The following is a 56102-nucleotide window of genomic DNA, read 5'->3' on the forward strand; positions in this document are numbered from 1 at the left end:
CCCCGGGAGTTCCTGCTGTGTCATAATGGGGTCAGCATGTATCTGCAGTGTCAGGATGGAGGTTCGATCTCAGGCCCAGCACAGTGAGTTCAAGGATCCAGTGCTGTTGCAGCTGTGGCATAGGTAACTCAGATCTGTCCCTGCAGAGAGGCCAAAAAAAGAAAAGGATGTCCATGGATAAGTGGCATGTAATTTAGTACCTCTGTCATGGTACTAAGGCCCAAGATACATTTTCCCCCAGGGTAATCCGTGTTCACATTCCTAGAAGTAAAATGACCAATTTCATGCAACACAGTATAGACCAATGATGTGTTGGAATGAAAGCAAATCCTTAAAACTTCCAAAGTACTGGAGTCCCAGTAAATAGCTATCTGAAGACTTAGCTCGACCGACACACTGTGATTCTAGAGGAATCAGTTATCTTCATATTCTTACCAAGACAAAACTTTGCAGATACTTAAGTTTTACTCTGACAAGCTTTAAAAGCGCAGTGTTAAACTTTACTTGAGGTAGGGAGTTCCCATTGTGGCTCAGTGGTTAATGAATCTGACTAGGAACCATGAGGTTGCAGGTTCAATCCCTGGCCTTGCTCAGTGGGTTAAGGATCCGGCGTGGCCATGAGCTGTGGTATAGGTTGCAGATGAGGCTCAGATCCCGTGTTGCTGTGGCTCTGGCATAGGCCAGTGGCTACAGCTCTGATTGGACCCCTAGCCTGGGAACCTCCATATGCTGTGGGAGTGGCCCTAGAAAAGACAAAAAGACCAAAAAAAAAAAAAACAGGAAAAAAAAAAAACTTTACTTGAGGTAGAATCAATGATTCATGAAAGTTAAGGCTAACTAGGTACACATCAGAATCTAGGCACCTGCGTGGTCAGCACTTCAGTTGACTGTCTGTCAGGTTGTGAACTGTGTGTCTGGGGTATGTGGTTGACTTAGCAGATGGCTACCCAGATACACCTAGTGAGAATGTTTGGGCAGGGTCACTTCTGTTTGCTCTTGTAGATAAATGTTATAAAATGCATCCCCAAATTACCAAAACCAGATACCTAGTTCATATCAGGCAACCATGTCATAAAGGAGGGAGCTTGTCATTTTTTAAAAAGAGGTCATCCCTGCAAAGTTATCTTTACAATAGATTCTATGGCTTAACACCTCCAATTTTTACTGTCTGGAAGAAAAAAGGGTGTCGTGAGTTTGAATTAAATCATATATGGAACCAATTCAAAAATAAAAAAGGAAATGTTTCACAGGTTCAGATATAAAATGGTAGAATAGAAAGCCTCGAATTCACCTCTTTTCACAAAAACAACAAAATAACAACTAAATGCTGAACAATCATCAACAAGACAGACTGGAAGCTGCGAAAAAACATATCCTACACACAAAGACAAGCAACATCAAGATGGCAGTAGGGGAGTTTACCGATATGAGCCCACCAGGGAGGCATCTCATAGACTGGAAAATAACTATATTGCAGAGGCTCTCCAACAGGAGTTCCCAAACCCTATCAGATTCCCAGACCAGGGGTCTGGCATTTGGAGGAAAGGCCTCCAGAGCATTTGGACCTGAAGGCCAGGGGGGCTTGTGCACAGGGGCTAAATAGGTTTGCAGGAAACATAGACTCTACTCTTGCAGGGCACACAAAGCTTTTCATGTGCACTAGGTCCCAGGACAAAGCAGAGACTCCACAAGAATCTGCATTAGACCTACCTGCATCTTTTGGAGGCTCTCCTGGCAAAGAGGGCTCAGCTGTGGCTCACTGTAAGGCCAGGACATTGGAGCTGGAGGGCCCAGGGAATAAGCACAGGTGTGAGCTCCCCTGGAGGCCACCACTTTGGGAAACTCAGACCCCATCCATCAAGGCTGAGAAGCCCAAGGCCCAACAACAAACAGGAATGGAACCCAGTAGCAAATAGGCTGCCTGAAGTCCTCTCAGGGACACAGCCACCTTTCTAATCACACCAGAGGAACAAGACTCATGTCCACCTACCAGTGGGCAGGAACCAGTCCCTTCCACCAGGAAGCCTGCCACAAGCCCCTGTATCAACTTCACCCACAAAGTTTCCCACTCCAGAAGCAAGAGAGGGCACAACTGTGTAGACTGCCAAAAAGACACCACACAGAAAGTTTGACAAAATGAAACAGCAGAGAAACATGTGCCAGATGAAGGAAAAGACAAAAACCCAGAAAACAGCTAAGTGAAGTGGAGGCAAGCAACCAACACTAAAAATACTTTAGAGTAATGAGGGGGTTCCCATTGTGGCTCAGCAGGAAGGAATCTGACTAGTATCCACGAGGACATGGGTTCAATCCCCACCATCACTCAGTGGGTAAAGGATCCAGTGTTGCCAGGAGCTGTGGTGTAGGCAGTCAGCTTTGGCTCTGATTGGACCCTTAGCCTGGGAACTTCCATATGCCATCGGTATGGCCATAAAAAAACAAACAAACAAACAAAAAAACAGAGCAATAATAGTAAAGATGATCCATGATCTCAGAAACAAAAAAAAACTGGGGGCAAAGATCGATAAATTACAAGAATATCACACAAATACATAGAAGATTTAAAGAATAAACAAACAGACATGAACTGCATGATAACCAAAATGAAAAATTCACGAGAAGGAACCAAGAACACAATACAGCAGGCAGCAGAATGAATAAGGAAGGTGGAAGACAGACTGCTGCAAATCACTGATGAGCAACGGAATAAAGGAAGCAGAATGAAAAGAAATGAGGCTAGTCTAAGACAACTGTGGGACAACAGGCAATGCACCAATATTTCCATTACAGGGGTGCTAGAAGTTGAAGAGGGAGAGAAAGGACCAGAGAAAATATCTGAAGAGGCAAAAGCTGGAAACATCCCTAACGTGGGAGGATCTAAATAGACATTTCTCCAAATAAGATATACAGATGGCCAAAAAATTCAAGAAAAGCTGTTCAACACTGCTATTACTAGAGAAATACAAATCAAAACTACTATGAGGTACCACCTTACACCAGCCAGAAGGGCCATCATCAAAAAGACTACAAACATTAAATGCTGGAGAGGGTGCAAAGGAAAGCAAACCCTCCAGCACTGTTGGTGGGAATTTCAATTGCTACAACCACTATGGAAAACAGTATGCAGCTTGCCCAAAAAATGAAAAACAGAACTACTATATGATCTAGCAATCCATCTTCTGGGCATCTACCCAGACAAAAACCTTAACTCAAAAAGATACATGCACCCCAATATTCTTTGCAGCACTATTTACAATTGCCAAGACATGGAAGCAACCTAAATGTCCACTGACAAAGGAGCATGATGAATGTATACAAAGGAGTATTACCAGTAAAAATGATTGAAACAATGCCATGTGAAGCAACGTGGATGGACCTGCAGATTACCATACTAAGTGAAGTTAGACAGCAAAAGACAAATATCAGGATATCACTTACATGTGGAATCTTAAAGTAAACAAATGAACTTATTTGCAGAACAGCAACAGACACACAGACTTTGAAAACGCACTTATGGTTACCAAAGGGGAAAAGTGGGGGAAGGACTAGATTGGGGGGTGAGGATTGACATATACACACTGTGATATATGGAAAAACTGCCTAACTGGGACCTGCTATATAGCACATGGAAATCTATCCAATATTCTGTGATACTCTATAAAGGAAACAATCTGGAAAAGAGTGGATGTGTATATGTATAACTCAATCACTCTGTTGTACAGCAGAAATTATTACAACCTTTTAGAGCAACTATATTCTAATAACATTTTTAAAAATGAAAAGGAGCAAATATTCTGAGTCAGTGGCATGTGTTACAGGCAGGAGAATTTCACAAAGTATGGATTATAGTTGGTCATATAAACCTCAACTAAAAATTTGAATGAATAAGGATTTAAATGACAAAGAAAAATTTAAGAAATCCATTACAGACAGAGTGCTGTAATAGATACAAAAATAAAAAGGTTGTGATGCATTCTTTAGAATACAAATAAAACTTTCTTTATAAATGAAGAACATGAAAGTTGTAGCATATGCAAAGAATCATATACTCATAGAATAAATGTTTGAAATTAAATATAGAATGATTCATTACACCATGAGGAAAATAGATTGTTTTTCTTTTTATGGATGCACCTGCAATGTATGGGCTAGGTAGGGGTTGAACTGGAGCTGCAGCTATGGCTTAAGCCACATAAATGCAGAAGATTCAAGCCACATCCATGATCTAAACTTCATTTTGTGTCAGTGTCAGATCCTTAACCCACTGAGTGAGGCCAGGGAAAAAACCCACATCATCGGGGACACTACGTTGTGTTCTTTTTTTTTTTTTTTTTTTTAATGACCTCGCTCACAGCATATGGAAGTTCCCAGATTGGGAGTCAAATCATAGTGAGGCCAGGGATGAACACGCATGCTCATGGATACTAATTAGAGTCATTTCTGCTGTGCCACAAGGGGAACTCCATATGTTGGGTTCTTGATGCACTGAGCCACAACAGGGACTCCAGAAACAGATTTTAAAAAACAGACTATTTTTTGCTTGAAGTAATTTTATATTTATGAACAAAACATTTTCATAGACACAGTGTGATGACTAAATATCTGATTTACTTCTAACCAAATATGTAGCTATTTTGAATGTGTTATAATCAAGCCTTTGCATCTAAAAGTATGGGTGAACACAGAACACACTCCTGAGAAGCTTCAGGTTAAAAAGGACAAATTTATAAAAGGATGGTTATTAAGGAATTAAAGGAGAATGAAGACTTTTTTTTTTTTTTGTCTTTTTTTTTCCAGCCATTTCTTGGGCTGCTCCTGTGGCATATTGAGGTTCCCAGGCTAGGGGTCGAATTGGAGCTGTAGCCGCCAGCCTACGCCACAGCCAGAGCAATGCAGGATCTGAGCTGCGTCTGCAAACTACACCACAGCTCACAGCAACACCGAAGCTTTAACCCACCAAGCAAGGTCAGGGATCAAACCCATAATTTCACGGTCCCTACTCAGATTTGTTAACCACTGAGCCATGACGGGAACTCCAAGAAGAATGAAGACTTTTAATGATTGTGGGGTATAATCTGTATTCCACTATGCATTAATTTAGTGAAGAATTCTGAGTAAATATACATATTATTATACCACTAAGTGGGGAAAATACATTTAACATGTCTTGTGTTAGTTTCTACCACAATAAGGATATAATGAAGTAAATCTGAGGGTTACATTTAGGAAGGTGCATTATGCTTTGATACAGTGACTTAGTCTGAACCTTGGTTTCCAAAGGATTGTACATTTAAAAGCAGAAAATATACAATATCTGTCCCCACTACTCCTAGAATTTAGTCAACAAATTCAATGTTTCCACAACTCTCCTCACACACTTCTGATTAGATGAAGAAACAGAACTTGACAAATGAGTTTAAAAGTTATTCAGAAATGTACACAGCCTTTACTAGGACCCAAAAGCAATGGAAGAACAGCCAGGTGGGAGTTCCCATCGTGGCTCAGAGGAAATGAATCTGACTAGGAAGCATGAGGACACAGGTTCAATCCCTAGCCTCACTCAGTAGTCTAAAGATCCAGCATTACCATGAGCAGTGGTGGAGGTCACAAACACAGCTCAGATCCTGAATTGCTGTGGATGAGGTGGCCGCTACAACTTTGATTCGACCCTTAGTCTGAGAACCTCCAGTTTCCCAGGTATGGCCCTAAAGGAGTCAGAAAAGAAAAAAATAAAAAAAGAAGAGCCAGGACTTTCAGGTCCTCACAGGTCAAGACCAGGATTCTGGCTCTCCATGTGGATGTGAGAAAGAATCCGGGATGATGAAGGAAAACACATGGAGGGCTAAGGAACACAAGATTTTGGCAGCAGGTGTCGCTCTAAGACAGAGACAGAATAAACCTGTGTTTCTCAAAAATCAGTGCCATTGAAGCACATCTTCCCAAAGCCAATTTTAAGATTCCTGTGTCATCTGCTTCACCCATGCACACATACCTGGCTGTATGGCTACTGTCTCCATTCCCTTCACATCCCAGGGATCTGTCTTTTGCTCCAACAGGCGAACCAGGTCTGGCTTAGAGATAACATACTCTGTTCATTGGAAAGAAAAACACTCGTTTTCCTAGAGATTCACCAATATCCAATCTAGGATTGGACTCAGGTGCAAGAGCTGGCACTGTGGAATGGTAAGACATTCTAGGCAGTAATTTCCCCAGATACTGCCTTTTGAAAGCACATTGCAGACCCTGAGTGACAGGTAAAAATCAGTTCCTCTCTTCCCCATCTAAGGACTCCTGAGTCAAAAGTAAAGGGTCCAAATCTGATTTTAAGAGGCCGGCAGAGCTCTTTATACATATGAACTGCCAGAACTGCAAATAATCTAAAGTGAAGGAGGCACCTTTCCTCAAGGAGGACTTCGGTTACAATGAGGATGCCTCATTATGAAGCCTTTCTACCTGCACCCACCAACTCTCAGTTACTCCTAAAATGGTGGGGTCTGAAAATCTATTGTATGGGCAAGAAAATGGCAGGAGACATTCTGCAAATGCAGGATCCCACACCCAGTGGGAGAAAAGGAATTCTGGAAGGAAGGGGTCCTCACCCAAGGAGACCAGGTGCCTACAGATCTCTATCATCACATCTCTGTACAGGTCCCGTTGACCGAGATCCAGACATTCCCACTCCTCTGGAGAGAAATCGATGGCCACATCCTCAAATGTCAGAAGTCCCTGAAATGGAAAGGGCACATGCCATGTGCCAAAGCTGAGGTCATTATGTGACTCAAGATGAAAGCAGCAAGTCAAAAGAAATGCTTTGAATGTTTTTAATGTCTTCAAACATTCAATACTATATATTTGAAACAGTAGTATTCTCTACCATATTTCTACCTCCCTTAAAGGGGATGACACGGGAGCCATAAAACTGTTCTAGACATGCCTTCCCATGGTGATGTCTCACCAACGGAAGAGTTTCAACCCTTGAAAGGTAATGATTCATCGTGACAATGCATGCTCCACAGGGATCCTGTGCACAGACAATGCTGAAAAGGCTCTGGGGCAGAGTGACAGCCTTTTTAAGAGCTGATCCTGACTACCCTATGTGCACAAGGAAAAGGTACTTGAGAACATCCTCACCAGGCAAGAGTATCAGAAGGAGAGAATTCATGATTCTTACATTCTCAATTCATGGCATTTCAGGAGGAAAAGCAGACACAGACTCCAACCTAGGACAGGACGGTTACCTGAGAAGCTGCCATTTCCTCCTCTTCTTCCTCCAGTTCTGGGTCACTTTCTCATCAGTACTGTGTGGAGGAATCACATCAGCATCTTGAGAATCCACCATCATAGGTAAAAGCTATTTCACCTGAGTCCACCACACCCACAAGCTATATTTCCAAGGCCAACTTTGAAATGTTGAAAAGGCCAAACTCTCCCGCCTTTGTCTCAGAAAAGATTCAGGAACAGTCCCTTCCTACAAGGAGAACAAAGTGAGATTGTTCCTGCTTGGATACATGTGTTCATCCCCATACAGATGTCCCAACATTCGGCTCACATAGGGTATGGGGGCCGCACTGACTTTTCCCTTCAAAAGCCCTATGGGGCAGACTCTCTTGCCTCTCTTTGGGCTGAAGCTTGCTCGGAACTCCCACAAACACACGCAGGAGCTCACATGCTTACCTCCTTGGCCTCACCTTACAATCCTCTGGAGCTCTTAATGAAACAACACTGATGCTCCCTGAGGAACAACAGACAGCGTCTCTGGGAGCACACATCTGATGCTCTTTCTTAATACTGGTCATGGAATTGCATCAAGGTTGTATGAAGTTTTGTTCTAAGAATTCTTCCAAAATGACCCTGAGTCCTTAGGCCTTTTCTTCCCCTTCCTTCCCAGGGCCACAAGGATTCATAAAAGTTTCTGCTGTGTGACCACCTGTTTGCAGGTAACAGAGCCTCCATCTTCAGAGACCAGGAGCATGAAGCTGTTTCCATCAAAGAGCAAATCCTTCTGTTCTTTGTGTGGAACCCAAAAGAGTCAAAGGGATCCTCAGAGAGAACAGGCTGCAGGCATCTCTCACCCTCACTTCACACTAATGGTGAAGCTTCAGTCACCAACACAGGGTGGCGCTGGCAGCAAAACAGCTGCCCAGAGGAGAGGAACACCAGTGAGCCAGAACTAAAACCTCATGGTGGGGTCAGTTAACTTTGGACAAGGGGACAAGGACACACCACAGGGAAGGACAGCCTCCACTGGAAACGGTGCCAGGAAACCTGGCCTCCACCTACCACATGCTGTCTCTACCGCACACAAATCCAACCAAAAACGCAGTTTTCCACATGGAGCCCCTCTTGCATCCTCTGAAACAGACACCCTCAGAACTCAGTCCCACCTAGGAAGTGTCTCCCCATGTTTCCTCAGTTCTCCTTACATTGTCCTCCCAGGGTCACCTCCATTGTCAGGAAACCCAGCTCCTGTCTGCACAGACACAGCCCCCTGATGTCCTGAAGCCAAAACCACCATGAATCCAAAGATGGTGGAGCTTTAATAGCAGAGGGGGGGGGCCGGCAGGTCCCACCTGGAGCCCAGGGGGAGCCAGAATAGACACAACCCCTCCCAGCTGCCTGCAGAGCCCCCCGCTGCTGCCAAGCCCCTGCAGGCACCCTGGGTCACAGAGGAGAGCCTGCCCCTTGACAGACCCCACCTCACCTCCCCTCTGTGGAAAGTATAGGCCTCAGACTAGGAAACATGAGGTTGCAGGTTCGATTCCTGGCCATGCTCAGGGGTTTAAGGATCTGGCATTGCCAAGAGCTCTGGTGTAGGTCATAGATGTGACTGGTATCCTGCCTTGCTTTGGCTGTGGCTTAGGCCCACAGCTGTAGCACCAATTTGCCCCTAGCCTCAGAACCTCCAAATACTTCAGGTGCAGCCCTAAAAAACAAAACAAATTTATAAACAAATAAATAAAATATTAATATATATACATATATATATATCTTGCCCTTGAGTTCCCACTGTGGCTCAGTCATAACAAACCCAACTAGTATCCATGAAGATGTGGGCTCAGTCCTTGGCCGCCCTCAGTGGGTTAAGGTTTCATCATTGCCATGAGCTCTGATGCAGGTTGCAGAAATGGCCTGGATCCATGGAGTTCCCGTCATGGTGTAGTGGTTGCCGAATCTGACTATGAACCATGAGGTTTCTGGTTAGATCCCTGGCCTTGCTCAGTGGGTTAAGGATCTGGTGTTGCCTTGAGCTGTGCTGTAGTTGCACACGTGGCTGGGATCCTGCATTACTGTGGCTCTGGCATAGGCCAGCAGCTATGGCTCTGATTTGACCCCTAGCCTGGGAACCTCCATATACTACAGGAGTGGCCCAAGAAGTGGCAAAAAGACAAAAAAAAAAAAAAAAAAAAGAAAAGAAATGGCCTGGATACTGAGTTCCTGTGGCTGGGGTTCAGGATCGCAGCTGAGCTTGGATTAGACACCTAGCCTAGGAACTTCCATATACTGGGGGTGCAGCCCCAAAAAGAAAAAAGAAAAGAAAAGAAAACAAAAACAAAAGTCTTGGACAATTTCACACAGCTAGTAAATTGCAGAGCATAACAGGAAGAAAAAAATAATACTTTTAAGTAAGGTTGTATTTTTTGTTGTTGTTGTTTGCAGGGCTGCACAGAGGTTCCCAGGCTAGGGAGGTAGCCACTGACCTTCACCACAGCCACAGGAATGCTGAATCCTTAAGCCACTGTGCAAGGCCTGGGATGGAACCCACATCCTCATGGATACTACTCGGGTTCATTAAACACTATGCCACATCAGGATCTCCAGAAGGGATGTGTTTAAAAAGGATTCTAGGAGTTCCCATCAGGGTGCAGTGGTTAACAAATCTGACTAGGAACCATGAGGTTGCGGGTTCGATCCCTGGCCTTGCTCAGTTGGTTAAAGATCTGGCGTTGCCCTGAGCTGTGGTGTAGGTCGCAGACATGGCTCGGATCCCGCATTGCTGTGGCTCTGGTGTAGGCCGGTGGCTACAGCTCAGATTCAATCCCTAGCCTGGGAAATCCATATGCCATGGAGTGGCCCAAGAAATGGCAAAAAGACCAAAAAAAAAGGATTCTAGTACAACAGCGAGGAAACTAACAAAGCACTCAAGCACTCCAAGTGTTCCTGTGCCCCTTCTTCCCAAGCATACCAGAAAACCAGTCTGTCTAATGTGTCAGAACCAAGTCATTAAGTAAACCAACCATGAAGAGCACAGAACCAGAATGGCAGGCACTGGTACCACCCCAATTCAAGCTACCCACATTTCTCCGTTTATTAAAAGCACTTTTTTTTTTTTTTTTGTCTTTTTAGGGCCGCACCTGGGGCATACACAGGTTCCCAGGCTAGGGGTCTAATCTGACCTGTTGCTGCCGGCCTATGCCACAGCCACAGCAACTCCAGATCTTTAACCCAATGAGCAAGGCCAGGTATTGAACCGGCAACCTCATGGTTCCTAGTAGGATTTGTTTCTGCTATGCCACGACAGGAACTCCTAAAGCATTTATTTATTTATTTTTGTCTTTTGTCTTTTTGAGGGCTGCACCTGAGGCACATTGAGTTTCCCAGGCTAGGGGTCTAATCAGAGCAGTAACCTCTGGCCTATGCTAGAGCCACACCAATGCCAGATCACAGCCATATCTGCAACCTACACCACAGCTCACAACACCGCCGGATCCTCAACCCACTGAGAGGCCAGGGATCAAACCCACCACCTCATGTTTCCTAGTCTGATTCATTTCTGCCACGACAGGAACTCCTAAAAGCATTTTCTACTGTTGCAGAAACCGCAAAAACCATGGCAATGGAAGAAGACAAACAGCACTCGGAGATATGGAAAAGCAAGGTTTATTCAGCACCGGTGCCGGGCTCTGAGGAGTCACCTCCAGAGTCTGAGCACCAGGTCTTTGTTCTCAGTAACTTTTATACACTACAAGGTCTTTATTTTCCCATGTAAGCATCCCGGACCTCCCCCATCCCCAAGCAGACAGTGTTCCTCCCTAAGAACCTGAGCAAGCAAGGTTACAGAAGCAGAACTGATAAGCAATGCTGGGTACCTGATTAGCAGGGCTGCTGGCTTGGACAGAGAGTGCACAGTTGTTACATTATTACAAGAAGGGTGGCATAGTGATGAGCACAGCTGGAAAGGCTTGCAGCTGCCTTCTTAGCCAAGGGGGGGTTGTTCTTTAGTTAAAACTCCATTTCATTCCCCTCTCTTGATGTTCAGGGTGCATCTGCACCCTTTACAGATCATCATTAGTCATAACCCTTTGGTAGCCTCTAATAAGTAGCAGGTGGGAGGCTGTTTTTCTTTCAACCATGGTTCTTATAAAACCTTTTATAATATTTATCAGGAGAGGTACAAGGCAGGGAACAAGTAGGCACCCTGTGAGTATAACCATGATTATTCCGACCATTGTCTTAATTCCTCCCAATCAAGAGAACGATTTACCAAAGAGACTGTCTGTATCCCATCCTTTCCAAGTTTGTGCAGGCACATGGGCAAGTTTAGTCATGCGGTCAGCAATTTTTTTTCTACCACCTTTCCAGTGTCGTCTATTTGTAGACAGCAATTACTTAAGTTAAATTTTCCACAAACCCCTCCTTCAGAAGCAAGTAAATAATCCAAGGCCAAGTGATTTTGGTAGACTGCACTGCACATTTTAGTTTGTTGTTGGGCCAATATAGTCAAGGCCCTTGCAGTGTCATTTGTTACAAGTTCCAAAACCGCCTGTAGTCTGATGATGCGGTTCAGCATATAGATAGGGGTGCGATATCCCCAAGAGCCATCCTCTGCCCAGGTGGCAAGTCAATGATATTGAATTATCCATTCTGGGGGCCATTCATCATCTTTCAAGTCTCCAATTTGAAGAGCTCTCCGGTCTCTCTGGGCACCCTGTGCCCTATATATAGGAACTCCCAGTTGCTCCCCTAGTGACAGCGGGAGCAGGAAGAAGGAAGGTCTGATTGTTCCCAGTACACATGCCCCAGCCCAATTTGGGGGGAGTATGGAATAGGCCATTTTTCCACAAATCCAATATAATCCCTTTGGTGCCCGCCACTGGATATTAGTACTGATATCTTCCCATGCTTGTCGAAGGTGGGAAAAGTTAGATAAGGGATTAGGCTTGGGCTCTGAGCGATTGGAGGATGACCACCATTGAGTCTTTTGGGCAATCAGATTATAATACCTTAGGCCTAAACATGTTAAGCTTCCAACTGAAACATTAAACCATCCTCCCCGCCTCGCAAGACAATTTCTCCCTATAATAGCAGTTCTGAGGAGCCATACTCCATTGGTGAGTTGGGGGTATGCAGTCTCATTATGAGGCTCTAATGGGTCCAGTTCTCTGGCTTGCCAAGGCCAGTGGTCTCCTGTGTTCATTCCCCCACATACATAACAAGAGGAGACCTTGAGAGTTTGTGCAATAGTTTCTGCCAGGGCTAAGAACAAGTTCTTAGTTGTGGCTGGAATGGGAGGTGGGGTGTTTCTTATCTCTTCATAAGAGGAATGAAAGACGCTGTGAGAGGCAGCTTGGAGTGCAAACGTGATTCTCTGGAAATGTAGCACAGCTCCAGGGTCAAGGCCTCTTCCGTCAATGCAAATGCTTATTTTGAAACCCTCCTTCCATTTGGGCTCACTGGAATTGAAAATAGTGAAATTAACTGGGTTACAAGCTTTAGTCTGGCAGTCTGGAGGGGCTGTACCCTTTTGAAGGACAGCTGTTTTGTCTCCCTTATTCCAGGTTGCCCAGGCCACACAGCTCCAGTAAGTGCATTCCAGGCAATTGCTCCAGGTGGTCCCCCAGCACATATATTTATGCTGGAGCCTATATTCTCTTTCCCATGATGGGCTTCCACATGGTTTAGTAGAAGTCCATGACCCATTCATAGCTTCACAGGCATCAAAAAGTATTGATACTGTCAACTTGGGGTTGGTAATTTGGGTCTGATTAATTAGCTGCCCTGATTTATGAGAGTGCCAGACTTCTAACCATTCCTCAGTTGGTGAGTATCGTGGATCAAAGCAAGTATATTGGTCTCCCTGTTGACAGATAGAATAAGTGGTCCTGTTGTGAGTACAACTTCCATGAATTTCTCCAGAACAGGAGAAATGAGTGGAGTAAAGCAAAGTCCATATAACCCCTTGATCTGATCGGGTCACTCGAATACGGGTCACATGAGGACATGGATCCTGACAGAACTAAAGGGGACCAGATTAACAGCAACAGGCAGCAAACATACATGTTGGTCATAAGATAACAGTATATGACAGTTAGAGAGTCTCTTGTGGAAGGGAGGTAAGGCAGTTTATTTTACCAGGCTGCCAATTCCTCAAGCTTCAGCCCTGCGTTGACTGACCAGCTTTCTGGCTGTTGTCCCCGGGCTGCCTGTCTGGCAGCTGCATCAGCACTATGGTTTCCTTTTGTCACTGGGACATCCCCCTTTTGGTGGCCTTTATAGTGGATAACTGCAGGGCTTTGAGATCATCATCTCCTTCTCTGTATTGTCAGGCGAAGAGGTCTCTCTGGATCGAGGGCAGTCTCCCACTCTCCACGGTCGTCAGCTGTGCCAGCCAGCTTTACTCTAGAATTATGGATCCAAGCATCTATTCCTGTTACTTTAAGAGCAGTGGGGGTGGTTAGAATTACAGTATAGGGGTCCTTCCATACCAGCCTCAAAGGCTCCTTTTTCCAGTCCTTTATCCACACCTGGTCCCCCGGCTTGTGGGGGTGTATTGTTATACCTAAGGACACAGGTATTCTGTCTGTGACCCATCTATGTATCTGAGAAATAGTGAGCCCCAGTCCTTGTAATTGTTTATGTAATTCCAAATCTCCCAACTCCCTGGTATTTCCTTTTAAACTGATTAGTGGAGGTGGCCTTCCATATAAGATTTCAAATGGCAAGAATCCTATTCCCGCTCAGGGTGAGCATCTTACTTTTAAGAGGGCCACTGGCAACATGTCTATCCAGGGCAAGTCAGTTTCCTGATGTAACTTTGCCAGGGTCTGTTTAAGTGTTTGGTTCATGTGTTCTACTTTCCCTGAATTTTGAGGGCGATAAGCAGAATGTAGTTTCCATTGGATCTGTAAAGCTTTTGCCACCTGTTGTACTGTTTTGGCCACAAATGCCGGTCCATTATCTGACCCGATGGTCAGAGGCATTCCATATCTGGGAATAATGTCTCTCAGGAGTGCCTTGGTTACTTCCCTTGCCTTTTCAGTTCGGGTAGAGAAGGCCTCTACCCATCCTGAAAAAGTACAGATAAAAACTAGTAAATATTTGTACCCCTTACTAGGGGTGACCTCAGTAAAGTCCACTTTCATATCCTCAAATGGGGATAGTCCGCAGTGCTGTGCCCCAGCTGGTCTGTGGGGCCCCTGGTGGGCATTATTCTGTAAACAGGTTACGCATCTTTGGGAGACAGAGGAGCAGAGTGCAGGAAGATGAGCAATGAGATAGTACCAGCCCAGTAGGGTCTCTAAGGCAGTTTTGCCCATGTGGGTTAGCTCATGTTCTTGGCGGACTAGTTTGTAGGCCAGCTGTTCTGGAATGTAAACTCGGTGGTCCTGTGTGACCCACCATCCCATTTTAGTTTTAGTTCCTCCTTCCTCCCTTATCCATTTTTCTTCCTCTGGAGAATATTTGGGGACAGCTGGCACTTCTGGGGCCAGCAAGACCTTAGGTTTGTCTGGCTGTTGTCCCCGGGCTGCCTGTCTGGCAGCTGCATCAGCACTATGGTTTCCTTTTGTCACTGGGACATCCCCCTTTTGGTGGCCTTTATAGTGGATAACTGCAACTTCTTTAGGTTCCCATACTGCCTCTAGGAGCTTTAAGATTTCAGCCTGGTTTTTAATTCCTTTTCCTTCAGCAGTGAGGAGCCCTCTTTCTTTATATAAGGCTCCATGGACATGTAAAGTTGCAAAGGCATATCGTGAGTCGGTATAGATATTAACTCGCTGGTCTTGGCTGAGTTCCAGTGCTCTGATTAAGGCCCATAATTCTGCCCTCTGTGCTGACCAGCCTTGAGGAAGCACCTCTGCTTTTATCACTTTTAAGTCAGATACCACAGCATATCCTGCCATCCTTTTTCCATCCTCCATAAAGCTGCTGCCATCAGTATATAAAACCAGGTCAGGATTTTGGAGTGGTTTATCAGTCAAGCCAGGCCTGCTGGAAAACACCTTATCTAGTACCTCCAGGCAGTTATGGTCTGGGGGCCCCGCTTCATCTGGCAGAAAAGTGGCTGGGTTCAGAGTTCGTACAACCTCCAATTTTACCCGTGGATTTTCACATAGTAACCCTTGATATTGAGTCATTTGTGCATGTGTGAGCCAATGGTGGCCCCTGATATCCATTAGGGTTACAACTGAGTGTGGGACTTTAACATTGAGGTTTTGTCCCAGGGTCAACTTGTCAGCCTCTCTTACCAACAAGGTGGTAGCTGCCAGTGCTCGGAGGCAGGGAGGCCATCCAGCAGCAACTGAGTCAATTTGTTTAGACAGATATGCCACTGGCCTCTGCCAAGGCCCAAATTCTTGAGTCAAGACTCCCACAGCCATCCCATTTTTCTCATGAACAAAAGGTTAAATTCTCTGGTTACATCAGGAAGTCCCAAGGCTGGAGCCTCAGTGAGTTTGGTTTTGATTGTCTGAAATGCTGTCTCCTGGCTTGGTCCCCATTTAAGGGGAGCCTTTTCTTCCCCTTTTAGAGCCTCATACAGAGGGCTGGCCAGGTCTAAAAACCCGGGGATCCATATCCAGCAGGATCCTGCTGCCCCTAGAACTCACGAACCTTCCGGTGGGTGGTAGGGACAGGAATGGCACAAACTGCCTGCTTACTTTCAGTCCCCAGCATTCATCAGCACTGCATGATGTTTAAGCCCAGATACTTGACTTGTTTTTTGCAGATTTGTGCCTTTTTCTTTGATACCCGATACCCTGCCTCCATCAGTAGGGAAAGGAGAGCTCTTGTTCCCTCTAGGCACTGAGCCTCCGTGGTGCCAGCTAGTAAGAGGTCGTCAACATACTGTAGCAAAACACAGCCCAGTTTTTGTCCAGGAAATTCAGCCAGGTCAGCAGCTAAGGCGCTACTAAAAAGAGTGGGAGAGTTTTTGAATCCTGTGGGAGTCTAGTCCAGGTGAGCTGTTCCTTTGTCCCTGTATGTGGATTCTCCCATTCAAAAGCAAATGGGCTGACTGGCAGGTGCCACCCAGAGGCAGAAAAAAGCGTCTTTTAAGTCCAGGCAAGTAAGCCATTCAGCAGTGGAGGGGATCAGCCCCAGCAGGGTATATGGGTTAGGGACGGACAGGTGTAATGTGACTGTTGCTTCATTTATGGCTCTCAAGTCCTGTACTGGGCGGTAGTCCTGTGTTCCCGGTTTTTTCACGGGCAGTAAAGGGGTGTTCCAAGGGGACTGACATTTTATTAACAGTCCATTCTGAAGCAGCCTATCCAGGTGAACCTGGATTCCCAGTCAAGCTTCTCTGGGAATTGAGTATTGCCGTAGTTTTACCAGTTGAGCTCTGGGTTTTAGATCAATTAAGACAGGAGCGTGGCATTTTGCCAGTCCTGGTGGGTTTCCTTCAGCCCAAACCAATGGGTATTTAGTCTCTAGTTCTGGGGGAATTGTCCCCATTTCTGAAGGGGAAGAGTACAAGCACCATTCCTCTTCTCTTTTTACAGCAAGAGCCATGATTAAAGGAGAGGGGGGTTCTGTCAATTTAAGTTGGGCTGATCCATCAGTAGAAAAGGAAATTTGTGCCCCCATTTTAGCCAGCAGGTCTCTTCCCATCAGGGAGACTGGGCAATCAGGCAGGTAAAGAAACTCATGTATTACTTCATGGCCTCCTAACTGACATCATCGAGGACCGCAGAAGGGCCTGTGGGTTTGTTTACCTGTGGCCCCAACAATGGTGGTTTCTTTCCCCAAGAGGGGAGCCACAGGTTGTGTAACCACAAAAAGTTCAGCACCTGTGTCAACCATAAAGTCTATGGGGTGGCCCCCTATTTGAATTCTGACCATAGGCTGATTAGGGAGAGTCATAGGCTCAGTTGGAGAGAGCCTGGTCCCCCCTAATCAGACTCAGCTAGGCCAATCAGGTTGGTGCTGAATGGCTCAGATCAGTACCGGCTAGGTGGGGCCTTGGTCTTTTTCTCAGGATGGTTGGGGCATTCATTTTTCCAATGTCCCTTTTCTTTGCAGTAAGCACATTGGTCATGTTCCAGGGGACTCCTTTTCCCTGGCCTTGTGCCTTGTCCCCTACAGGGTGGTCCCAGTGGGGGCACCGGTTTTGACAGGGCAGCTGCCAGAAGAGTCACTTTTTGTTTCATTCTCTTTTCTACATCACAGTGGGCCACCTGGTTTCGGTGAATAAAAACCTTGTTGGCTATTTCCAACAGTTTAATGGCATTCTCTCCTGCAAAGCCTTCTAATTTCTGTAGCTTTTTGCGGATTGGGCTTGTCCCACAAAGGCAGCATTTATCATCCGTTGGTTCTCAGGGGCCTCAGGATCAAAAGGAGTGTAGGTTCGGAAAGCCTCACATAGTCTCTCATAGAATTTGGCTGGGCTTTCATTTGGCTCTTGTGTATCTCACTGATCTTAGCTATATTAGTGGGCTTTTTAGCCCCTGCTTTTGCCCCCTGTAGGAAGGCCTGCCAGTACCTCTCTAGGTTACGTTTCCCTTCTTCAGTGTCATAGTCCCAGTGGGGGTTTTCTTCTGGGAAGTCTTCCCTCACCCAGTTTGCCAAGTCTGCTCGACCCCCCGCATTGGCCTGAAGCCATTTTTGGGCTCCTGTTACAATTCACCAGTGCTCTTCAGTGTCAAATAGAGTAAAAAGGAGTTGCCAGCAGTCTATCCAGGTGGGACAGTGTGTCTGGAAAATGAATTCTAAGAGATCAATCAGCACTTGAGGCTTTTCAGAATATGAGGGAGTATAGTGTTTCCATTTGAGGAGATCAGCAGTGGAAAAGGGCTGGTAATAATAAAAACATCCCCCCTCTTGTATGGTCCCATTGGGGGTGATTTGCTGTGGTCCTCGTGTCTCCCGTAAGGGCATTTGCAATGCTGGAGTGGCTGCTCCCTGAGCTGACCAGAGACGCCTGCTCATAGGTTCTGGAGAATCTGGCTGCGGGGGTGATATTGCCTTGGGAACTTCAGAAGCAGAAGGAGGAGGAGAAACAGAAGGCAGTGGGCTATCTGGCATCTGGGGACCTTTGGCTCCTGGAGGTGGGGCCGGCAGCACATAAGGTGGTGGCATAGGGGGCAAGTCCTCAGGTTCCCCTTGATAAATAGGTGGCACCTTCTTTTGAGACAAGGTTTTCTTCTTGGACTGGGCTACTAGCACCCTACACTGTCCCTGGTCTGTGGTTCAGAACCGAACACATGGGGGCCTCAAATAGGCAATTTCCAACCATTGATCAATATACAGAAATGGGTCTGGGTGTCCAGGGTCTCCTGTTATAACATTATATACTGCTGCAACTGTGAACACATCTAAGGTCCCTTCTGGAGGCCAGCCAACACCAAAGGAGGGCCACTCTAGGGTAGAGAGTACACAGTTTTCCAGGACTCACCTTAACACCATAATCTCTAGAAAATCCTTTCTTAAAATTCTTAACCATATACTCTAAGACAGTGGGCTTGGAAGCTGATTTACCCATTGTGTGAAGTCCCACCCTGTGCCGGTGACGCAAGACAAACAGTGAGGTCAAGGCCTCAGAATCGCTTCGTCCGCCTGACCGCTCCCCTGGAGGAGATATTTCAGGTGCCTCTTAGCATAGATGGGTCTGTATAAACCCCAACGTCAGGATCCCCCCGAAGAGGGCCACCATAAGCTGTATGAGGGTCGCCGCGTAACTGCAGGTTAGGACTCACTCTGGCTATGTAGTCCAAAGACGGTGGAGCATGGGCTCTTGTTCTCTCCAGTCACTCACACACACACACCAGAATTGACAAGCCTCCCGATCCCAAGGGAGCAAACCCTGACCTGAGTGACCCTTTGGTCACTGAGAGGTGATCAGTCTCTCCTTCTGCCGTATGGCGGGTCCTGACTTGGGCAGATGTCCCCGGGGCACTCACCAGTCTGACGTCCTGTCCAGGAACCTGTTTCCACTCTCCTTCTGAGTCCATTCGGGAAGTGGCGTGGGCCAAGGCCATGGCCCGAGTGAGGGTCTGGATCTGGCAAAATGGCCAGTGAGTACTATCCACCTGTCACTGGGCCGGCGACCATGGCCTCCCCCGGTTCCCTGACAACGGTGACACAAGAAGCCAGCTCGGTTGTCGGCTTCCTGGCCAATGCACCAAAATGTTGCAGAAACCGCAAAAACCATGGCAATGGAAGAAGACAAACAGCACTCAGAGATATGGAAAAGCAAGGTTTATTCAGCACCGGTGCCGGGCTCAGAGGAGTCACCTCCAGAGTCTGAGCACCAGGTCTTTGTTCTCAGTAACTTTTATACACTACAAGGTCTTGATTTTCCCATGTAAGCATCCTGGACCTCCCCCATCCCCAAGCAGACAGTGTTCCTCCCTAAGAACCTGAGCAAGCAAGGTTACAGAAGCAGAACTGATAAGCAATGCTGGGTACCTGATTAGCAGGGCTGCTGGCTTGGACAGAGAGTGCACAGTTGTTACATTATTACAAGAAGGGTGGCATAGTGATGAGCACAGCTGGAAAGGCTTGCAGCTGCCTTCTTAGCCAAGGGGGGGTTGTTCTTTAGTTAAAACTCCATTTCACTACTACAATTATCTTCCAGCTAAAAACCTTCTATTGGTCCTTTATTATGTTTAGAAGGTAACTCTTCAACCTTGGCTTGCATCCTAAATACTTGGGAAGTCTGCAAGGCCACATCCCCAGTTTCTATGTTTCCAGTCGATGCTGCAGGCCTGGGGCCCATGGTCTGCAGAAACATGGCTGAACAGGCCCATCAAAGCAGGCAGTGTAGGATCACCTGGCCAGCCTCCCCTCCACCCCTTCCCTACACCAAACAGCAATTCCCAAACTGTGGACCACAGCACTATTTCACTCACCTAACGCGGATCCTACCCCGGACTCCACAGGCTGGGGAGGCCCAGGGAAATGCTGAGAGGCCGGGGTCAGCTAAACCCTGGGCCTTTCGGCCGGACACCCGCTCACCTCCAGCGGCTCAACCCCCAGGCCCAAGGGTGAGATGCCTTAAGGACCAGGGAACTAAGACCTTGACTCTGAGCCCCGGTCCGGGATGCACTGAGAGATCTTGGCGCAGTGATTGGCAGTTTGCCCGCCCCCCCCCCCCCGCCCCGCCAGAAGTGGGCGGGCCCATTCTGTGCTTGCTCAGTGACAGAGGCGGGCCGGAAGAAGGCCAGAGCCAGAGGGCGGGGAGTGGGCCTTTCTGAAGTGGTCTGAGCTAAGTAGGTTTCTGTGCATCATGGGATTCTGGAACAACATTTTCCTTATTACGGCTTTGTATTTGTCTTTCTTGGGGACCATTTTATTGGTTTAATTAAATATCCCAAATTAAGATTTTGGTTCTTTTTTTTTATAATGATTTTTATTTTTTCCTTTATAGCTCATTTACAGTGTTCTGTCAATTTTCCGCTGCATAGGAAGGTGACCTAGTCAAACATACATGTATACATTCTTTTTTCTCACATCATCATGCTCCATCAGAAGTGACCAGACATAGTTCCCAGGGCTATGCAGCAGGATCCCATTGCTTATCCATTCCAAGGGCTATAGTTTGCATCAATTAACCCCAAATTCCCAGTCCCTCCCACTCCCTCCACATCCCCCTTGGCAACCTCAAGTCTGTTCTCCATGTCCATGAGTTTCTTTTCTGTGGAAAGGTGCATTTGTGCTGTATATTAGATTCCAGATATAAGTGAAATCATATGGTATTTGTCTTTCTCTTTCTGACTTACTTCACTTCATGTGAGAGTCTCTAGTTCCATCCAGGTTGCTGCAAATGGCAATATTTTGTTCTTTTTGATGGCAGAGTAGTATTCCATTGTGTGTATAGACCACATCTTCTTAATCCAATCATCTATCGATAGATATTGAGGTTGCTTCCATGTCTTAGCTACTGTGAATACTGCTGCAATGAACATGCGGGTGCATGTGTCTTTTTTTAAGGAAAGTTTTGTCCGGGTATATGCCAAGGAGTGGGATTGCTGGGTCATATGGTAGTTCTATGTATAGTTTTCAAAGGCACCTCCATACTGTTTTCCATAGTGGTCAAAGCAATTTACATTCTCACCCACAGTGCAGGAGGGTTCCCTTCTCTCCACACCCTCTCCAGCATTTGTTCTTTGTGGCCTTATGAATGATGGCCATTCTGACTGGTGTGAGGTGGTATCTCGTGGTCATTTTGATTTGCATTTCTCTAATCATCAGGGATGTTGAGCATGTTTTCATGGGCTTGGCGGCCATCTGTATATCTTCTTTGGAGAAATGTCTCTTCAGGTCTTTTGCTCATTTGTCCATTGAGCTGTTGGCTTTTTTGCTGTGGAGTTGTAGAAGTTTGTATATTTTAGAGATTAAGCCCATGTCAATTGCATGGTTTGAAACTATTTTCTCTGATTCTATAAGTTGTCTGTCTTATTTTATTTTTTTGTTGTTGTTCTATGGTTTCCTTTGTTGTGCAAAAGTTTATCAGTTTGATTAGGTACCATTGGTTTATTTTTGCTTTTGTTTCTATTGCTTCGGGAGACTGACCTGAGAAAACATTTGTAAGGCTGATCTCAGAGAATGTTTTGCCTATGTTCTCTTCTAGGAGTTTGATGGTGTCTTGTCTTACATTTAAGTCGTTAAGCCACTTTGAGTTTATTTTTGTGCATGGTGTAGATTTTGGTTCTGATATCTTTTTTTGGCCAGCTCCAAATAACTGTCTTAGCTGTTATAAATACCAGGAATCAAAATATTAAGAAAAATAATTGAGCTGACCACAGTGGGTCCCTGAGCAAATAAAGATTAGTAGATAAAAACTAATTTTTGGGTTTTTTTTGCCATTTCTAGGGCTGCTCCTGTGGTATATGGAGGTTCTCAGGCTAGGGGTCTAATCAGAGCTGCAGCCACCAGCCTGTACCAGAGCCACAGCAACGTGGGATCCAAGCCGTGTCTGCAACCTACACCACAGCTCAAGACAATGCTGGATCCTTAACCCACTGAGCAAGGCCAGGGATCAAACCCACAACCTCATGGTTCCTAGTCAGATTCGTTAACCACCGAGCCATGACAGGAACTCCTGAAAACTAATTTAATGTAGAAATCTGCTTAGGAGTTCCTGCTGTGGCACAATGGGTCAAGTATCTGACTGCAGCAGCTCGAGTCATTGCAGAGGTACAGGTTTGATCTCCTGCCTGGTACAGGTTTGATCTCCTGCCTGCAGCAGCTCGAGTCATTGCAGAGGTACAGGTTTGATCACCTGTGGGGTAGGTCACAGCTGCAGCTTGAGTTTAAACCCTGGCCTGGGAACTTCCATAGGCCACAGGTGCGGCCATAAAAACAACACAAAAACTCTTTAGGAGCATCCGTTCACACTTTTAAAGAAATGCACTTCCTGTATTTTTATTGAAAGGTAGGATCATATAAAGTTGCTTTCAATGGAATCACCCCAAAACATTTTCATAACTCATTGACTATAAAAAGAAATGAAGTATGAGTAAATTGGTCTGCTGGATAGCATTTCTTCTGTGTTTCTTTGTCCTTTGCTTCCAAATACAGATCTTCTCTATCCAACTTCACTGGGTCTGCCAAAAGAAGAGTGAAGGAAGATACCCACCCATGTACTAGTGTGATTGCTCAGAAGATCCTATATGAAAAAGAATTGTCTGAAAGCACCTGGGATGAATTGCTAGTTCCACAGGATTCTCTTGCTGTGTTTCTCTTTAGAGGAACAATAACATAAATCCCAAAGCAATTCCAGGCTGAAATATAATTATTTGCTTGCATATCAAAGTTTTCTCATCTTTTTCTGTACATCATTATTTTTACCTGAGTCTTTTTAAAAAAAAAAGTTTTTAATGTCTTAGAACTCTCTAAATAGTAAAATGTGCAAGGGTTTAAAATTATCCTTTTGGAGTTCCCGTTGTGGCGCAGTGGTTAATGAATCCGACTAGGAACCATGAGGTTGCAGGTTCGATCCCTGCCCTTGCTCAGTGGGTTAAGGATCCGGGGTTGCTGTGAGCTGTGGTGTAGGTTGTAGATGCGGCTCGGATCCTGCATTGTTGTGGCTCTGGCGTAGGCTGGCAGCTACAGCTCTAATTAGACCCCTAGCCTGGGAACCTCCATATGCCATAAGAGCAGCCCAAGAAATGGCAAAAAGACAAAAAAATTAAAAAAAAAATTAAAAAAATAAAATTATCCTTTTATATTCCTATAAGTTTCCAATGGCATTAAAATTACTTTGTATGTATTGGAGTGTTTTTTTTGTTTTGTTTTGTTTTGTTTTCCCTGTCTTTTTAGGGCCGCATCCAGGGCATATGGCAGTTCCAAGACTAGGGGTCAAATCTGAGCTATACTTACCAACCTACGCCACAGCCACAGCAATGCCAGATTTGAGCCATGTCTGCAATCTTCACCACAGCTCATGGCAACCCCAGATCTTTAACCCACTGAGTGAGGCCAGGGATAGAACCTGCGTCTTCATGCTTACAGGTAAGATTCCTTTCTGCTGAGCCATCACGGGAACTTCTGATTTTTTTTTCTTAATCCCAAACCTGAAATCAATTGCACATACTTGGTTCATTGATTATGTATATAGAGAGATTATGAAAGGAGCTATTCATTGCTACTGATTTGATACTATAGGCTTTAATGTTTACGAAAGTATTTGTTACTTTGAATAACACCCAATTAAAGTCATAAAAGAAAGTCTGAAATACTAATTTGGGAGCAAGATGGGAGAGGAATAAGAGGTAGAGCTCACCTTCTCCCACAAACACATCAAAAAAACACATCTACAATGTAAAATGACTGGCACAGAACATCAACTGAATGCTGGCAGAGGAAGGAAATTAAATCTCCAAAAAGGGCAGGACACTCTTGACATAACTAGGTAGAACAGAAGAAAAAAAAAATGGAGAGAGTGAAATACTATTTGCAGTTATTTCTATATTACAATGGAAATGTTCATTTCTGAACTATTTCTCAACATGTAGTCCTAAGAAACAAATGTTTGATTTCCTTCAAAGTTCTGTTTTATGCCTTCGATTCATGTGTATAACTAGCTTCTTAGATAGGTCAACTTAGAATTGACCTATCTAAGAATTTAGAATTTGGGCAGTGTCTCAAATATATGAGTTCTCACCACTCTGCTGGACTTCATTTTGGTGTTATTCAACTTGTGGTGGTGAGACAAGTAAATACAAAATCAAAGGGAATTTAAGGATATGATTATCCCAGAAGGATTTGTACTGATAATTAGTTGTTCCCAAGGTGTTCAATAATCCCCCCCCTTTTTTTTTTTTTGTCTTTTTTCCTTTCTAGGGCCATACCTGAGGCAATGGAAGTTCCCAGGCTAGGGGTCTAATCTGAGCTATAGCTGCCGGCCTATGCCAGAGCCACAGCAACGCCAGATTCCAGCCATGTCTGTGACCTACACTACAGCACACAGCAAAGCTGGATCCTTAACCCACTGAGCATGGCCAGGGATCAAACCTGAAACCTCATGGTTCCTAATGGGCTTCATTTCCTATGGGCCATGACAGGAACTCCTTCGATATGCTCTTAATCTGTATTTATTCAAAAACTGTTAGCTCGGTGCGGAAAAGCTTTTATTATTTTTACTGCATGTTAATTCCAGATATAAAATTTATACACTCATATCCTGAGTAGAAATTTTAATCTGTATGTAAACATTCTAGAGTGGGAGAAGCCATAAACCCTTAACCTCTATTTTGCCAAAAGAAAGGGTTGGGATTAATACAGAAAGAAGTTGAAAGAGAAGTTCTGAAATCCTGAACCTTTGTCTCCTCTTCACAGCTTATTCATAGTGTCTTTTGGATGCGAGGTGTTTGTAAAAAGTGCTGTAGTCAAATTTACATGCAAACAAAAGATATTTTATGAAATGTGTTATTTCATTATTTAAACTGGATATTTGAAGGAAATGAAATAATTTTTCTGGATGAATTATAATTCCGCTCCAAAAGGGCATTCAGTAGAAACATGAGTTCTTAACAATTATATTTGTTGAAAACAGGTATGTACTTTTTTATATAATTTATACTAAAAACCCCCCAATACTTTATGCAGTTCAGATGCATCTTTTGGAACACAAGCCTACACTTTTACAAGTACAGATTCTCACAGTCAAAGAAAATGTTAATAACCAGCCATACTATTGTCAGGTAATTAAATGGTTATGGATTTCTACTCAAACAACTTCAGTAATTTTTCAATAAAACACCCAGTGTGACTAGAGTGCCTAGTTGTCCTTATTTGCATAAGAAAGGTTCTGACTATTGTACACAGCATGGTACTCATCCTTTCCATTGCTCCTCTTCTTTGGGCCATTTAAGACAAATCAGTCTTGCTGTACACTCTGCCACTGCAGATCATTTATTTCATTAAAGAGTGCCAGAGGAAATGCAAAGATACTTCCAAAAAGTATAAAAACATGACAAGCAGTGGCATGTATGCCAAAAGTGTCCTTTGAACTTTACCTTCTCTGTGATTTGGTGATTGTTTTATCATTTTTCTTTTTTCGCCTTTTCTAGGGCCGCTTCCCTTGGCATATGGAGGTTCCCAGGCTAGGGGTCGAATCGGAGCTATAGCCACCAGCCTACGCCAGAGCCACAGCAACACAGGATCCGAGCCATGTCTACGACCTACACCACAGCTCATGGCAACCCCAGATCCTTAACCCACTGAGCGAGGCCACGGATCAAACCCACAACCTCATGGTTCCTAGTCGGATTCGTTAACCAACTGCACCATGACAGGAACTCCCAAAATGTGTTCTTAAGCACTAGGGTGCAACAGGAGATATAAAGTCTTATTAAAGCCACTCATTTTGTAATGGAATAAAAAATATTTTGGGGATCTGCAAATGAAAAAGTGAGGAAAATTTTCTGCTCAATGGGTTTTGCTACTTAGGGAAGAGAGGGAATGCCAAAACTCTTATTTCTTGTCTCCTTGCCACAGAGAAATAATAGTGCAGCCTTGGGGTAGGGTTCTGGTTCCTGCTCAAAGACTATACATAACTGAATATCTTCCAGTTCTTCTGGAGGAACTAAGGTCCCCACCCACGTGGAGGATGGTAACTTCAGACTGAGCAAAAGATTTCCCTGGAAGCTTGTTGCCAACTGATTGGAGGAAAGTCATATACCCTACACACCTCAGCCCATCTTTTCCCTATAAAAAACTTCACCCGCCAAACCATTGAGGAGTTCAGAGTTTTTGGGTGCCAGAGACTCAATCTCCTTGCTTGGCTCTGTAACAAACTTTCTCTGCTCAAAACAGCAATGCTTCAGTTGTTTGGCCTCACTGTGTTCTGTTAACATCTCCTCTTGGAGGCAGCATAGAGATCTCCACTTCAGCTTACTTAGCCAGAACAATTTATATTTCTCTGTATGTACAACTCATACTCAATTCAATAAAATTTGGATTCATTCCCTCCCAAGTTTCTCTCATCTTCTTTCAAGGACTTTTGAAAAGTTCTGTTTACTAATTTTTTTTAAAGAGAAAAGAGTACCTGCATACAATAAAATTCTTTCTTTGGTTTATCATATTTAAGAAGAATATTTTAACTATTCTAATAATAACTGTATTAAAAAAAAACCTCCGCTTTTTCTCTTTAGATTGTTATTTTCAGGTGGCGAAGAAAGGCCACACATATTAGCGGTTTTTTTTTTTGTTGTTGTTGTTGTTTGTTTTTAGCTTTACAAATGCTGCAAAAGAAAGTGGGATATTTAGTCCTATCTCTTTATATGTCATTTCTGTGGGATACAGAAATAGGCATTCTTAGATATAGTAAGTATGCATATCTATATAGGCACAGAGACATGCCTGTGTGTACACATACATACACGTTTCACACTACATTTTAAAGGTTTGTGGCGTGTCATTGCAGGTCTTTCCATAGGGGAAGGAGAGGAAGAGCAACATGCTAAAACAAGTTGAAGCAGCCAGACCTCAAGACCATAAAGCATCTCAGAAAGCAACACACATAAAAAATATTCCATTCCTCAGAAATTAAATCACTGATACATCTAGAACACTTTCAGTTCTTACAGAGGAGGGGTAAGGACAAAAGCAAGATACCTTCTGAAGTCGTCTTGTAGGGAGGACAATGGTAATTCTTAAAAGCAATGGGTCCAGAGGAAGAATTCACTGCAAGATAATGACTCAGCAGGTGGGTTGGCTCCACCCTGCTCAATTCAGCTGAAGCCTGACCAGCAGGCCCTGATCTTCAGGATTCAGTGTCACAGGGTTTGGGCTCTGTCTTGAGTTTCATACATCCTAACACTGATAGGAACTCCTATTGTGTACCGTGGAGTATATACGAATTAAAACCACACACTCACCCCACAGTACAAGAACAAACAAGAAGGGAAGCGGCTGCCACCAGCAATTCAGAAGGTTTAGGAACCACAGCTGTAACCTACCTGTTAAGGATTCTCTCACTCACACCTGTACTTGCCTGCCCACGAGGCACAACTCCTTGGACCTCTTAAAGGCACCAAATGACTATCTCCTGAACTGTAGGCAGTCATCCTTTCGTTTTGTTTTTAATTTTTAAATTATAGTTGATTTACAATGTTCTGTCAATTTCTGCTGTACCGCAAAGTGACCCAGTCATATATATATATACGTATATTCATTTTCTCATATTATCCTCCATCATGTTCCATCACAAGCGATTGACTATAGTTATGTGTGCTATACAACAGGACCTCATCACTTGCCTGTCACCCTTAAAAAATTCAAATATTATATAACACGACAGACTGCACAAGGGTTAAAAATGCTTCACTGGATGTCCTTTGCAGTGATAGATAAAGCCCACACCCTAACTTCTGCCTTAAAGATCTTGCCACAGCAGCTCCTGGCCAGTCAATTCCGCCTCCACAAAGCCGCCTTCACCTGTTCTGCTTCCTGCACCTGCCTGCTCCCCCAGGGCCACACCAAGGTCCTGGTTCCTTGGGCGCCAAGTTTCTCATTTGCAGGGCCTCCTCACTGGCTTCCTGGACCCCTTTTACCCTCTGTCACTTCCTCAGGCTGAAGCCAGGGGAGTTCTGGGCGGAGCCCAAATCCTTAGGGCGGGTCATGCCCACCCGTTCATGCCCCCAGGTGAGAACAGATCCTATGCTGAGGGCAAAGAACTGCTCCTCAGGCACTGCTCACCCTGAACCCCGGAAGTCGTGAGAAGCAGGAGGTGATGTTGACACTTCCCCCACCCCACCACCACCTTAGTTGGATCCTCAATTTACTCAGGCACTCAAAGCAATAATGAAGGATAATGCTGCTCCGGAATTGCATGCTCTTCAGAAGCCTACTTAGTTCCGACCTCTTCAGAAACGCCCCCTCCCCACCCCCCGGCTCCGGGCCCTCTTCCGGCCCCGCCTCTGTCCGAGAGCAAGCACAGGCCGGCCCTGCCCACTTCCGACTGGAGGGGGAACTGCCAATCACTGCGCGAGGACCTCGCAGTGCATCCCGGGACCTCCGCTGGGTCTTTGTCCCTCAGGCCCTCGTAGTTCCCCACCCCTGGGCCTGCAGGCTGTGCCTCTGCATTTGAGCGGTTGTCGGGAGGGAGGACCCGGGGTTTAGTTGACCTGGACCTCGCGGCATTTCCCTGGGTCTCCCCAGCCTGTGGGGCCCTGAGTGGGGATCGGCACTAGGTGAGTGGATAGTCCGGTGGCCCACAGTTTGGGAATGCTGTTCCATGTAGGAAAAGGGCGGCGGGGAGGTTGGCCAGCCGATCCTACACTGCCTGCCTTGCCGGGCCTGTTCAGCTTTGTTTTCCGCAGACCAGGGGTCCCCAGGCCTGCAGTGTCGACTGGCAACATGAAAACTGGGCATGAGGCCCTGCAGACTTCCCAAGTATTTAGGATGCAAGCCGAGGTTGGAGAGTTACCTTCTGAAGGTAATTAAGGACCAATAGATGGTTTTTAGTTGGAAGATAATCATACTAGAAAATGCTTTTCATACAGGGAGAGACGTGGGTAACTTGAATTGGGGCAGTAGCAGTGACTGCCAAGCTGGTTCTCTGCACTTCGTGGTTGGTTTACTTAATGACCTGGTTCTGATTCGTTGGGCAGAATGGTTTTAGGGTGTGCTTGGGAAAAAGGGGAACAGGAACACCTGGAGTGCTTGAGCGCTTTGTTACTTTCCTTGCATTGTCCTAGAATCCTTTTTATTGTGTTTTTCTATTTTTTGTGTTTTGCTTCTTTAGGGCTGCACCTGAAAGTTTTTTTTTTTCTTTTTTGTGTTTTTGTCCTTTTTAGAATCCCTTTTAAATATATCCGTTCCGGAGATACCATCGTGGCTGAGCGGTCCCTGAACCTGTCTAGTATCCATGAGGATGCCGGTTCCATCCCTGGCCTTGAGGTTCCTAAGGTTCCCGGGTAGCTGTCGTGCTGGTTGCAGATGTGTCTTGGATCCAGCATTGTGTGGCTTGGCTGTGGCATAGGTTGGTGGCTACAGCTCCTGTTCCACCCCTGGCTTGGGAACCTCCAGTACCGGAGGTGCGGCCTTAAAAAAAAAAAAAAAAAAAAAAAATCCAGTCTTAAAGGTATTATTATTTTTCTTCCTTTAAATGCTCTGGCATTTATTGGCTGTGTGAAATTGGCGCCAGGACTTTTTTTGTTTGTTTTTCTTTGTTTTTCTTTTTAGGGCCGCTCTGGAGGTATATGAAATTTCCTAGGCTAGAGTCAAATTGGAGCTCAGCTTCGGGCCTGCATTGCAGCCGCAACAACACAGGATCCAAGCCTCTTCTCCCTGGATCATAGCTCATGGCAATGCTTAATCCTTAATCCTCTGAGGGAGCCCAAGGAGAGCCCACATCCTCATGGATACTAGTTGGGTTGGTTACTGCTGAGCCACAATGTGACATCCAAGGCAAGATTTTTATTTTTCTTTCTCTCTTTCTTTCTTTTGCTTTTTAGGGCCACACCCCTGGCATATAGAGGTTCCCAGGCTCAGGGTCAAATCAGAGCTACAAGTGCTGGCCTTCACCACAGCCACAGCAATGCCAGAACTGAGCAACATGTGGGACCTCCACAACAGCTCTCAGCAATGCCAGATCCTTAAGCCACTGAGCAAAGCCAGGGATTGAACTTGCACTTTCGTTGAACCTGCAACCTCATGGTTGCTAGTTGGATTTGTTTCACCTGTGCCACCACGGGAACTCCCAGGGCAAGACTCTTAAAACATCCATCAGCTTTCATTCTCTGATCTCTGGCCGCTCACTTCAACCTCCCCCCAAGTCCCATTCATTCCGCATCTTCCCTTAGCCTACTCACAGGTAACATTTGAAAGTACTGAAGTTTGGAAATCAGTGAAGCCTTAGTCCTTAGCTCTTATATAACAAGTAGTATTGGTGGGTAGGGAGATTGGCTTGGAAAGAACTGTGTAAGTTAGTGTCTTGCTTGCCACTGAGGATTTGGGCAGCTTTTCTGAGACAGCAGCTTTTAGGTTAAATATCAGTGCTTTTTTTTTGTTGTTTTTTTCCTAAGAGTGTTTGAGGGGTTTTTTTGTTTGTTTGTTTTGTTTAGGCATGTGTAAGCTCTCAGGCCAGGCATGGAACCTGCACCATAGCGGTGACCTGAGCCGCAGCAGTGACAATGCTAGATCCTAGGCCACCAGGGCACTCCAGCTTTTGAGGTTTTATGAGATAGTCTCAAGTTGTATTGTCAATGTGTTAAATGCCAGGTACTATGACATGTGCCCTTCATTCTTGAGAACTGAATCCCAGAAGTTAATCTGGCAAGGACATCTAGCTAGTTAAGTGGTCCACTTGGATGCAGACCTAGTTCTGTCAGGTTTGGCTACCTCTCGATTTGTGTTTTGTCTGTTCTCACTGACAAAACTCACTAATGCGGGAGTGAATAAGCCCTTAAACTTTTTTTGCATATGTTATGTAGTGTGAATAAATGTGAACCTATCAAATATGACAAAGAGAAGGCACTTTGAGATGGAAGCAGAGGGAAGGCTAGGATGCAGTGGGCGTGTGAAGGGGCAGTAGGCAGTAGAGTTGAGTGATAGTTGGCTTTTGGCTTTCTAAATGAAGGTCTTCCAACTGAGTAGAAATCTCTACTTTTATAAAGTCCCCAGTGTTCCTTGTTTGTCTTTCTGGTCTGCCTTTTTGTGTTGTGTGTGAACACTGAAAGCTCATGGAGATTTTCTTCTGTATAGTATACTTTTTTTTTTTTGTCTTTTTTTTGCAATTTCTTGGGCTGCTCCCACGGCATATGGAGGTTCCCAGGCTGGGGTCGAATCGGAGCTGTAGCTGCCAGCCTACGCCAGAGCTACAGCAACACAGGATCCGAGCCGAGTCTGCAACCTACATCACAGCTCATGGCAACGCCGGATCCTTAACCCACTGAGCAAGGGCAGGGATCGAACCCGCAACCTCATGGTTCCTTGTCGGATTCGTTAACCACTGCGCCACGACGGGAACTCCTGTATAGTATACTTTTAATAGGTTTGCATTGAAAAGTGTCTGTGAGTACTTGCGAGTGAATTGGGTGTAAGTTGTAAAGTTGTGCCTGTGTTCATTTCATGCCCAATGGTCACCAAGGAATCATTCCTTAACTCTTTTTGGAGAAGTGGTGGGATATTGTCTCCATTTCAGTGTGACTATCTGAAATGGAAGGTTTTCATGCGTTCCGCCAGGAGGGGGTGCTGTGTCCAGTGACTCTGAGGAGGGATTGAGGCCTACACTTTCCACAGAGGGGAGGTGAGGCGGGGTCTGTCAAGGGGCAGGCTCTCCTCTGTGACCCAGGGTGCCTGCAGGGGCTTGGTGGCTGCAGGGGACTCTGCAGGCAGCTGGGAGGGGTTGTGTCTACTCTGGCTCCCCCTGGGCTCCAGGTGGGACCTGCCGGCCCCCTCCTCTGCTATTAAAGCTCCACCATCTTTGGATTCATGGTGGTTTTGGCTTCAGGACCTCAGGGGGCTGTGTCTGTGCAGACAGGAGCTGGGTTTCCTGACAATGGAGGTGACCCTGGGAGGACAATGTAAGGAGAACTGAGGAAACATGGGGAGACGCTTCCTAGGTGGGACTGAGTTCTGAGGGTGTCTGTTTCAGAGGATGCAAGAGGGGTTCCATGTGGAAAACTGCGTTTTTGGTTGGATTTGTGTGCGGTAGAGACAGCATGTGGTAGGTGGAGGCCAGGTTTCCTGGCACCGTTTCCAGTGGAGGCTGTCCTTCCCTGTGGTGTGTCCTTGTCCCCTTGTCCAAAGTTAACTGACCCCACCATGAGGATTTAGTTCTGGCTCACTGGTGTTCCTCTCCTCTGGGCAGCTGTTTTGCTGCCAGCGCCACCCTGTGTTGGTGACTGAAGCTTCACCATTAGTGTGAAGTGAGGGTGAGAGATGGCCTGCAGCCTGTTCTCTCTGAGGATCCCTTTGACTCTTTTGGGTTCCACACAAAGAACAGAAGGATTTGCTCTTTGATGGAAACAGCTTCATGCTCCTGGTCTCTGAAGATGGAGGCTCTGTTACCTGCAAACAGGTGGTCACACAGCAGAAACTTTTATGAATCCTTGTGGCCCTGGGAAGGAAGGGGAAGAAAAGGCCTAAGGACTCAGGGTCATTTTGGAAGAATTCTTAGAACAAAACTTCATACAACCTTGATGTGATTCCATGACCAGTATTGAGAAAGAGCATCAGATGTGTGCTCCCAGAGACGCTGTCTGTTGTTCCTCAGGGAGCATCAGTGTTGTTTCATTAAGAGCTCCAGAGGATTGTAAGGTGAGGCCAAGGAGGTGAGCATGTGAGCTCCTGCGTGTGTTTGTGGGAGTTCCGAGCAAGCTTTAGCCCAAAGAGAGGCAAGAGAGTCTGCCCCATAGGGCTTTTGAAGGGAAAAGTCAGTGCGGCCCCCATACCCTATGTGAGCCGAATGTTGGGACATCTGTATGGGGATGAACACATGTATCCAAGCAGGAACAATCTCACTTTGTTCTCCTTGTAGGAAGGGACTGTTCCTGAATCTTTTCTGAGACAAAGGCGGGAGAGTTTGGCCTTTTCAACATTTCAAAGTTGGCCTTGGTCTTACAGCTTGTGGGTGTGGTGGGCACAGGGGAGAGAGCTTTTACCTATGATGGTGGATTCTCAAGATGCTGATGTGATTCCTCCACACAGTACCGATGAGAAAGTGACCCAGAGCTGGAGGAAGAAGAGGAGGAAATGGCAGCTTCTCAGGTAACCGTCCTGTCCTAGGTTGGAGTCTGTGTCTGCTTTTCCTCCTGAAATGCCATGAATTGAGAATGTAAGAATCATGAATTCTCTCCTTCTGATACTCTTTCCTGGTGAGGATGTCCTCAAGTACCTTTTTCTTGTGCACTTAGGGTAGTCAGGATCAGCTCTTAAAAAGGCTGTCACTCTGCCCCAGAGCCTTTTCAGCATTGTCTGTGCACAGGATCCCTGTGGAGCAGGCATTGTCACGATGAATCATTACCTTTCAAGGGTTGAAACTCTTCCGTGGGTGAGACATCACCATGGGAAGGCATGTCTAGAACAGTTTTATGGCTCCCGTGTCATCCCCTTTAAGGGAGGTAGAAATATGGTAGAGAATACTACTGTTTCAAATATATAGTATTGAATGTTTGAAGACATTAAAAACATTCAAAGCATTTCTTTTGACTTGCTGCTTTCATCTTGAGTCACATAATGACCTCAGCTTTGGCACATGGCATGTGCCCTTTCCATTTCAGGGACTTCTGACATTTGAGGATGTGGCCATCGATTTCTCTCCAGAGGAGTGGGAATGTCTGGATCTCGGTCAACGGGACCTGTACAGAGATGTGATGATAGAGATCTGTAGGCACCTGGTCTCCTTGGGTGAGGACCCCTTCCTTCCAGAATTCCTTTTCTCCCACTGGGTGTGGGATCCTGCATTTGCAGAATGTCTCCTGCCATTTTCTTGCCCATACAATAGATTTTCAGACCCCACCATTTTAGGAGTAACTGAGAGTTGGTGGGTGCAGGTAGAAAGGCTTCATAATGAGGCATCCTCATTGTAACCGAAGTCCTCCTTGAGGAAAGGTGCCTCCTTCACTTTAGATTATTTGCAGTTCTGGCAGTTCATATGTATAAAGAGCTCTGCCGGCCTCTTAAAATCAGATTTGGACCCTTTACTTTTGACTCAGGAGTCCTTAGATGGGGAAGAGAGGAACTGATTTTTACCTGTCACTCAGGGTCTGCAATGTGCTTTCAAAAGGCAGTATCTGGGGAAATTACTGCCTAGAATGTCTTACCATTCCACAGTGCCAGCTCTTGCACCTGAGTCCAATCCTAGATTGGATATTGGTGAATCTCTAGGAAAATGAATGTTTTTCTTTCCAATGAACAGAGTATGTTATCTCTAAGCCAGACCTGGTTCGCCTGTTGGAGCAAAAGACAGATCCCTGGGATGTGAAGGGAATGGAGACAGTAGCCATACAGCCAGGTATGTGTGCATGGGTGAAGCAGATGACACAGGAATCTTAAAATTGGCTTTGGGAAGATGTGCTTCAATGGCACTGATTTTTGAGAAACACAGGTTTATTCTGTCTCTGTCTTAGAGCGACACCTGCTGCCAAAATCTTGTGTTCCTTAGCCCTCCATGTGTTTTCCTTCATCATCCCGGATTCTTTCTCACATCCACATGGAGAGCCAGAATCCTGGTCTTGACCTGTGAGGACCTGAAAGTCCTGGTTGGTTTTTTTTTTTTTTTTTGCTTTTTTGTTTCTTTGCCGTTTCTAGGGCCGCTCCTGGGGCATATGGAGGTTCCCAGGCTAGGGGTCAAATCAGAGCTGTAGCAACAAGCCTATGCCAGAGCCACAGCAATGTGGACTCCGAGCCGCATCTGCAACCTACACCACAGCTCATGGCAACTCGGGATCCTTACCCTGCTGAGCAAGGCCAGGGATCGCACCCACAATCTCATGGTTCCTAGTCCGATTCATTAACCACTGAGCCACGATGGGAACTCCCTTTGGCTGTTCTTTTTTTTTTTTTTTTTTTTTTTTTTTTTCTTTTCTTTTCTGGGACTTTTATGGGCACACCTGGGGTACATGGAAGTTCCTAGGCTAAGGGTTGCATCAGAGCTGTAGCTGCCAGCCTACACTGCATCCTTGGCAATTCAGGATCTGAGCAGAATTCACAGCCTACACCACAGCTCATGGCAACACTGTATCCTTAGCCCACTGAGTGTGGCTAGGGATTGAATCCATGTTCTGATGGATACTAGTCAGATTCATTTCCTCTGAGCCATGATGGGAACTCCCACCTGGCTTTTTTTCCATTACTTTTGCGTCCTAGGAAAGGCTGTGCACATTTCTGAGTAACTCTTTGTTAAGTTCTTTTTTCACACTCTGTTTCTTCACCTAATCAGAAGGGAGTGAGGAGAGTCGTGGAAACACTGGAATTTGGTGCCAACATTCTAGGAGCAGTGGGGACAGATAGTGTATGTTTTCTGCTTTTAAATGTCCATTCACATGGAAACTTGGACCATGACCCTAGAAGGTTCAGACTAAGTAACTGTATCAAAGCATAATGCACCTTGCTGAATGTAACCCTCAAATTTACTTCATTATATCCTTATTTTGGGAGGAACTAACATGCTACATGTTAAGTGTATTTTCCCCTTATCAGTGATATAAGAATATGTCTAATTACTCATAGAATTCTTCACTAAATTTTTTTTCTTTTTTTTAAAATTTTATTCTTTTTTTTTTTTTTTTTTGCTTTTTTTTTTAGGGCTGCACCTGTGGCATATGGAGGTTCCTAGGCTAGGGGCTGACGGCCTACACCACAGTCACAGCAACTCAGGATCTGAGCCACGTCTGCAACCTACCCCACAGCTCCCGGCAACTCCAGATCCTCAACCCACTGAACGAAGACAGGCATCGAACCTGTGTCCTTCTGGATGCTAGACAGCTTCGTTAACCACTGAGCCACAGCAGGAACTCCCTTCACTAAATTAATGCATAGTGGAATACAGATTATACCCCACAATCATTAAAAGTCTTCATTCTTCTTTGATTCCTGAAGAACCATCCTTTTCTAAATGTGTCCTTTTTATCCTGAAGCTTCTCAGGAGTGTGTTCTGTGTTTTCACTTTTGGATGAGATTTATATCAAAATCACCCATAATAGTAGATGTGAAGTATCAACTATAACACATTCCAAATAGCACATATTTGGTTAGACATCAATGAGATAATTAGTCATCACACTGTATCTATGAAAATGTTTGGTTCATAAATATAAGAGTGCTTGAAGCAGAAAATATTCTTTTTTTTTTTTTTTAAATCTATTTCTGGAGTGCCTGCTGTGGCTCAGTGCATTAAGAACCCAACGTACAGAGTTCCCCCTGTGGCACGGGAAACAAATCTGGCTAGTATCCATGAACTTGTGGGTTGATCCCACGCCTCACTCTGATTTGACCCCTAACCTGGGAACGTCCATATGCCATGGGTGAGGTCCTAAAAAAGAAAAAGAACCCTCTGGAGTGTCCCTGAGGATGCGGGTTTATTCCCTGGTCTCAGTCATTGGGTTAAGGGTCTGGCACTGACACAAGCTGTTGTTTAGGTTGCACATGCGGCTTAAATCTATATTGCTGTGTCTTAAGCCAGCAACTGCAGCTCTGATTCAACCCCTAGCCCAGAAACTTCCATACATTGCATATGTGTTCCAAAAAGAAAAAAAAATCTATTTCCCTCAAGGTGTCATGAATCATGGTATATTTCATTTAAAATATTTATTCTATAAGTATATGATTCTTTGCATATGTTACAATGTTCATGTTCTTCCTACGTTTATAAAGAATGTTTTATTTGTATTCTAAAGAAGGCATGAAAACCTTTATATTTTTATATCTGTTACAGTGATGTATCTGTAATAAATTTCTATGTTGTTGTTGTTGCTATTTCTTGGGCCGCTCCCGCGGCATATGGAGGTTCCCAGGCTGGGGGTCGAATCGGAGCTGTAGCCACTGGCCTACGCCAGAGCCACAGCAACACGGGATCCGAGCCGTGTCTGCAACCTACACCACAGCTCACGGCAACGCCGGATTGTTAACCCACTGAGCAAGGGCAGGGACCGAACCCGCAACCTCATGGTTCCTAGTCGGATTCGTTAACCACTGCGACATGACGGGAACTCCTGTAATAAATTTCTTAAATTTTTCTTTGTCATTTAACTCCTTATTCATTCAGATTTTTAGTTCAGTTTTATATGGCCAAGTATAATCTATATTTTGTGAAATTCTCCTGCCTGTAACACATGCCACTGACTCAGAATATTTTCTTTTTATTTTTAAAAAGTTTATTAGAATATAGTTGCTCTAAAAGGTTGTAATAATTTCTGCTGTACAACAGAGTGATTCAGTTATAAAAAAAGAACCCACATCCATTTTTTTGAAGATTATTTTGCTTTATCTAGTACCACAGAATATTGGGTAGAGTTCCCTGTGCTATGTAGCAGGTCCCCATTGGTCAGTTTTTCCATATACCCCAGTGTGTATATGCCAGTCCTAACCCCCCATCTAGTCCCCCCCGATGTATCCCCTTTGGTAACCATAAGTGTGTTTTCAAAGTCTGTGTGTCTGTTGCTGTTCTGCAAATAAGTTCATTTGTTTACTTTAAGATTCCACATGTAAGTGATATCCTGATATTTGTCTTTTGCTGTCTAACTTCACTTAGTATGGTAATCTGCAGGTCCATCCACGTTGCTTCACATGGCATTGTTTCAATCATTTTACTGGTAATATTCCTTTGTATATATTCATCATGCTCCTTTGTCATTGGACATTTAGGTTGCTTCCATGTCTTGGCAATTGTAAATAGTGCTGCAAAGAATATTGGGGTGCATGTATCTTTTTGAGTTAAGGTTTTTGTCTGGGTAGATGCCCAGAAGATGGATTGCTAGATCATATAGTAGTTCTGTTTTTCATTTTTTGGGCAAGCTGCATACTGTTTTCCGTAGTGGTTGTAGCAATTGAAATTCCCACCAACAGTGCTGGAGGGTTTGCTTTCCTTTGCACCCTCTCCAGCATTTAATGTTTGTAGTCTTTTTGATGATGGCCCTTCTGGCTGGTGTAAGGTGGTACCTCATAGTAGTTTTGATTTGTATTTCTCTAGTAATAGCAGTGTTGAACAGCTTTTCTTGAATTTTTTGGCCATCTGTATATCTTATTTGGAGAAATGTCTATTTAGATCCTCCCACGTTAGGGATGTTTCCAGCTTTTGCCTCTTCAGATATTTTCTCTGGTCCTTTCTCTCCCTCTTCAACTTCTAGCACCCCTGTAATGGAAATATTGGTGCATTGCCTGTTGTCCCACAGTTGTCTTAGACTAGCCTCATTTCTTTTCATTCTGCTTCCTTTATTCCGTTGCTCATCAGTGATTTGCAGCAGTCTGTCTTCCACCTTCCTTATTCATTCTGCTGCCTGCTGTATTGTGTTCTTGGTTCCTTCTCGTGAATTTTTCATTTTGGTTATCATGTAGTTCATGTCTGTTTGTTTATTCTTTAAATCTTCTATGTATTTGTGTGATATTCTTGTAATTTATCGATCTTTGCCCCCAGTTTTTTTTTGTTTCTGAGATCATGGATCATCTTTACTATTATTGCTCTGTTTTTGTTTTTTTTTTATGGCCATACCGATGGCATATGGAAGTTCCCAGGCTAAGGGTCCAATCAGAGCCAAAGCTGACTGCCTACACCACAGCTCCTGGCAACACTGGATCCTTTACCCACTGAGTGATGGTGGGGATTGAACCCATGTCCTCATGGATACTAGTCGGATTCCTTCCTGCTGAGCCACAATGGGAACTCCCTCATTAAAGTATTTTTAGTGTTGGTTGCTTGCCTCCACTTCACTTAGCTGTTTTCTGGGTTTTTGTCTTTTCCTTCATCTGGCACATATTTCTCTGTTACTTCATTTTGTCTAGCTTTTATTTTGTCGAGCTTTCTGTGTGGTGTCTTTTTGGCAGTCTACACAGTTGTGCCCTCTCTTGCTTCTGGAGTGGGAAACTTTGTGGGTGAAGTTGATACAGGGTCTTCTGGCAGGCTCCCTGGTGGAAGGGACTGGTTCCTGCCCACAGGTAGGTGGACCTGAGTAAAAAGGTGGCTGTGTCCCTGAGAGGACTTCAGGCAGCCTATTTGCTACTGGGTTCCCACTCTGTTGTTGGGCCTGGGGCTTCTCAGCCTTGATGGATGGGGTCTGAGTTTTCCAACGTGGTGGCCTCCAGGGAGCTCACACCTGTGCTTACTCCCTGGGCCTCCAGCTCCAATGTCCTGGCCTCACACTAAGCCACAGCTGAGCTGATCTTTGCCAGGAGACCCTGCAAAAGCCGCAGGTAGTTCTGAAGCAGATTCTAATGGAGTCCCTGCTTTGTCCTGGGACTCTGCACATGAAAAGCATTGTGTGCCCTGCAATAGTAGAGTCTTGTTTTCCCCAGACCTGTGGTGCTCCTGTGCTTTCAGTGCCAAGTGGTCTGGGGACTTTTATTCCAAATACCAGACCCCCGGGCTGGGAATCTGATAGGGTTTGGGAACTCTTGTTGGAGAGCCTCTGCAATATGGTGATTTTCCAGTCTATGAGATGCCTCCCTGGTAGGCTCATATCGATAAACTCCCCTACTGCCATCTTGATGTTGCTTCTTCTTTGTCATTGTGTGTAGGATGTTTTTTTTGTAGCTCCCAGTCTGTGTTGTTGATGATTGTTCAGCAGTGAGTTGTTAATTTTGGTGTTTCTGTGAAAAGAGGTGAGTTCGAGGCTTTCTACTCCACCTTCTCATATTTGAATCTGTGAAACATTTCCTTTTCATAGATGCGTACTCCCTGTCCAACGTGAGAATTCTTTAGATGGCTTACTTTTTAAGGGCATGCATATGCTGTGTTCAGCCTCCTTGACAACTAATTATCTCATTGTTGCTTCACAGTTCTTAAACAATTGCTTCCTTTTCTAGGACAGGTTTACCAAAATCAGTTCATTTTCATTTTTCTTCCTGGTATATTCAGAATGTAAATGACAATTTTCAACTCAGTAGACTGAAGACAATATGATGTTGCATTCAAATTGGAAAGCCCAATCTGTGTATTGCCAGTAAAACTGTGTTCTTGAATGATTACCCCTCCATTGTTCATTCTTTCTGTAATTTCTTTGTCTTTCTTGGTTAATGGTCAGGGTTGTCATTTGTCTTTATGAGTGCTTATGGAAAGCATCTAAATCATGCCTCCATTTGTTGAGGAATTTATATTTCTTTTTTTTTTTTTTTTTTTTTTGCCTTTTGTCTTTTGCTGTTATTGTTGTTGTTGTTGCTATTTCTTGGGCAGCTCCCGCGGCATATGGAGGTTCCCAGGCTAGGGGTCTAATCGGAGCTGTAGCCTCCAGCCTACGCCAGAGCCACAGCAACGCGGGATCCGAGCCGCGTCTGCAACCTACACCACAGCTCATGGCAACGCCGGATCCTTAACCCACTGAGCAAGGCCAGGGACCGAACCCGCAACCTCATGGTTCCTAGTCGGATTCATTAACCACTGCGCCACGACGGGAACTCCAGGAATTTATATTTCTTGTGTGAGAAAACTTTTGAGTTGGAAGTAATTATCGAAATATTTGATTTTGTCAATGTTAGGTATTGATGCATTTTTGATTTTTGGAAAAAGAAACAGAAAAATACGTGTTAACTATTTGAATTACACAGTTTCATTTATTATTTATATTTGCATGTTTGTGCTAGTGAACTGCTGAAATTTTCGTCTTGAGAAACAGACTCAGAACCTGTTGAACAACCACCTTCTCGTTTCCCTCAATTCCATTCTCAAGGTTGCCTTTAACCCAATGGATTGTTGTCCTCAGATGTACCCAGGTTTTTCCATGTGATCTCATTTCATTTGACTCTTCTGCTTTTGGAAGTTAAGCCCTTGTCCATTGCATCACTGGCAAATATTTGCTGCCATTCCATAGGTTGTCTTCTCTTCTTTTTGAGAATACATTTTATTGAAGTATATAGGAAATTTAAAAATTCTGGTAGTTTCAGGTATATAGCAAAATGTGTCATTTATACATATGCATGTACCTTTTCCTTTTTGGGTTCTTTGTCCATCTAAGTTGTCACACAGGATTGAGTAGATTACCCTGTACTATAGAGTAGGCCATTGTTACGTATCTCTTTTATATATAGCAGTGTTTGTATGGCATACCCAGTGCCCTGATTCATCTGCCTCCCGCCCCTTTCCCATTTGGTCATGATAGATTTGGTTTCAGAATCATTGGGTAATTTCTTTTTTGTACATTCTAGTGTATCATTTCTATACATCTCCATATATTAGCAATCTCATGTGATATTTGTCTTTCTGTCCGACTTCATCTAGTATGATAATTTTTATGTCCATCCATGTTGCTTCAAATGGCCTTGTATTTTATGGGTGAGTAATAATAGTCCTCTGTATATTTGCATCACATTTTCTTTATCCATTCTTCTGTTGATGAGCATTTAATTTGCTTCCATGTCTTTCCTATTGGAAACAGTGCTGCCCTGAATATTGGGGTGCATGTATGTTTTCAAATTACAGTTTTCTCCAGATAGATGGCCAGAACGGGAATTGCTGGATCATACGGTAATTCTATATTTAGTTTTCTAAGGCACCTCCATACTATTATTCTCCATAGTGGTTGCACTAGCTTACATTCCCTGCAAGAGTGGAGGAAGTGTCTCCCTTTGTTCCACACCTATTCCAGCATTTACTGTTTGTAGACTTTTTGATGATGGCCATTCTGACTGGTATGAGGCAATAATCCTTGGATTTTTTTTTAATTTTTATTTTTTAAAAATTAACTGCCATGCTTGCAACATATGGAAATGTCTGGGCTAGATGCTGAGTGGAGCTTCAGCTGTGGCCTACACCACAGCTGTGGCACTAGTGCAGCACTGGATCTCAACCACATCTGGGACCTCTGGTGCAGCTTACATATCACTGGATCCCAAACGAACTTCCTGAAGCCAGGAATCAAACCAGCATCTTCAGGGAGACAACTTTTTGATTCCTTGACCCACGGAGCCACAACAGGATCTTCTCCTTTAATTTCACGTTGCATTTCTCTCATCATTAGTGGTGTTGACCATCTTTTCATTTGCTTTTTTGCCCTTCTGTCTGTCTGTCTTTGGAGAACTGTTGTTTAGAATTGAGGTCCATTTTCTATTTAGGTTGTTTGTTTTTTGGTATAACCCTGTATGAGACATTTGAATATTCTGGAAAGTTCTTTGTTGTTTGTTGCATCATTGGCAAGGATTTTCTCACAGTCTGTGGGTTGTCTTTTCATTTCGTGTATGTTTTCCTTTGCTGTACAAAGGCTTTGTAGCTGACTTAGGTCCCATTTCTGTATTTTTGTGTTTCCTTTCATTCCTCTAAGAGGTGGGTCACAAAGCTTATTGCTGCAATTTATGGCAAAGGTTTTTCTGCCTGCATTTTCCTCTAAGAGTTTTATAGAATGTGGTCTCATGTTTAGGTGTTTAATGCATTTGCAGTGTGTTTTTGTGGATGGTGTTAGCAAGTGTACTAATATCATTTTTTGTACATGTAGTTGTCCGGTGTTCCCAGCATCACTTATTGAAGGTACCATATTTTATCCATTGTATACTGTTGTCTCTCATGCCATAGATTAGTTGTGCCTAGGTGCATGGGTTTCTGATCCACTGACCTATACTTCTGTTTTGGTGCCAATACCATCCTGTTTTAATGAGTGTAGCTTTGTAGTAAAGTCTGAAGATGGGGAGCCTGATTCCTCCACTTAATATTCCTTTCTCTAGATGGCTTTGACTTTTTAAAACATTTTGTGTTATCATATGCATTTTGAAACATGTTCTTCTATTTCTGAGAAAAATGCCATTGTTAATGTAATAGGGATGGGTACTGACTCTGTAGGTATACTTGGGTAGTATAGTCCTTTGGAAAATGTTGATTCTTCCAATCCAAAGTGTGGTGGAGCTTACAGACAGTTTGTGTTACCGTGTTGCCCTTCATCAGTATCTTGTAGTTTTGAGAGTATAGATATTTTTCCTCTTTAGGTAGATATATTTCCAGATATTTTTTTCTCTTTGATGGCATGGCAAATGCAGTTGTTTCCTTAATAGAACTCTTATCTTGCATATTAATTGCATAGGAATGGAAGCTATTTCTGGGTGTTATTTTTGTATTCTACATCTTTACCACATTTATTGATCAGCTCTAACAGTTTTCTGGTATGTTTTGGATTTTCTATGTATCACGTCATCTGCACAGAGTGACATTTGTTCTTCTTTTCTAATTCAGATTTCCTTTATTTCTTTTTTCTTTCTCTGAACAGCATGACTAGGACATCCAACACCATGTTGAGTCACAGGGGTGAGACTGGACCTCCTTGTCATGTTCCCAATCTTAGTGGAAATGTTTTCATCTCTTCTTATTTTTTAATTTATTTTTTATTGTTTTCCCCCAACACATTTTTTTTCTACTGTACAGCATGGGGACCTAGTTATACATACATGTAGTCATAATTTTTTCTCCCATTGTCATGCTGTGTTTTAAGTATCTAGACAAAGTTCTCAGTGTTCACCAATTTACCATTGAGAATTATGTTAGCTTTGTGGTCGACATGTATGGCTTTTGTGATGTGGATGTAACTTCCCTGTATGCCCACGTTCTGGAGAGATTTTATCAGAACTTGGTATTGAATGTTGTCAAAAGCTTTTTCAGCATCTACTGACTTGATCACAGTTTTCATTCTTCACTTGGTTTATGTGGTTTGTATCATTCATTTATTTGCACAGACCGAAGAATCCTTGCATACCATAGGTGAACCCCACTTGGTCATGTTGTTTTATCTTTTAAATGTATCATTGGATTCCATCTGCCAATATTTTGTTGAGGAGTTTTACATCTCTGTTGATCTGAGATACTGGCCTGTCATTTTCTTTATTGTGGTATCTTTGTCTGGTTTTGGTATCAAGGTGATGTTGGCCTCATAGAATGAGCTTGGGAGTGTTCCTTCCTCTGCAAATTTTTGGGAAGTGTTTCAGGAGGATATGGGTTACCTCCTCTCTGAGTATTTGGCCTCTGATAGATTTGGCCTGTGAGGCCATCTGGTCCTAGCCTTTTTGTTGTTGTTGTTGTTACAATTTTGTAATCACAGTACTTGTCATTTCAGTGTCAGAACTCATGTTTGGTCAGTACATCTTTTCTGTTTTCTTCCTGGTTCAGTCTTAGATGCCTGTGGCTTTCTAAGTAAGTGGTTGTCCATTTTCTTCTAGGTTGTCCATTTTATTGGCATATAGTGACCTGTAGTAATCTCTTAGGATCATTTGTATTTCTGTGATGGCCTTCATAAATTCTTCCTTTTTATTTCTGATTTTACTGATTTGAACCCTCTCCCTTTTTTTCTTGATGAATGTGGCTAAAAGTTTGTCAATTTTTTTTTTTTATCTTTTCAAAAAATCACCTTTTAGTTTCATTTATTGCTTTGGTTTTCTTTCTCTCCTTGATTTCTGCTCTGATCTTTCTGATTGCTTTCCTTCACTAACTTTGGGGTTTGGGGTTCTTCTTTCCCTAGTAGCCTGAAGTGTATGATGAGGCTGTAAAATTGGGGTTTTTCTTCTTTCTTGAGGTAGGATTGTGTTGCTTTAATCTTCCCTCCTAGAACTGCTTTTGCTGTGTCCCATAGCTTTTGGATGGTGGTGTCTTCATTGCCATTTGTGTCCAGGTATTTTTTGTTTCTTCAGTGATCCATTGTTGAGCCTCCACATGTTTCAGTTGTGTTACATTTTGTTTGTTTGTTTGTTTGTTTGTTGCAGTCTCTCTCTTGTAGTTGATTTCTTGTCTCATCACGTAGTGGTGAAATAAAATGTTTGATATGATTTCCATTTTCTTGAATTTTCCTGCGGCTTTATTTGTAGCCCAAGGTATGAATTCTCCTGGACATTTTTTTCTGGGCACCTGAGAAGAAAGTGTATTCATGTGCTTTCAGATGAAACGTTCTTTTTTTGTGTGTGTGTGTTTTTGCCATTGCTTGTGCCGCTCCAGCGGCATATGGAGGTTCTCAGGCTAGGGGTCAAATTGGAGCCGTAGCCACCGGCCTACGCCAGAGCCACAGCAACGCAGGATCCGAGCCGCATCTGCGACCTACACCACAGCTCACGGCAATGCGAGATCATTAACCCACTGAGCAAGGCCAGGGATTGAACCTGCAACCTCATGGTTCCTAGTCGGATTCGTTAGCCACTGTGCCATGACGGGAACTCCCAGATGAAATGTTCTATAGGTGTAAACTAAGACTATATTGTGTATGGTATCATGTAATGCATGTGTTTCTTGACTCTTCTGTCTGGATGATCTGTCCATTGCTGAAAGAGGGGCACTGAAGTCCCCCACTATTGTGTTATTTTTGATTTCTCATTTTATGAATGTGGACATTTACCTTATATATTGCAGTGCCTCTGTGTTGGTTGCATATATAGATTTGTCCCTTGATCATTGGATAGTGTCCTTCTAGTCCCTCGTAATATTCTTAATTTTTAAGTCTTTTTTGCTCCTCCTGCTTTCTTTTGGTTTTCCTTTGCATAGAATGTCTTCTTTCATTCCTTCATTTTCAGTCCGCAGGCATCCCTAATTCAGAAGTTGGTCTCTTGTGATAGCACATAGATGGGTCTGGTTTTGTATCCATTCAGCCAGTCTATATCTTTTGGTTGGAACATTTCATCCATTTGCATTCAGGAGAATATCGATGTGTATGTATTATTTCCATTTTATAAATTATTTTGGATATGTTTTTTTTGGTCTCTTTTTCTTCTCTTGTTCCTTTCTCTTGTGATTTGCTGACTTTTTAGTGTTGTATTTGAATTGCTTTTTCATATGAGTGTGTCTATTTGTAGTTTCTTATTTTGTTCTTCCCATGATTTTTTGTTTTGTTTTTTTTTATTTTGTTTATGCTTTGGATTTTATGGCCACACTGGTGACATGTGGGGGTTCCCAGGCCAGGGGTCCAATCCATCAAATGTGCCAGGCCTTGCTGGTGTGCCCAGGATTTTTCCTGACCATCCTTGATTATGGTGCATTCTACCCTAGCTGTCTCAGTTTGTCTCCTCACAACCAACCCCAGTCCTCTCTCTGGATTTGACCTTGGCAGCCTGAGTCTCAGCACCCTTCTGTGGCTCACCTCAGAAGCTCAGCATATCTGGCTGTGGTGTGCTGGGCAGGAGTACCAAGGATCCCTGCAGGTCTTTCTCCAGTTTGCCCTCTATAAACTCTTGCTACAATCTCCTGGGACTCTAAAACTCCTTCTCTGTCCCATCTGGGCTTTAATTCCTTGCTCAGGTTTATTAGTCAGCATTTTATTTTCGGGGCTGTATGATTTTTTGAGATACTGAGTATATTTAAATTTTTTTTTTTTTTTTTTTTTTTGCTTTTGGGCCTGCACCTGCAGCATATGGAGATTCCACAGCTAAGGGTCCAATCGGAACTGGAGCCGCCGGCCTATACCGGAGACGCAGCAATGCGGAATCCGAGCCACATCTGTGACCTACACCACAGGTCATGGCAACTCGGGATCATTAGTCCAATGAGCAAGGCCAGGAATTGAACCTGCATCTTCATGGATGCTGGTCGGGTTTGCTAACTGCTGAGCCATGATGGGAACTCCGTATTTCAGTTTTTTGATATTTAATTGTTAGTGTAGAGAAATGCACTGAAGTCTGTATATTAATTTTGTCTCCTGCTGCCTTGCTGAATTCATTTATCTGTTCTAGCAGAGTTTGTGCCATCTTCTGAGTTTCCTCTGTCAAATGCCATGTCATCTCCTTATAGTGAGAGTTTTCCATGTTCCTATCCAAGGTTGATACCTTTTCTTCCTTTGTCTTGTCTGATTGCTGTGGCTAGGAATTCCAATGTTATGTTGAGGAGAATTGGAGATTGGAGATCCTTGCCTGGTACCCTATTAGGCGGGAAGGCTTTCAGTCTTTCACTGTTGAGTATTGTATTGGCTGTGATTTTGTCCTAGATTAGTTTTATCATGTTCTGATCCTCTATACCGACCATGGTAAAGGATTTTCTCCTGGATGGTTGTTGAATTTTGTCAAGTGCTTTTTCTGCGTCTATTTTGATGGCCATGTGGTTTTTGTCTTTTACTTTGTGGTGTATCCCATTCATTGATTTGTGTATGTTACACCATCCTTGTGAAGTGGAGATGAGTCCCTCTTGGTTGTGGTATGTGATCTTTTTACATGCCATTGGATTCTGTTTCCTCATATGTTGTGGAGGAATTCTGCATCTATCCATCAAAGATACTGACCTGTAATTTTGTTTTTCTGTGGTATCCTAGTCTGGTTTTGGTATCAAGGTGATGGTGAGTTTATTGACTGTCTTGGGAGGTGTTCCCTCCTCATCAGTTTTTTGGCAGCGTATGAGAAAAAGTAATGCAAATTCTTCTCTACATATTTGGTAGAATTCTCCTGTGAAGGCATCTGGTTCTGGACTTTTGTTTGTCAGGGGGGTTTTGTTTTTGATTGTTTTGTTTTTTCAAGATACTTTTTCATGTCTAGTGATGGTCTGTTCAGACTATCCATTTCTTTTTGACTCCATTTTGGTGGTCTCTGTGCCTCTAGAAAGTTGTCCATTTCTTGTAGGTTGTTGAATTTATCAGCATATAATTGTATTGTGGTGTTTTCTTATGGTTATTAAATGTACATGATTATCAGTTGCTATTTCTCCCTTTCACTCTTATTTTGTGTGAATTCTGTCTTGGTGAGCATGGCCAAAAGTTTGTCTATTTTGTTTACCAACAGATTGTATCCTGGTTTTATTAATCTTTTAAAATTGTATTTTATTTAATAAAAAATTTACAGCTCCACTTGTAGCATATGGAAGTTCCTGGGATAGGGTCAAATTGTTGCTGCAGCTGCCAGCCTGTACAACAGCCACAGCCACACCTGATCCAAGCTGTATATGCCTACTAAACCATGGTTTCTAGCATTGCCAGATCCTTATCCCATTGACCGAGGCCAGTCATGAAACCCCATCCTTGTGGACACTCTATCAGGTTCTTTTTTTTTTTTTTTTTTTTTGTCTTTTTGCTATTTATTGGGGCGCTCCTGCAGCATATGGAGGTTCCCAGGCTAGGGGTCCAATCGGAACTGTAGCTGCTGGCCTACGCCAGAGCCACAGCAACGCTGTATCCAAGCCGCGTCTGTGACCTACACCATAGCTCCTGGCAATGCCGGATCGTTAACCCACTGAGCAAGGGTAGGGACTGAACCCGCAACCTCAACGTTCCTAGTCGGATTCGTTAACCACTGCGCCACGACAGGAACTCCTCTGTTTTATTTTTTAATCTAGCTAAGCGATTGTCTGCTGTACATGAAATTGTTAAGTGTGTTCACGGAAAATGGTAATTTTGGATAATTTGTTGTTATCTTTCAGCTCTGTCTTCTCATGACACCCAGGGTTTGATGCCACCAAACCCAGGCATGGAGCTTTTCTTACCGACAATGCTGCTGGGAAAATATGAAAGCTCTCCTGTTGGCACTTTTGATTTAATTAGTGTCAGTGAAGGTAAGGGGGCATGTGAAAGGCGGGAAGGTTGTTATGATGCACGTGCTCCTCACGGGACTTTTATCCATAAGGAAAACATTGCTGCTAAAAGAGATCAAGGATCTAAATCAAACTGTGAGAAACTCCACTTTAAGTCAGTACCATTGGCAGAAAAATATATTTTTGTAAGCAAAGATCCATGTTATTTATTGAAACATAGATCTTCTCTGAAAGTAAATTTGGAAAATCAGGATCATCCTATAGACTGTAGTACAAATGATGATGCAAAACATGAAGGTATGCTTGGACGAAACATTCATTCAAACATTTATGAACACCAGAGGTTTCAAAATGGAGGGCAACCCCCCCAAAGTGATCAAATCGGGAGATCTAATAGTAAGGGTTCATCAACCTTTAACCAACAAATATTTCCTCATTGTTCCAACATCCCTAATGTTGACACTAATAGGGGGGTTTTGTTCCAACCATCATTAATCAATGGGTGTGATAATATAGTTGATATAGACCAACATGCCATGTGTACTAAAGTGAGCAAGGCCTTCAGCAAGAGCTGTCTATTCAGTAATTATAAGAGTATACACACTGGAAGAAGAAGTGATGCCTGTGTTGAATCTCAGACTAACTTTGACCCAGACTCAAATCTCATGAAACATCAGGGAACTCAATTTTCAGAGAAGCAGTCAATGAGAAATCAACATAGGAATGTCATTTCTCAAGGCTCAGATCTCACAACATTTCAGAGAATTTGTATTGGAGAGAAAGCTTGCCATTTTCGTGAGTGCAGCCAAGTTTTTAGCCAGGCTTCAAGACTTACTCAACATCAGCATCATCCTACCAGGAAGGAAGGATGCAGGTGTGAAGAATGTGCAAAAGTCTGTAATCAGTCATTAAATCTGGGAAGAGAAAGGAAAAAACATACTGGAGGGAAACCTGACAAATGTGAGGAATCTACATCATATTCAGCCTTTACTAGACACCGTCTAATTCATACTGCAGAGAAGCCTCACAAATGCACAGAATGTGGCAAAGCCTTTAGACGGCGTGCATGTCTTTCTGAGCATCAGAGAATTCATACTGGAGAGAGGCCTTACAAATGTAAAGAATGTGGCAAAGCCTTTAGACGGCGATCACATCTTTTTGAGCATCAGACAATTCATACTGGAGAGAAGCCTTACAAATGTACAGAATGTGGCAAAGCCTTTCATTGTCATTCTCATCTTACTCAGCATCTGAATTCTCATACTGGAGAGAAGCCTTATGAATGTATGGAATGTGGCAAAGCCTTTCATTGGCATTCCCATCTTACTCGGCACCTGAGTTCTCATGCTGAAGAGAAGCCTTACCGATGTACAGAATGTGGCAAAGGCTTTACTTGGAATTCATCTCTTACTCAACATCTGAGATCTCATACTGGAGAGAGGCCTCACAAATGTACAGAATGTGGCAAAGCCTTTTGTTGTCGTTCTCATCTTACTCAGCATCTGAGTTCTCATACTGGAGAGAAACCTTACAAATGTACACAATGTGGCAAAGGCTTTAATCGGCAATCGCATGTTACTGAGCATCTGAGATCTCATACTGGAGAGAAGCCTCACAAATGTACAGAATGTGGCAAAGCTTTTCGTTGTCATTCTCATCTTACTGAGCATCTGAGATCTCATACTGGAGAGAAGCCTTACAAATGTACAGAATGTGGCAAAGCCTTTCATCGGCAATGTCATCTTACTGGGCATCTGAGATCTCATACTGGGGAGAAGCCTTACAAATGTACAGAATGTGGCAAAGCCTTTCGTTGTCGTTCTCATCTTACTGATCATCAGAGCTCTCATACTGGAGAGAAACCTCACAAATGTAGAGAATGTGGCAAAGCCTTTAATTGGCATTCATCTCTTACTCGGCATCTGAGTTCCCATGATGAAGAGAAGCCTCACAAATGTACAGAATGTGGCAAGGCCTTTCATTGGCAATGTCATCTTACTAGGCATCTGAGTTCTCATACTGGAGAGAAGCCGTACAAATGTACAGAATGTGGCAAAGCCTTTCGTTGGCGATCTCATCTTACTCAGCATCTGAGTTCTCATACTGGAGAGAAGCCTTACAAATGTACAGAATGTGGAAAAGACTTTCATTGGCATTCATCACTTACTGAGCATCTGAGATCTCATACTGTAGAGAAGCTCTACAAATGTGCAGAATGTGGCAAAGGCTTTAATCGGCATTCATCACTTACTCGGCATCAGAGAATTCATACTGTACAGAAGCCTTTCAAATGTACAGAATGTGGCAAAGCCTTTCATTCGCATTCATCTCTTACTCGGCATCAGAGAACTCATTCTGGAGAGAAGTCTTAAAAATGTACAGAATGTGGCAAAGCCTTTAGTCAGCAGTCAGGTTTTAATCAGAATTGGTGACCTTACACTGGAGAAAAGGCTTACAAAATGTACAGACTGCGACAAAACTTTTAAGTTTCATGCAAGCTTGACTCAACATCAGGGAATTCATGCTGGGTAAAAACCATACAAATTTAATCAATGTGGCCAAGCCTTTACCTTTTTACCTTTTTTTTTTTTAAGGGCCGCACCTGCAAGACATATGGAGGTTCCCAGTCTAGGGATCTAATCGAAGCAGTAACCACCAGCCTGTATCACAGCCACAGCAATGCAGGATCTGAACCAAGTCTGCAACCTACACCACAGCTCAGGGCAACACCAGATCCTTAACCCACTGAGCAAGTTCAGGGACCAAACGTGTAACCTCATGCTTCCTAGGCCGGTTTGTTAACCACTGAGCCAGTTCAGGGACCAAATGTGTAACCTCATGCTTCCTAGGCCGGTTTGTTAACCACTGAGCCACAATGGGAACTCCTGGCCAAGCCTTTACCTATCATTCATATCTCATTCAGCATCAGAGAGTTCATAGTGCAAGGAAGCTTTTCAAGTATAAAAAATGTGACAGATCCTATAAAGAGCATTCAGTACTTTCTAGACATCAGAAAGTAGATACTGGGCAGAAACTTCACAGATTTGGAGAATGTGACAAAGCCCTTCATCAGAGTTTTCACCAGTCTTAACATCAGAAAATGTGCAATGGAGGGAAATCTTGCCAGTGTAATATGTGATGAAGGATGTTTCTACTAAATATACACTTGAGAGAACACTGGAGAGTTTTTACAGGAAAGAAACATTAATGTAGTAAAAATTATAGGGGTGTGTTGGAGTTCCCGTTGTGGTTCAGTGGTTAATGAATCCGACTAGGAACTATGAGGTTGTGGGTTCAATCCCTGGCTTTGCTCAGTGGGTTAAGAATCCCTCACTGCCATGAGCTGTGGTGTAGTTTGCAGATGCAGCTCGGATCCTGCATTGCTGTGGCTGTGGTGTATGTAGGCCAGCAGCTCCAGCTCCGATTGGACCCCTAGCCTGGGAACCTCTATATGCCATGGGAGTGGCCCTAGAAAAGGCGAAAAGAGAAACACACACATTATAAGGGAGTTTTAATTGAAAATCAACTCTAAATCCATATAGGGAAGGCACAGGAGAATGAATTCAGTCAATAACTCTTCAGAAATTGCTCTAACTCAGATCTTAAATAAGCCGCTGTGGAAACACTAAAGACATCAGTATGGACAAGAGGATTAAGGGGAGGAATATTTGGGCTGGTATTATTCTCATCAGTGTATCTCTATGGACATTATCTGGGTTTATTAGACAAAAAAAAATGCTTGTAATTCAACTCTCAAATTACTAAATGCTATGCGTTTTATTCCTAGTATGTATGTGAATTTTGTTTCTCATGGTTGTGGCTTCAAAGACAAGAGGAGCCCTTCCACATTAGGTGAGGAATATTTCTATCTAATACTCCATGGAAGTTTAAGGACCCTGTCATATAAATGTGCAGGAAAACCTTAGTGGAGATGGTATGTACGATTGATTTAAAATCACCATTTTTTAGTGTTTTGGAAATCATTCTTTGGAATTATGTAACAAGATCACTCCACAATTGAAATATCTGTTCCAACTGCTTTTTCATGTTAAAAGGATGTCAGTTTATACAAAATCTGATGTATCTTCATCAAAGAAGTAGAACTCATGAGACTCTGTTGACATGTTTGAAATAAAGATGTTGTCTCAGTTATTCAAGAAAAATAGAGTTAACTCTTTGCTTAATAGTTATAAAACTAATGTGTATCCTTGTTCACTAAAGAATTCGCCTCTGTTGTGTAAACCCTAGAAATCAAAAGCCTCAGAGCAATGTATTTGAAGGACAAGAATGCTTCTGATTTCTGATATTCTGCATTTTGATCTAGGATCATACAGTGCATTGTGAAAAGTTTCATGTGCATTATTTGTGAAATCAGTATATTTTATTTAATAAAATGGAATGGTTTTTTTAACATGGTAAATTGATGACCAATTAATGAAGTGTTATCACACCACTGGGATGAAACCATCCCACATTATTTAAGGTTTTAGGTGACAGATGGTAACACTAACCTATTTGATTAAAAACTAGGATGACATCTGTAATTACTTCTTTTCCTACTGGCCTCAAAACTCAAGTAGTTTTTTTTTTTTTATGTTTCATAAGTTGTATATGGTATTTTATTTTTTTAAGGACTGGCATGTTATGATGGTTATAATAAAGATTATCAGGAGAATTGTGGAACATTTCCCTAAACTGTGTCCTGATATTGCTTCATCAGCAGTCATTTGGTGTACCTGGGCAGCCTGTGGGTAACATGAACTGACACACCAGCCATTCCTGTGAGCGCATGCATTAGAAAAAAGGCTGCAAACTCAGAAGCAAATGCAAGTTCTTGCTCTGTCTCACTAGCAACCCTTGTGATCCAGTCTTCCAGACAAATTCTGGTTCCTCTTTTCATGGATGTCTTCAATAAGACTCCTCAGAGTATGAAAATCCTACTCATTTGGGTTTTCATTCAACAATACACACATATACCAGGAAGCCCCCCACATTTCAGTCATTGTCCCTGATAAGTGCATGCACCAAATTACTGCCACTGCCACTGACTCTCCCTGCATCTTGCTTTGGGCTTCAGGAATGGGCCAGCTATTGAATAGTTTAGGAAATGTGAGTCATAAACTCATCTACTTTGATTTCTTTTCTGTTGTTGAACCTGTACTCCCCACGCATTTGTGGGTGTTTATTTTAAACATGTTAATTAGGCAAAGTCATGAGAACAATGAACATCCAGACATTGGAATTCTGAGACAATGTTTCTATTTGACCCATCTTATTTTCATGGTTTTATATACAGGGAATTACATATTGAAATATATGGAGATAGAAGTAAGAAAACTACAAAGGAAGAGGGTGTGTGTACACACTTTTAGAAAGAATGTAGACATATTGGATCACAACTGGTAATTTCAAAATTCAGCATGAAGTACTTCCAAACTACCTAACCCTACATATTGGTAATATAAATCTATTTTGTCTACATTAAATTGAATAGATTATCTTGCTATCTCTTGAGACCTGTTAGGAGATGCTCCCCATGCAGATCCTGTCTTTTTTGCTTCCATGTTCATCATGGAAATGATTAGATTTTTTAATTTGTTAAAATTTATAAACCATTTCTTTTAGGATATACTTAGGCATTTGAAGAATGGTTTTCATTAAATGTAACGGTATACAGAAATTACTTTGAAGATGAGAGTAATCCCTTTGTGAGTGTATTATGTTGATTTTAAATGAATTATACCTTGTATTACTGCTTTTTTTTTTGTCTTTTTTGCCATTTCTTGGGACGCTCCCTGGGCATATGGAGGTACCCAGGTTAGGGGTCGAATTGGAGTTGTAGCCACCGGCCTACGCCAGAGCCACAGCAATGCAGGATCCAAGCTGCATCTGCAACCTACACCACAGTTCATGGCAACGCCAGATCCTTAACCCACTGAGGAAGGCCAGGGATCAAACCCGCAACCTCATGGTTCCTAGTTGGATTCCTTAACCACTGAGCCACAAGGGGAACTCCACTGCCTTCTTAATTTGAGAGGAACAGTAAGAAAAGTTTTCTTATTTCTTTTTTTTTTTTAATTTAATGTTTTATAGGAGAGTTGAGTTACAATGTGGTGATAATTATTGTACGACAGGGACTCATTTATACATATACATATGTCCACTCTTTTTCAGACTCTTTCCCAGATAGGTTATCACAGAATATTGAGAAGAGTTCCATGGGTTATACATCAGGTCCCTATAAACCATCCATTCCATGGACAATAGTGTGCCTATGCCAGTCACAAACACCACATCCATCCCTCTCTTCCACCTTTCTCATTGGTAACCCTAAGTTGCTTTAGATTATTGCATTTTCCCAGCTTAAATCAGTGGCAGTTTGATGGAAGGGGAGTGTGCGTGAAACACATTGTGAAGACATCTTTAAAATGTCACATGGAGGATTCAATTTGGGAGAAGAAGCTGCCTTCTGGGCAGTGTTTAGACTGGTCAGCAAAGCGTGTGCTCTAAGTTTCACAGAAAACTACTGCCAGTTATGTAACTGCAACATTAATTATATCTCCTTTAAATGAACAACCTTCCAAGGAAGCTGACCCACCAGTGGCAGGGTCCTTTCTCACTTTCTCATAACAGTGGGATGGTTTGTCATGAGTCCTGGGTTCTGGACCAGGGGATCCCCTAGATGGAGAAGAAGTTCACCAGTCAGAGGCAGTAAACTTTTCATTTGCAAAGTTTCTTGTCTAGATGGTCCCCAATTTTTCACAGCCCTTTTTGTCTTTTGACACATCTTGACTGGATTGGGAGGAAAGTGCCTTCAGTGGTGCTCATTGCTCTGATGAGATTTGGTTGAAGATTGTGCTGCCATTTAGCATTGATATAAAAGATATATGATAATGTGTCCTTTTCTGTAGTTAATGTTTTATGTTCACTTATACCACGAAGTAGCTGATGCATATTTATAGAAAAGAATGTCTATTTGGTGTTGTGTACACAGGGAATAGGTTGATGTTCACAGTTGATAAAAGGACTGAGAAAATATAAGGTACCTTCTGTTTTTTCAATTTTTTGGAACTGTCTTGATGGGCAGATTTCTGTTCTCTCATAATGCCCATATGGTTGCCACACCACCAAGCATCAAACATGTTGCATGCAGCAAAAAGGAGAGTGTGTGAATCTGATAGAATATGGGGGTTATCATTGTTTTAATTTTTTAATTAAAGTATAGTTGATATGCAAATTCTTTCAATTTCTGCTGTACAGCCAAGTGACCCAATCTCACACACACACAAACACACACATTCTTTTTTTGTCATACTGTCTTCCATCATGTTCTAACCCAAGTGACTGTACACAGTTTCCTTGTGTCGCACAGTGTAACCCCTTT

General features: G+C 43.5%; 1 protein-coding gene and 1 long non-coding RNA gene across 32 annotated transcripts; one reads left to right on the forward strand and one right to left on the reverse strand.

Annotated features, from left to right (window-relative positions):
* Positions 1-5959: 5959 nt before the first annotated feature.
* On the reverse strand, positions 5960-20242 carry LOC102161965 (uncharacterized). The gene is made up of 5 exons (XR_014812507.1): positions 20067-20242; positions 19116-19324; positions 7239-7298; positions 6600-6726; positions 5960-6088 (listed from the first exon to the last, which is right to left on the reverse strand). It is a non-coding gene; the product is annotated as an uncharacterized LOC102161965 (long non-coding RNA).
* Positions 20243-28658: 8416 nt separating this feature from the next.
* LOC100526059 (uncharacterized) lies at positions 28659-53413 on the forward strand. 31 transcript variants are annotated; one of them, XR_014812489.1, is made up of 9 exons: positions 28659-28853; positions 28968-29098; positions 29460-29746; positions 29848-30072; positions 33316-33375; positions 33888-34014; positions 34526-34621; positions 48608-51507; positions 51568-53413. XR_014812489.1 is itself a non-coding variant. In XM_084972102.1 (8 exons), exons 5-8 carry the CDS (start codon positions 33361-33363, stop codon positions 51088-51090), a joined length of 2721 nt encoding a protein of 906 aa, XP_084828228.1. In that variant the 5' UTR covers positions 28659-28853; positions 28983-29098; positions 29460-29746; positions 29848-30072; positions 33316-33360; the 3' UTR covers positions 51091-53413. The 31 variants fall into 31 exon arrangements, 12 of the variants coding, with proteins under 12 accessions (XP_084828228.1, XP_084828225.1, XP_084828229.1 ...); XR_014812493.1 differs by having other exon boundaries at positions 48608-51316; positions 52155-53413; XR_014812494.1 differs by having other exon boundaries at positions 28983-29098; positions 48608-51316; positions 52155-53413.
* The last annotated feature ends 2689 nt before the right edge of the window (positions 53414-56102 follow it).

This window comes from Sus scrofa, chromosome 8, assembly GCF_054392235.1.
Source record: "Sus scrofa isolate SSC_HxYL_T2T_F1_AM1 chromosome 8, Sscrofa_HxYL_maternal_Yorkshire_Landrace_v2.0, whole genome shotgun sequence".
Lineage (NCBI taxonomy): Eukaryota > Metazoa > Chordata > Mammalia > Artiodactyla > Suidae > Sus > Sus scrofa.

What these genes read in the sequence shown, in the direction of transcription:
- LOC100526059 (XM_084972099.1), top strand. An exon ending in TAGGCACCTGGTCTCCTTGG is followed by an intron (nt 34,015 to 34,525) that starts GTGAGGACCCCT and finishes TCCAATGAACAG; the next exon opens with AGTATGTTATCTCTAAGCCA. An exon ending in GACAGTAGCCATACAGCCAG is followed by an intron (nt 34,622 to 48,607) that starts GTATGTGTGCAT and finishes GTTATCTTTCAG; the next exon opens with CTCTGTCTTCTCATGACACC.